General features: G+C 30.7%; 9 protein-coding genes and 1 long non-coding RNA gene across 13 annotated transcripts in view; 3 read left to right on the forward strand and 7 right to left on the reverse strand.

The window, feature by feature from the left end:
* LOC106757865 (phosphoinositide phospholipase C 6) overlaps positions 1 to 5,062 on the reverse strand; it is an 8,232-nt gene extending 3,170 nt beyond the window's left edge. Inside the window, exon 1 of the mRNA XM_014640697.2 lies at positions 4,594 to 5,062. Within this exon, the coding sequence (XP_014496183.1) occupies positions 4,594 to 4,896 (303 nt within the window). The 5' untranslated portion in view covers positions 4,897 to 5,062. The remainder of the gene's footprint in view (positions 1 to 4,593) is intronic.
* Positions 5,063 to 6,739: 1,677 nt separating this feature from the next.
* Positions 6,740 to 10,786, reverse strand: LOC106757766 (phosphoinositide phospholipase C 6). The gene is made up of 10 exons (XM_014640554.2): positions 10,723 to 10,786; positions 10,201 to 10,572; positions 9,393 to 9,595; positions 9,135 to 9,270; positions 8,803 to 9,042; positions 8,453 to 8,673; positions 8,216 to 8,333; positions 7,798 to 7,950; positions 7,631 to 7,717; positions 6,740 to 7,171 (listed from the first exon to the last, which is right to left on the reverse strand). The coding sequence occupies exons 2-10, from the start codon at positions 10,558 to 10,560 to the stop codon at positions 6,851 to 6,853; spliced, it is 1,839 nt and encodes a 612-aa protein (XP_014496040.1). The 5' UTR covers positions 10,561 to 10,572; positions 10,723 to 10,786; the 3' UTR covers positions 6,740 to 6,850.
* A 4,035-nt stretch (positions 10,787 to 14,821) lies between these two features.
* On the forward strand, positions 14,822 to 17,557 carry LOC106757767 (peptidyl-prolyl cis-trans isomerase CYP19-4). The gene is made up of 7 exons (XM_014640555.2): positions 14,822 to 15,031; positions 15,136 to 15,214; positions 15,927 to 15,974; positions 16,080 to 16,103; positions 16,272 to 16,454; positions 16,571 to 16,646; positions 17,091 to 17,557. The coding sequence occupies exons 1-7, from the start codon at positions 14,894 to 14,896 to the stop codon at positions 17,227 to 17,229; spliced, it is 687 nt and encodes a 228-aa protein (XP_014496041.1). The 5' UTR covers positions 14,822 to 14,893; the 3' UTR covers positions 17,230 to 17,557.
* A 672-nt stretch (positions 17,558 to 18,229) lies between these two features.
* LOC106757525 (protein EARLY FLOWERING 4) lies at positions 18,230 to 18,814 on the reverse strand. Its single transcript, XM_014640197.2, has one exon. The coding sequence runs from the start codon at positions 18,738 to 18,740 to the stop codon at positions 18,321 to 18,323; it is 420 nt and encodes a 139-aa protein (XP_014495683.1). The 5' UTR covers positions 18,741 to 18,814; the 3' UTR covers positions 18,230 to 18,320.
* A 2,359-nt stretch (positions 18,815 to 21,173) lies between these two features.
* Positions 21,174 to 25,503, reverse strand: LOC106757408 (DNA replication complex GINS protein PSF3-like). Of its 2 annotated transcripts, XM_014640077.2 has the most exons (8): positions 25,222 to 25,503; positions 24,200 to 24,298; positions 23,938 to 24,006; positions 23,724 to 23,824; positions 23,222 to 23,314; positions 22,613 to 22,752; positions 22,387 to 22,515; positions 21,174 to 21,385 (listed from the first exon to the last, which is right to left on the reverse strand). In XM_014640077.2, the coding sequence occupies exons 2-7, from the start codon at positions 24,245 to 24,247 to the stop codon at positions 22,406 to 22,408; spliced, it is 561 nt and encodes a 186-aa protein (XP_014495563.1). In that variant the 5' UTR covers positions 24,248 to 24,298; positions 25,222 to 25,503; the 3' UTR covers positions 21,174 to 21,385; positions 22,387 to 22,405. The 2 variants fall into 2 exon arrangements, with proteins under 2 accessions (XP_014495563.1, XP_014495564.1); XM_014640078.2 differs by lacking the exons at positions 21,174 to 21,385; positions 23,724 to 23,824; positions 23,938 to 24,006; positions 24,200 to 24,298; positions 25,222 to 25,503 and adding an exon at positions 23,580 to 23,714 and having other exon boundaries at positions 21,922 to 22,515.
* Positions 25,504 to 33,307: 7,804 nt separating this feature from the next.
* On the reverse strand, positions 33,308 to 35,470 carry LOC106757922. Its single transcript, XR_001375545.2, has 5 exons — positions 35,284 to 35,470; positions 34,882 to 35,001; positions 34,417 to 34,556; positions 34,161 to 34,313; positions 33,308 to 33,486 (listed from the first exon to the last, which is right to left on the reverse strand). It is a non-coding gene; the product is annotated as an uncharacterized LOC106757922 (long non-coding RNA).
* Positions 35,471 to 35,749: 279 nt separating this feature from the next.
* LOC106757921 (F-box protein GID2) lies at positions 35,750 to 37,213 on the forward strand. The gene has a single exon (XM_014640777.2). The coding sequence runs from the start codon at positions 35,975 to 35,977 to the stop codon at positions 36,503 to 36,505; it is 531 nt and encodes a 176-aa protein (XP_014496263.1). The 5' UTR covers positions 35,750 to 35,974; the 3' UTR covers positions 36,506 to 37,213.
* Positions 37,214 to 40,176: 2,963 nt separating this feature from the next.
* On the reverse strand, positions 40,177 to 44,539 carry LOC106757298 (GDSL esterase/lipase CPRD49-like). The gene is made up of 7 exons (XM_014639937.2): positions 44,512 to 44,539; positions 44,298 to 44,410; positions 42,915 to 42,992; positions 42,475 to 42,615; positions 41,692 to 41,768; positions 41,436 to 41,585; positions 40,177 to 40,639 (listed from the first exon to the last, which is right to left on the reverse strand). Exons 2-7 carry the CDS (start codon positions 44,406 to 44,408, stop codon positions 40,426 to 40,428), a joined length of 771 nt encoding a protein of 256 aa, XP_014495423.1. The 5' UTR covers positions 44,409 to 44,410; positions 44,512 to 44,539; the 3' UTR covers positions 40,177 to 40,425.
* Positions 44,540 to 48,636: 4,097 nt separating this feature from the next.
* On the forward strand, positions 48,637 to 52,288 carry LOC106757052 (cation/H(+) antiporter 15-like). Of its 2 annotated transcripts, none has more exons than XM_014639632.2 (3): positions 48,637 to 49,121; positions 49,557 to 50,561; positions 50,784 to 52,288. In XM_014639632.2, the coding sequence occupies exons 1-3, from the start codon at positions 48,897 to 48,899 to the stop codon at positions 52,059 to 52,061; spliced, it is 2,508 nt and encodes an 835-aa protein (XP_014495118.1). In that variant the 5' UTR covers positions 48,637 to 48,896; the 3' UTR covers positions 52,062 to 52,288. The 2 variants fall into 2 exon arrangements, with proteins under 2 accessions (XP_014495118.1, XP_022635219.1); XM_022779498.1 differs by having other exon boundaries at positions 48,977 to 49,069.
* Positions 52,289 to 52,387: 99 nt separating this feature from the next.
* Positions 52,388 to 58,463, reverse strand: LOC106757081 (putative ABC1 protein At2g40090). Of its 2 annotated transcripts, none has more exons than XM_022779499.1 (11): positions 58,244 to 58,463; positions 57,443 to 57,597; positions 57,179 to 57,286; positions 56,970 to 57,065; positions 56,741 to 56,841; positions 56,498 to 56,534; positions 55,345 to 55,563; positions 54,799 to 54,910; positions 53,636 to 53,907; positions 53,145 to 53,258; positions 52,388 to 52,943 (listed from the first exon to the last, which is right to left on the reverse strand). In XM_022779499.1, exons 1-11 carry the CDS (start codon positions 58,419 to 58,421, stop codon positions 52,728 to 52,730), a joined length of 1,608 nt encoding a protein of 535 aa, XP_022635220.1. In that variant the 5' UTR covers positions 58,422 to 58,463; the 3' UTR covers positions 52,388 to 52,727. The 2 variants fall into 2 exon arrangements, with proteins under 2 accessions (XP_022635220.1, XP_014495151.1); XM_014639665.2 differs by having other exon boundaries at positions 57,179 to 57,304; positions 58,244 to 58,462.
* Between the last annotated feature and the right edge of the window lie 11,972 nt (positions 58,464 to 70,435).

Genomic DNA, 70,435 nt, shown 5'->3' on the forward strand with positions numbered 1-70,435 from the left:
TTACATATTTTCTTCTTCTTCTTTTTCTAATTGCGAAAGGAAAAAGAGCTGAGAAGTTGTCAGGTAATTTCATTTTGTTTCTAGTAAAACTGCGTTTTTATCAATTACGAAGAACAAAGAGATAAAAATAAAAAAAAATAAGCAAAAACATATACAAAAGTTACACAACTAATTATCAACTCATAAAAATTTAATCCATATATGTCGATTATAAAATTATAATTAATAATATATTTTACACAATTAGTTATATAATTGATTTTAGATTATAATTTAATTATATTATGAGTACTTTATGAATATTTCCCCATTGATCGTAAAGTTATCATTTTGTCTATTACTCTCTCTTTTTTCTCTTTTTCATTTTCCATAAAACAAAATCTTTGCATGAATTTCTCTCTCACTTAAGAATGCCAAATAAACTCCCATTTATATGTTTCAATTTCTTATTTTGTTTTAGGGAGAAACCTTCCGTTGATTAAACACACATACAGATAATATTCAATCTTTAAATTAATCCAATATGGGATAGTAACCTGTATGTATATATGTATAGTCTTCGTATTGTTTTTGTTTAAATTATTAAAATATCTTTAATTTATTAGTTTATTTAAAATAATTTTTTTTCATTAGTTTCTTTGATCATTTGTTTTGTTTCATACGAAGAATGTCTCTTTTGCTATACAAATTTTCATTTCCATTTTCATATATATTACTAAGGATACATATGATTAAAATTATTTAATACATTATCTCTAACAGAGCCTCAAATATATATTTTTCTTTCTGTAATTTTATTATGTAAATGATGCATTGTAGGTTAAGAAAGGTAATTATCAATTTTATCGAATTAAATTGTTTTTAAAACGTATATTTAATTATTTTTGTACTTCTTTTGTATTTTTATTTATGGTTTACTGTTTAACACATGGATATATTTATCAACTGAGAATATTCAATTGTATAATTATTATTTGGTAGTACTCTTTACTAAGATTTAGTATTAAATTATTGATAATATCATTGATTTTTATTTTGTAAAAAAATTATGTAATTAATATTTGAGACATTACAACAGTCGCTATAGAAGTGTATCCATGACAAGGACAGCAACAAAACACAAATTTCATACTCATATAATTAAAGACACATACACTCTCCGCTATCGTCCTTACCTTTTCTAACTCTTTCTCTCTTCAATTCTTACTTTCATTCTTATCTTTTTCACAATGATCCTACCATGAACACACGTCTTAGCTTTTGAAGTAAAGTTCATTTTTGCTTTGTAATGAAAAAATTTCAATCTTTCCTAGTTTTAGTTGCTGAAAACTTTTATCATCTCAACTAATTTCTAAAATTAATTTGATTATTTTTTGAGTTAAAAGCTTGAAGAATTTTTTTTAAAACGTTAATTTAATTTACTTCATTTTAGTTGAGTTGATTTTTTTGTAAGAGTTGTGAATATAAAAATATACTATAATTTTAATTGTTATAAAGAAATATTTATATAAAATTGAATTGACATTTTACTAAATAGATTGGCTTTGATATAGTATCATTTCATATGGCATCATGTTGTTATTGAATTTATGGTATATTTAATAAATTAATTTTGGCAGGTTTTGTATGATATGTGTGAGATCTATATGATTTCAATTTTTTACAGCAAAAACGTTTCAAATTTCGACATAAAGTAAAAATCAAAGCAAGACAGGTCTTTGTTTTTAATATGGTTTTTGTTCAAGCAAATATTTCTCATTCAAACAAAAATCAAAGCGAAAAAAAAAATCATATGTTTAATATAACTTTTATCAAGAGAAAATTTTGTGATAAAATTCTATGAATTTTGATGGCTTGTCTTGAAAATGATGATGATTAATTAGTATATGAATTTAAATAAGACTTGATTTAGTGTATGGTATGTTGTCTTTTAATTATATTAATTGAGTTAACTAAAATTGCATCAATATGTATCAAGTAAATAATCTAATATAGATTTTTTCCATATCTCATAGTCTAAATCATGTAAACTAAGTCGTCATGTGGTGAGAAGAGGAAGTAAAAAAAAAAATCCGTCTAAACCTAATGAAATGTGCTATATGTATATAATTTTTCTTAACTCACTTTAACCCTTGATTTTTATATTATGATAATGATTTAAGTCTTGAATTAAATAGGATGTTAAATATGCCTTATTACTTTTATTTGTGTTTATATTTATTATAAATTTATAACACTTAAATAGATGTATTATAAATATATGAAATTTGATGACATTTGAAGAGACTTGTCATATAATATATTTAATATGAGATAAATAAATTTAGATCCTTCATTTTTAATTCTTTGTATTCTTTTATATTATATTTTAAGGATTTTTAATCAAACGGAGTTAATTTGTTTTTTCAGAATTACCAATTTGGTTTCTCTTTCAAAAAATTATCAATGAAGATCAAGTCGTCAAAACAATTATCAAAGTAAGTCATGATTTTTACGTAAATTAAAACTTTGAACTGAAGTCATTATTTTCTAGAACCGTCAAAATGGGTCACAACCCACCAGCTAACCCGGCCTGTTACGGGTCCCGTCACGGGTTCGGGTCGGGTTGAGTTTGAAAAATACAACCCACTTATATGCGGGTCAGATTTCAACTCGACTCATTTAGACCCGGCTCATGCGGATTGAACCCGTGGTGTGTCGGGTTGCCCACCAACCCACCTACCTAATTTTATTTTTTAATTTATTATTTTATTTATGAAACCCTAACAAATAAAATACTTTCTTCACTCACTGTGTATACCAAAAAAAGTAACCTATGCTCTCACAAATCACTCTCACGGTACTTGCTCTCACCCTCACTTCACTAAAATTGTTCAAGGAGCAAGTAAAACACCCTTCCTTTTTTCTTCTCTTTTCTCTACATTTTTGTTTTCTCACTTCTCTTCTTTTTTTCAAAAACCCTATAGTGACAAAAACAGGAGTTTCAAATTTGTTTTTTGTTCTGGGGGATTTGAAGACATAAAATGATTTTTTCATGTTCTGACATGCTTGTATCAGATTTTGTTTGTTTTATTTAAACAATTTGAGTATACATTATTTGAACGAACTCTTTTTGATATCTTTGAATTTGGAAAATTATGTTACAAATTAAACTATTATTTTTTTGTTGATGTTATTGAGTACTGGTTCTCTTTTTACTAATATTTTTTTATTGATTGTCGGAATTGTTCTGATATTAGGAAAATCTTTATTAGTGAATTTGGAGAGAACAAAAACAATGGTCAAGGGTTACAACAAGAACAAAAAATGATGAATATAAGAAACTTATTTGTATGTTTTTTGTGTTTGTTTTTTAATGACATTTGGATTATATTGTACTTTTTATTATTATTTTGAATTGTCTTTTAACATAATTTGTTGAGAGTGAAAATTGTTTAAATTTAAATTACAAAAAGTTTGTATTTTTCTTTATTTTAAAAAAATGTAATTAAATAGGCTAGTGAGCCAACCCGTTTACCCACTAACCAGTGATGGGCCGAGTCGGGTCGAGCCGGATTACCCATTTTAACAACTCTATTATTTTCTGTTACAATTTCAATATAATTGAATTTGAACGAAAATTATCCTGTGACGACTTCTTAAAAACTTTAATTTACAGATAAGTCTAACATATACTTTTTCAACTTCGGTTTCATATAACAAAGTCTTTAATTATTATAAAAACTTGTTCAAAACTAACGCGTGTTTAAAAGAAGCCAGATGTGTAACATTAAAAAAAACATCAACCTCTCTTTTGGTTAAAAAATCATACGTTTCAAAGCCAACGAACATTGGTTTGCACTTTCCTAAACAAAAGTACTAAACCAGACTAACACGCCATAGTCAACTTTTTCCAAACATACTCATAATTATTTTGTTTACATGGTCCCAGTTCTTATCTACAAGAGTGGTATGCTCACTGTGCAAAAATAATTCAAAGTATGACGTAATAAACCAATATCGTTTTATATTTTTTTAAAGAGGACCCAAATTTCAAATATTAGCTCATATAAGTGTGAATTGCGCTGTTCGTGCAAAGCAGAAGAAAGTGCGAAAAACTCACCAGTAAAATCCATTTTTGATGTCATATTTGTTCTGGATAGTGAAAAACAATTTGGACTTTTTGATAAATATATAGACCGAGATAAATTAAATTGAGATTTTAATATATATTAAATAAATTTTAATTAAAAAATTATTTTCATTCAAAATTAATTTTACAAGCATTCCCTCAAACACAAATTAATCTGGATCATATTTTAATTCCTTTATATTTTTTCAAATTACACGTTACAAATAATATTTATGACAATACACATTAGTAATATTACTTTTAAATAATTAAAAATCATGCAAAAAAAAAATACAATAAAAAGGAGTCTAATTAACCCTAATTTATTTGAATTTGTTTTCTCTCTTGGTGGTTCTTTTCTATTTCGGCTAGTAAAATAAATCAAATCATGACGTTGAGTAGGGCAAAAATGTATGATCCTAAAGAAAAAGGATTGGAAACTTAACTTTTCTGGGAAACAAAGAGGAATAACAAGAACTCACCTGAGATTTCAAGGGGACGTTCAAATCGCTGTCTTGCAGGAAATGGAAGAAGTAGTGGAGATCGAATCCAGTTTCCCCGTCCTCTTTCCTCGATTGCTGGAGGATCTGCTCGGAATCGGAAACGGTGCAGTCCACTTCGCCCTGATGCTCCGCAAGGAACCGGAGCAGTTGGTCGGCGGACATGGAGGAGGCGCCTTCGGAGAATTCAGAAAAGGCTTTTTGGACGTCGGGCGGTGGTTCCGGTTCGGTGACGGTGAACTTTCTGTTGAAGCAGCTGAAGACTTTGTAGTTGTGAGTGGCCATGGTGAAATGAAACCTAATCCAATGGCATGAATAAAATAGAGGAGAGAGCGTTCTTGGATTTGGTGTGTTTCAGAAAAGAAATGGCGATCAAAGTGATCACATTAATGCAATTGTAATATAATACGTGTGAGTGTGAAGGTTACATCAGGATAGAAACGAAGGACACGCACGGCCATTAATGGAAAAATATACATTTTTAATATTTTCAAAATAATTTATAATTACCTTTCAAACATTTTTTTCTCCGCCACATAAAAGTTAATTTATTAAAAGGTTTAAAAGCTTTAAAGAATTTTTCTACTTTTGGTTTATAATTTTAAAATAATGGATAATGTTTCAACACATAGTATATATATATATATATATATTTAATGTACACGTTCACTAATTATTTACATTTTTTATATATTTAAAAATAAGAGTACTAAATATATGTAACTAACTGATTTAGGCTAGATATTATGGTTTGAATTTTAATAATCAGTCTTGAGCTAATCAATAAAATCTAAATTATTTAATTAGTTGGTCTTACCAATTTTTAACATGTTGAATCGTTGAATATCGGTTTTAGTGTCGGCTGATAAACCTATAATTAAATCAATCATCCTACCTTTTTCCTTTGCCAAATAATTCAATAAAAAATCGTAATAAGATATTTTTTTACACCTAAGTCCACGATCTAATTTCAAACATAAATTTGGACTTAAAAAATGAACGAATTATTTCGAGCTTGTTTATAAAGAAAGTGAAATATTGTGTTCTAGTTTATAAAAAAGGGTTAATTTTGTTTGTTTGATTGAAAGAATGTGAAATATTAATAATTTTAAAAAATTATAGTAGGAATAAGAATTCTCATGTATTTCTCTCTCTTTTATTTTTTAATAATTTTTCTCTCTTTTATTTTTTAATAAAATAATCAAACTACATTACTCTTAAAATATTTTTTATCTATTTTTTCTTTATTTATACATTATCAAACAATTAAATATTAAATTTTTTTAACTTATTTGTGTTAGAAGTCCCACATCAGATAGAGATAAGACCAATTTATAATATATAAGTGGGGTGCAGACTTCATCTTACAAGTTAGTTTTGTGGGATTGAGAGTTAGGCCTATAACCTATTTCTAACCATTTGTTTTCTATTTTCTTTGTAATTACTTCTATCGTATTTCTTTAGTGAAAAACATTTATTTTTATGTAACATGTTAGGTTGCAATTATGCATTGCATGATGTTTGTTTGCTTAGGAGTCATGTCGTGGTCAGAAATTTTAATGAAGGTTGATGAGAAGTGCTTTTCAGTAGCATCGTTTTTGGTCAAATATAGGAACTAGATGCGGTCCCAATAGAAACTTATGGTTCACACGACTAATTACAAGTTACATGATATGGAGTTTTCTTTCTAACACAAATTCAAAATTAAAACACAAATACTCTTTTAATTCATTAAAATAATTAAAAGAGTTGTCTTTGGTGGTTTTAATAATAAACTAAAGTTTGTAGATTAAAAAGGCTTAAGTGAAATGATTTAATTAAAGTGTTCTTTTAACTAATCTAGATACTCTTCTTTTTATTTCAAGCAAATTGAAAATAATAAATTAAAAGGCTTAAGTGAAATTAATTAATTAAAATGAGCTTTTAACTGATAAAAAATTGAGTCTGGTTTAATTAAAAGTCTTTTAACTAATATATATATATATATATATATATATATATATATATATATATATATATATAATTCATGAGTCTGGTTTATTTTTGCAAAATTGAGTATTTGATGAAAAACAGCTTAGAAGCATGCTATAATTCATTGATTAACTGTATAATTCACTGATTAACTGTATAAACTACGAACACTGAACCATGTGATGTTGAACATAGACAAATTTTGCTACTGTTTCTAGCTGGTTAAAGGTTCTTTCCATGGATTGCGTTTTACAACAATACAAAATATTTAAATGAGTGATATCGACAAGTTATTTAAAGTTTCAATCTTGAAGCGCATTAGAAGTTTCACAGAATTCAATTTCTTTCCCTTGGGGTCAAACAGAGGGACTGACCGGAATCCCTGCCTGAGCTCTGATACTGGCAAACAAGTTTGTCCTGCAAAATCATCTTTTCCCTTATCTTTGTCCTTCACTTCTATCCAAAGTAAAGCAAGCTCAGGAACCCTCAATTCGAATTTAAACTCTTCATCCCAAACAGGATACCATGTGTCCGTATTTACACTTGTTTTCTTCTTCACACAATCAGATGGCACTCCAACAATGCACACCTGTCCAACAATTTGTTCAAACATTGACACTTTATTAGGAAAAAGCACAAAAATGATGCAATTTTAACTTCAAAATTATAAAAATGGTTGAATTCTCAAGTCATACCAACTTTCTACAACTTCATTATAAAAATGTCGTGTGAGTTTGAAACTTTTCAATGTATTATATATAATTCTAAGTTGTGTTAACTTGTACAACTTGATATATTGTGTTATAAACTAAAATCGTGTCAACTTGACAGTGTAATGTGATATAAACTGGAGTTATGTTAACTTGGTATGACTTTAGTGTATTGTGATATAAACTGAAATCGAATTAATTTAGTATAACTTAGTGTAGTGTAATATAAATTGAAAATCTAGCATTGAATTTGATGGTAAAAGATCATTCATGATATTAGGTTCAACTTAGTTTGCAACAATATTGCTCGAAATCTATCAAATAATTGTGCAACTGACCTTTGTGTAAAAGTCTGGTGGAGAGAATCGATCAAAGTGTGTTGGACTGAAATCTAAATTCCAGCCATCTCCTTTGTATACTTTTACCTGTTGTTGAATATGAAAATGTGCGGATGTTATGAAACAACTCAATTTCCTTTTAGCAAAGTGAATAGGTATGTGCTTACTCTTAAGATCTGTTTCACTGGCAGTTGTTTTTTAGGATCAAACACCTCGTCATGTGGAAGTGTTCGGATTATAAATTCAGGCTTTTTAACATAACCACACCCTCCATTTGCTCTGAACATTCCCTGCATCAACCGGAGTGATTTTCCATGCCCCTGTCACAAGACAACAAGAGTTAATGCCGGAAAGGTTTATATTCCCGATCTTTCTAGCATATTTGGATAAAGACTCTGCTTTTAACCCAAGAGCTTAAACTTTTAGGTAAAAAGACTACTCCTTGACACATTTTCTATAACAATCACACGATAATACTTCAACATGCATATTGTATTGCACTAGCACCATGATATCAAATTAAAATGTGCTGAGACACCATTTTATCTGAGACTTTGCTTTACTGCTCAGTCATGAATTTCCAACCTGCATATTGAATGCAACCATCTGAGCTCCATACATCCACCCTAAATGTGGCCTGAAATTTGAGGATTTGACACGTTCTCCTTTAGGATAAACCCTGAGGATATTTTTCTGTGTGAACCTGGAAAGGATAACAATTTCTATCAAACCTTGTGTAAGTGTGCAATGGGTATTGTCAAGTATAGAAATGCTGATAATCTCTTCAGCTACTGGTAACGCTCAAATAAGTTTGATAGGTACCTAATAAGGTCGGCTCCATGAGACTCAGAAGCACTTTTTAGTTTCTTCTCACTCAAACTCAGCCGTTTAACTTTAGTATCATCTTTTAGTTGATCCTTGATGGAACCTTTTGTTTTCCCGCCATGGATTGTGATCAAGTGTTTGTATGGCAATACACCTTGTTTGTTTGGAATGTTATTGCTTGTGTTTATATTTTCCCGATCTGCATCACGTGCATTCCCCTGCCAAACGAGAGAACGTGAATTCAAAGGACTAACAATTGAAATTTCACCTGTGGTTTAGCATGTATAATTTTATTTTTCTACTTTTACACCTTGGTTAAAAGTGATGAAAGTATTTTTTTCTCTCACCTTGTCCTCAGTTAGTTTAGACACAGAATCTGACAATTCCAGTCCCCAAAATTTTTCGTCAGGGGTTTCACATTCATCTGGCCCAGCTTTGCTTTTGCTGATACTATCAGATTGCTGAAATTCCTTTGGGGGTTTGGTTGATATAATTATCCGTTTTTTCAACGATTCTGGTGAGGGGAATTCTGTTAAAGACTCTGTTTGGGGACAATAAAGCATTTCTCCAAATATTTCAAATGCCATCTGCATGATTAGAGGAAAAAAGCAATAAAAAATGGTCTAGATCCCTAGTTTTTATTTTCTTATTTAGAGGGTAATTGACAATGAGTGCTTACTTCTGCAAATTTATCCTGATGTTTTGGTTTTAGGTGGTCTTCCAAAGTAAGAATTACTGGATAATCTGATTTATAAAATGCATATTTCTTTATGGATTTTAGACATGTGCGTAGGGCGACTGGAGTGGTAAAAGTCCTGCATTGATGAAAAATATACGTAAGAAAACAATCATCCAACTCTATAAGACGAACTACTTATTCCTTTTTTTCCTCTGCTAAGAACTCTCACTAGATATGGTTTTAATAACCAGCTAGTACCTTCCATGAACCACTTTAATGCCATCTTTAGTTGAAGATTTAGATGGCCATAAATCTAGTTCTATTACTCGTACACCTTGTTTCAAAGCCTCGATAATTGGCTCGTCACTGCTCTCACTAGTAAATTGATTCCCAGTCAGATAGGAATTGTGTCCCGTATACATAAAATAATGTGACATGGGAGCATTCATATCATGATGTACCTGGAAATATATATGATTTCTTATTAATTGTCAGGAAAGGTTAAAATTTAGAAACTCATTTATAAAGTCCAGTGCAAATTACAGATATTGACAATAAAAGAGACCATATGAAACAAAGAACATATGTTGCTATAAACTTTTGTGATTTAAGAATGTATTTGAATAAGCACACGTTTCTGTGTGCAGCAAAATTTCTGTGCTCCAAACACTATCCCGTGACCAGACAACTCTCTGCAATCAAGCAAGTTATATATGGCAAAATTTTGTCCACTTGTCAATCTATGTTTGTCTAGTCTTTGGTATCACCCGAGTTAACTTTTCATACACAGTCAGGGTAAAAACTGTTACACTATCAATACACAGAAAACAGACAAACTCTCCATATACTGTAATCTATCTTGAACGACAATATTGACATTATTATTACATGTAAGTGAAACTCAATAAAGATACGTAGAAACCAGAAAATAAACAAAGCAAGACAAGACAAGGTAAGCTTTAGCATTGTGTAAATAATTAATAAAGTAGGAAACAGAATGTTGGCATCTTGAAGAAACTATCTGGTTCTGTTTGTAAGTCCTAAAACAGTCAGAGAAAGAGCAAACCTTGTCATTCAAGGCGGCATTGAAATCATGCAGAAGCAGAAAATCGACGAAGTCATTGAGAGTTAACCCTTGTTTATTGTACACATCAGGAAATCTTGCAGATCTGGTTCTAGAGCTAGAACTACAACTCCGTGCTACTAAAAAACTCTCAATTATTTTATCCAAATCCTCTTCGCCGCAGATATTATCTCCCTGGTGCTCCACAATGAACCGAAGAAGCTGATCCTTGTTCATTTGGCTCCCTCCTCTCGCAAACTTGGAAAAGGCTTCCTTAAGGTCCAAAGGATGTTCTGCCTTGCAAGCTTTCTCCCTTTTGGTCAAGAAATTTAACATCTTGATCTTGAATGCTTCAATTTTCATTCTCACCCTTCCCTGCCAACAGAAATATATATATATATATATATATATATATATATATATATATATATATATATATATATATATATATATATATATATATATATGGAACTGTGAGAAAACAAACACCTGACTAACCAATAGAAGAATGGTAGATTGACACACCTCTTTAACATGATTTTACAATGAGAAAGTGAAAAATAACTTGTGAAATGAGAGTGTATAACCGTGTAAAAATATTCTCTCTAACCAATATGTACAGTCCAAGAGTAAGACAAATGGGTCACCTTGGTAAAAGAGCCTCTGTTTTTCTCTGGTTTCATTGCTTAAAAAACCTTTGTTTCCTGCGTCTTACTAAGGAAGTTCTATTGTGCAGGCTGGGTCTGCAAATTTGAATAATTATACATTTAAGCATCCGATCAAAGTCGAAGAAAATAAAGTTAGTAAATTTAATGTTCACACAAAAAAATTATTTCTTTATCTTTTTCCATGAGGTTAGCCATTAAAATAAAATTAATGCATGGACCTGAATATAAAATGGACTTTGATGAAAGCTGTTGGAAAGGTTATTTTAATTCAAGTTGATGCTTTGCACATTGTCAGACCAGTAAAAGAAACGTTTTTATGTTTCTACTTTTGTAATAAAACTGGGACAGTACTACTACTGACTTCTGGTTAGGTGGGCTATGTTCCATGTTCCCATTCACATTCACATTCACCATTTTTACAAAGGACAATCCTTTTAAAGTGAATAGGGTCACTTTAATTTATAAAATCTTCTATTTAACATAATTATACAAAGGAATAATTCAAAATTTTCTATTAAATGTAATTTCAGTTTTAGTAAAATACTTCCTTATAATTACCATTTAATGCTCTGTTTGTGTTGTTGGAAACGGATATCCAAACATTTCAGAAGTATGCTTCCATGGTGGGAAAGTGTCTAAGGTTGTTAGTGTTTTGAGATAAAACCTAGAGTTGTTGGATTGACTAGGTTAAAATATTAATTGTGAGAAAGTCCACTAATTAAATTGCATAAATGATTAAAATCTTATAATAAGATGAGTGCACATTGAAGGCAATGAATGCGTGGTGGAGACATTGGAGAACGTCCGTTACGTGTTTTTGAACAAAAAGATGAACACACCTTTGCAAGGCAATAATGTATGCCTCTGAGTCTGACAATTTTTGGCGAATAAGCGTTGGAGCGAAAGCGTTGAAACTGCTACTTGGGCAAAAAGCTGAAACGTATTATCGATGCAAATAAAAGGTGAGAGAAATGTAATTGTAGAAGGTTCAGATGTAAATGCAAAAGCGGCATAAATGCTTAGGGTTTCCTCAAGTACATTTGGTTGAACTTTTGTTTAAAAATCCTTTTAATTAAATACTCGTTCAAAATCTGATTTGTCAAGTTTTGAGTTTACAATGTCATTAAATTTAAGGACAAAGGAGATTCAATAGGTATTTTATAAAATCTGGCCTTTTAAATTGAGTCTCATTAAAAAAAAGTAATTTTATGGAGTAGTTAAAAATTTCACATAAGAACATATTTCAATTTCCTATATAACGTTGCCACCATCTAACTCGTACATTTCTATTTAAACGTTACATTTATTTAACATCAATTTTTATGTATGTGAATATAGTATCTTACATAATTTCCACACTTCATAGATCAAATTGGTTTAAATATGGTGTCAAACCTTCTCCTAAGTACCATATAAAATTAGTCTAAATCTAGACTTATTTTAATATATTAATTATATTTCAAGTTTTAGAATGACTAAGAGAATGATTACGAGAATAAAATAATTACTCATTTTAAAAGTCTATATTAAAAGAATTTTAAAAAAAAATTAAATCTTTTTTCCATTATTTCACGAATCTATGCCAACACAGATATTACATAAATCCTATCTTGGTGGACACACATATCCTTATCCAACAACAATTATAGATGTTTCGGTAGATATTTTTGAGGACCGAGACACTAACCTGGATGACGCGGCTTTATCTGAACTGGATTGCTAGCTCAAACGTAAGTAGAGTGTGAGTGGAATGTGATTGAAAGATGATTAGAAGGTGATTAGAAGTACATGGCTTGTGGCCCTGACTCTATTTATAATTTGTCTCATGACCTTAAACTGATATAAGCCTAACAGAATAAAATATAAACAAAATATAATATAAACAGACTTATCTGAAAATCTGGTTGGTTGTTAAATATCATTAAATAAATATTCTTGATTATCCCTTAATTATTTTATCTTCTATTTATCAATATCTTTAATAAGATATTCTTGATTATCCTTTGATTATTTTATATCTTTAATAAGATATATCGTAACCGCTCAACCCAGATATCATAGTATACAATAGATAATGATCAATACTGGGATTTTAGCTACAAACCCAAACACTACCAATCTTTCTTTGCACTTAAGAATTATGTTTTTTTTTTCTATTCTTCTCTTAAAACATCAATCTCCTCTGTTGCTTTGTTTTCTCTATTTGATTTAGAGTTTTCTAGTGTTTCTAAACACACCAAAATCTATCTCCTCTCTCTATATGTTATTTATAAATAATTCAACTCTATATCTAATATTTCTTACTTATAATAATATATTTTATTTTAGTTATAATGAGTCTATCAATAATATATATTATTATTATTATTATTATTATTATTATCTAATAATAATATCTAATTATATCAAACAATATCTCAAAATATCTTTTAAATCATATAGCAATACTTAATAATGATTTCATCTAATAATAATATCATTTTTAATCTTTAAACTCACAAAAATTATATTTTTTATTTTTATTTAATTAATGGTTAACACAACAACAGTTAAATCTTCTAAAATACTGACATAATATCTTTTTATTAATTTTTCATATTATTTAATTTTCATGCTTTTTTTTTCTATATCCTCTATTTTAATTTATTGCACCTAATTAATAAAATGTAAAAGATCATTTTGTTTCTAGGCAAAAATATAAATAAATAACATAACAATGTTATAATAAAAATATACACTTAAAAATACTAATTTAAAAAAAAAAATCAAAGTCTCAGAAGTATTTAATTTGTAAGACCTCTATTTTATGTTTACATACAAAATTAATCATAATAAATAAACTAATGTCATGTTATAGATATATTTTCATTTTTTTGTATATGTTCGAAATTTGTTATTTTAAAATACAATGTTATAAAAGAAACCATTTCTATGTGTATATTATTTCTATAGAAAATACACTTTAGTAAATATATTGTCCAATAAATCTATGGAAGTAATGAGTATATTGTCCAATAAATATCATAATTAATGTATTACGTGTCAATTTGATTGTTGGGTAATATTATATGGAGTCATTCATTAAAGATAAAAGAGATAAGTATTATTATGTAATTGTCAGATATAAATTAAGTATTAAGTATTTATTATTTTATACGTATTTATTATTAAAAACTGTAGTATATTATTCATTAATTTATATCTGACAATTAGTATTAAGTATTTATTATTATTCATTAAGTATTTATTATTATGTAATTTAACTCACACTTTTAAAAATAAAAATAAATGAATAATATACTACAGTTTTTAAGTTTTATTTTGCATTTTTTTCCTTTTTGTTGATATGTCAATAGATCGATTCTTAGTAAGTCAATAAGATTTTAGAACTGAAGGGACTGAATTGATCCATTTCGCTATTTGCTAATATAATTTCGATCTCTTAATTTTTTTTCTGTAATAAAAAATTAGTGACACCTAATATATATAATTATAAACAAGCAAAAAAATATTATGATTATTTTTTACAAAATTTCTTTAAATAATTGAAAGTTTACAAAATTTCTTTAACTAATTGTGAGTTTACAAAATTTTAATTCTTAATAAAAAAAACTGAAAAAAAAAGTAATTACACCATCGCAAAATCTTTTAAAGTTTACAATTTGTCTTTTATAAAAAAGTCTTTAACAAAACTGTAATCCCATACATCCTCAATTCAATGATATTTTTTATTTAAAAAATAATCTATTTACATCTAACTAAATTATCCAATCTATTTTTTTTTTTTACTGATTAGATGGATTAAATTAAACTTTAGGTGAATAGACACTTGGAATAGTATAAATTATTGAAACTAAAGAGACTTGTTTTTTAATGTTGAGAAAATGACTGAAAGCAGATATAGTATAAAAATGAAGAACAAAAGGAAAATATCCAAAATATTGTATATCATCAATAAATTATAATTGTAATTGGTTAACACGAACTATGTTTAGCAATTGATTGAGGTTTTGCATCAGCTGACTGCAATGGCCTCCAGAGGAACTGGAACGCTGATTTGGGTGTGTCTGTTATGGCTTTTCTTCCTCTGCGCCACCATTGCTTTCTTTCAGCTCCACTTGGTAGACAACAGAACCAATCAACCTTCCTCTCGTGATCAGCGCTCGGTAAGAATTCATCTTTCTGCCACTATTTTCCTTCGTTCCCTTCTCTTGGGTCTGGTGGGTCAATCATCGATTGATGCATATTAGCCCTTTCCCTTGCTTTCTAGGATATCCCTTTGGAACAAGATTTGGAGGGTGTCACTCACAAGGTGTATTTCGACATAGAGATCCATGGGAAATTAGCGGGTATGCTTCATTCATTAGAAAGATATTTCACTGTTTCGCATTTATTTGCATATGTTGGATCGTGGCAATTATTTTTATATTATGATTTGGAATGTGATAGCAGATTGAGTGTTGGCTGGGCTTTTAGTTGCATTAAATCGACACCCCACTCGCTGATTTAAGATGGTTTGTGTTAGGAGGCACTCTTTTAATAATTGTATGTAAGGAATTGTGCATCAGAAGTGGTGCCATGGTATTCTCAAGTATGGTACAAGGAAAAAAGGGTTATTTCGTTCTGAAGTGGAATTGAACGTGAAGGAAGCGCATTCGCATTGTGATGGATGATTCGATGGGTAGTTCTGTTTCACGGCAGTCTAAAATGCAAACTTTTGCAAAGCACTAGCCAGCTGCCATCTGAATGGTTTAGGATATGTTTAGATACAAGTTTCCAAAACATTTGTATGAAAGAAAAGTAAGAAGCAAAAAAGATGAAAACAATTTCTTCGTATCCTAAATTTAGTTAACTTATCAGCTAATTTGTAATAGTGTTCTTATGCTAACTTTTTGAAAATTTGACTTTTAATTTTTGTATAAGTTAATTTGTGCAATATTTTCCCCTTCTTTTCTGCTTAGTTGTTGTGTTCTTTATACCGTTTAGGGCTTAATTATTATAGCATTACGTTATGATCCTGAATGGGTCACTCATCAGTAAAATTCTTGTTTCTTACTTCAGGTCGCATAGTCATGGGCCTTTTTGGAAACACAGTTCCGAAAACTGTAGGTAAGGCATGCTATACTATAATGAAATGCTTAAGATGTTTATTTAGACAGATTTTAGTGTCATGTACAGGATTTGGGTACTGATCATGTTATCCCTTTTGTGCAGAAAACTTTCGGGCGCTTTGTACGGGTAGCTCTGCAACTATAGTTACTTTGGTTGTTTGACTTTAAAGTGGTGCCACTACTTATGTTGCTGATAGTTTTCTCCCTTATATATATGATCAGTTGGAATGAATCTTGATCTGTATAAATTCTCTGGGTAGTAAAAACTACAAATTTGAACAGCATCTCATTTCAGGAGAGAAAGGAAAGGGAAGAAGTGGGGTGTCTCTTCATTATAAAGGAAGCACATTCCATAGGATTATACCAAGCTTTATGGTCCAGGGTGGTGATTTCACCCGTGGTGATGGAAGAGGAGGAGAATCAGTCTACGGTGAAAAGTTTGCTGATGAAAACTTCAAGCTGAAGCATTCTGGACCAGGTGAACTTCTATGTCTTTGTTACTGGTATTATATTTATATCCATTATTATGACAATGTTAATATAATTTATATTATTGCACCTCATCACCCTTCTTGCATGATTGTCACCTTTCAGGATATTTATCTATGGCGAATTCTGGACAAGACACCAATGGCTCCCAGTTTTTCATAACCACAGTTAAAACCAGCTGGTATTTTTTTTCTTTTTTTACTTATTTTGCATACTCTTGAATTTGAATAGAATTAACTTGTGAAAACCTTACTGTGACAGGTATAAATATGATTTTGTTTTTCTTAATGGTTTTATTGTCTTTGAATAAAATGCGATTCTAGTTTTGGTGGAAAAGAAAAGTTTGAAAGGAAAAGTTTATTCCATTCTGTGCACAAGCAGAATCTCAATTAGAAAGGTCCATTTTCCTTCCACTTATCAAGAATGGATTTTATTTTGAACATAAATGAGTATAAAGCTGAACTTAGACATTCATGACTCAAGTTCCTAATATAGAATAGACACGCTTTCAAACATTTATGTCTAATAAAAAAGAGCCTGAGATGAAAAGGTAACTTTTCAAGTTTTAATGGCTATTGTTGGGCCCCTTTTCAACAAACTCATTCTTCCAATTGTTTCTTGGAAGGCTGGATGGACGCCATGTTGTATTTGGCAAGGTACTTTCTGGTATGGACGTATTGTACAAGATTGAAGCAGAAGGAAGTGAAAGTGGCTCGCCTAAGAACAAGGTCGTCATATCAGACAGTGGAGAATTAACTTCATGACATGGTTTATTTATACAAGTTGAGACTAGACTACTGTGTTAACGAGCCATCTTTGCCCAACACCATGATTTACAAACTCTGCATATTTCATCATTCAGTAAATGAATAAGTTTGCAGATATTAGTGAAGTTGAAGTCTGGATTGTTGTTTTTGCATGTTTGTTTGTCCACACTAGTCTTGCTATAAGGGAAAAAAATTAGAGATTGCCAGAGTGGGGATACTCATTAACAATATGCATCAGGCTGTAGTGTGTTATCTGAACTTTTCTTATGTAATAGGTACGAGGATAAATTATTTATTCAAGTGCATCATGTCGTGTCCTCTGCTACATTCTCCACTTCCACCACTGCAATTTAAATTCAAAGTACAAACGGACCATCACAAAATAAAATAATATTAACAGAATGTTATCTCTTACCTTGTCCTGTGAAAAAGGCAGAGCTCATCATTATCCAGATTTTACACAAATGATATTGCACCACTCCAAGAGTGTTGTACTCCTTTAAATGGACACTTTTTTTACATTATTTTCCTTCTAAGCAAACTGCTTTAACCAATGAATAAATATTAACATATCTTCGAATTGAGATTTAAACTTTTGATTTGTCACATTATAAGAGACTACTTTCTTCAGGTTATTCAACTTTGTCTTAACGAGGTTAGTTAGGCACTGTGAATATCAGATCTTTCAAAACTGTTGTGTTGTAACTTCACGTGCTGATGATGGTCAAGTAAAGAGCAAAAGACTGATCTTTTCGCTATGAACAAAAGTAAAGATTACAACTCGGATGAATCTTCCATTCACATGCACTGAGCAAGAACACGTTATTATCCAATAAAAAAGTTAATTTATTGATTTAGAAGTACAGAGAAAGTTACTGAAAAGTAGGACTAGAGTCGACAACAGTAATAGTATGTGTAGAAAGAAGTAAATAAGACGATAGTATGCTTCGCTTTTCACCGTCCTTATTGACAATTGATGAGGAAACAAAGCCAAAAATTACCATCACAAATCTTCAACTTCAACAACAGACACATACATATATAGAGAGAGACAGACACGATTAAAAAACAAGGAAACGTGACTGGATTTATTTGGAAGGGTTTTTGGAGCGGTGTTGGCAAACGTTGGTGAAATTGGAGTTGAGATCAGAGTAGAGAGAGACAACCTTGGAGATGTTGCCGTTGAGTTCCTGAATGAGGGACACGTTTTTTACCATGTTGTCGTGCATCCGAGACTGCTGGTTCTCGTTCACCTGCTGAATCAGTTGCCGGTTCCGGTCCAGCACCGACTGCACCTGCCGGAACCCCTTGTTCAGGGTCGCCCACACCTCCGGGTCGCCGTCCTCCGCCTCCTCCACCTCCCCGTCTGACTCCCCGGTGGTCGTGCTCACCGTGGTGTTGGTGGCGGCGGGGTGGCGGCTGTTGTGGCGGCGGTGGTGCTTCTTGGAGCGGCGGTGGTTGGAGGGATCTTCCATGGTAGAGTCTGCAGCGGAGCAAGATGAGTTCATGTGCTGTGCATGAAACAGAGAGACGACTCAACCAAGTCTTGTTGGGTTAGACATTGCAAATTTTTTGTGACTTCACGAGGAAGGGGCAATGCTATATATATACAGCACTGCAAGGGCAAACATGTTATTCTTCAAAACTTCTCACATTTCAGATCAAATATTTCTTTTTAACAAGGCCATTATTTTTCTCTTTTTACTATAATCATTTCTATGTTTTATCAAACGTATTTAATTTTAATAGTATGGTATTATTATAAACAATAAAAATGTACTTCACTTATCTGTAAATTTTAAATTTAAATCAGGGCAAGGGTATTATGTTTTTTATAGAAAATATCTGATTTTGTTTTAAATTGGTTCAATGATACATTACTTTTAAGATTTTTCTTACAAGTTTATTAAACAGTGAAGACTAATAAAATTTGCATTTTTCTCATTTTCTTATTTCAGTTTTTTATAAATCTAAAAATAATTTAATATTTATAATATATATTTTGTTTGGAATATTATTATTTTAATATCACAGAAACATAATAAACTATGATAAGTGGCATTTTGCCAAATTTGGATATGAAACAGTATGAGCCCCATTTAGCAATTGGATCTACAGAGAGAATCACACATTCGCACGTGCCGTGATACGTTTCATAAGATCAGCTTACGCGACTATCCATTGGCGCGTGCAGCACAACTTTACAGATGCAAATAAAGTAAGGAAAAGAAATATAGATTTGGAAGGAAAAAGTCAAAAGTGCAATAGAATATTATTTTAGGCCAACTTTAGATAGGAGTTTTATATTTGATAATTCTTTAATAAAATAAGTATTCAATTTAATTCATAGTGTATTACACAATCAAATTTCTAAAAAGAATTAGGCACATAAAAAATAAATTATATTTATTAAAAAAATTATTATAAGTGCCAACAGTTTATCGTAACTATACTTTATAACTGAATAATGCCACAAAGGTATTAAAATATATATTTTTGTGAACCCTGAACTAAAAATATTTAAATACAATTTTTTAAAATCTCTTCAAATCCTAGCTTTAACTTTTTTTTATTCAACTAAAATTTTCCGATTTTTAAAATCAAGTCCATCCATATTATCAAATTTTCATCTAAATTTCCCAAATTTACAATTTTAATTCAAATATCCAGCGTTTCATAATGAGTTTAGAACACAAAATATAGCAACAGTTTAGAAGTTAGAAAAGTAGTATAAAATTAGTAAATTTTTTGATGTGAAGTTTGGGTTTGAAAAGGAAAAGTGGGCATTTTGATGTAAAGTTAGGGTTCGAAAAGAAAAAAGTGGGTATTTTCTGTTTTGGCACAAAGTTTTAGTTGGTGACTTTTGAATAAAATAAAATATTTAGCAATTGAATTCGAAAACATTTTGAAGAATAAATAAGAATTTGAAAATTAAAGATAAAGAATAAAATCTATCAAATTCCAAAATGGAAAAAATAAGTTAAAACTCCAGTGATGTAAATTAAAATTAAAGTTTGATTAGTTTCCCTTAATTATATTAAAAACGTAGTGGAAATGAATGTATCCGTGGTCCATTAAGAAAAAAGAAAAGGATAGTCAACAGAAGAAAATGTTGAGGAAGTTGCACGCGGCAAGGTGGGAGTGGGGAAAGCATTAGGTTGAAAATATCTAGAGGATTGGATGCAAAAAGCGAAAAGTGCATTGCCACGACGATTAAAAGAACCATGTTTCTGCCTGCGTGGATAGAAAGTGCATAAAATATCTAATTTCATGTGTCACGCGCCACACATCTAAGATAGATAGATACACCAAAATATCTCCCACAGTTAAAAAAGGGAAAAACAAAATTCCAAGGCACAAACACGATCGAAGACGAATATATACCTTCAAACGAAAATGAAAAAAAGGGAACACATCTGGTCCCAACACAGAACATAACATTATTAGTTTTAGGGATAAATTATGTTATCAATAAACTTCATCAACTAGATTCCATTTGAACCAAAATATCTTCATAAACTTTTCTTTTTTGCTTTTATATGTCTTTTAATATTGCTAGAATTTTTTTTTATTTGTTGCAAGAGTATTTAGCCTGATAACAGTTATTGAGCTTAATGTGGATTTTGACATTTGTAATATTTCATATTATTATTGTAAGAGCATCGAAAAAGGATTTTCAAGCATTTGTTGAACTTATTCTTTCTTGTTTTTTAATGTCTTCTCTCTTTTTATCTTTCTTACATGTTTCTTCCTTTTTTTTCATACTGAACTCAGGCTATAGGTTGTATTTACTTACAATTAAAAGTGGACTAACTTTTGTATAAATACTTTTCTAAAGAATATATTTTTTCATAAATTAAAATTAGTTTATATACCCATTCAAAGAACGTTCTTAGGCTTTTAGCCGTGTTTGTTAATTCAACCTTCAAACAACCTGTGAATTTTTCTAATGTATCTAGATTTTATTTATCCAGTTAACACTTTTTACTGTTCACAGTGGGAATTCAATATTCAAAGAGCCAAATTCCACGTCCCTTTTGCTTTTCTAGTTACAAGACCAAATTCATGTTAGAACAACAACTATATAAGGTAAAAATCCAACTTCTCAAAGACCCAATTCTGACATGCCACGGTGCTACAATCTTCCCCTCACCTGGCATTAAAAAAACAAAAAAGAAAAAAAAAACGCATATTGAAAGTCAAAATTCAGCTTCTCAGGATCAAATTTCAATCATAAAAGATATGTTTATTTGGGGTGATCGGAGAAGAATGATTGAATGGATTTGAAGATATTTGAAGGTAATTTTTTTTGTTGTTTATTTGAATAAATTTAGAAATAAACGAAAGTGGATTTTAAAGTAAAATTTGTAAAAAATGGTGTAGGATTTAGTTTATATGACAGATTAAAAAAATTTATTTCAAAATCTACTTTCATTTACCTCCAAATTCATTCAAATAAATAACAAAAATTATTCTCAAATCCACTCAATCACTCTTCCTCAATCACCTGCAAGTGAACACACCCTAAAACGTGCTAATTAGGAAGTTAAATTTCCAGAGTCCAGCTGGAGATTTTTTTTGAAAGAGTGTCAGTTAAGGGGAAAAAACACGAATTTTTCACATATATAGCTGACTTTGACTTTCTTTTTTTACCAAAATAGTATGTATGTAGATTTTATTTACCACGATAGCACACTTTTACTATACTAGTTAGAAGAAAACCAAATTCTGAACATGATTTTAGATTAGCATACATTTTTTAGAGAAACACTAAACATGTTCAGAATTTAGTTTCGGGAACTAAATTTTGAACTAGCACAGTAAAAATGTGTTATCTTGATAAATAAAACCATCACCTGTCATAAGAATGCTATTTTGGTGAAAAGTGTGCTGTGAGAAATTCAAAAAATCACACCCGAGCAACTTAGTACACTATAGGCACAACCCGTGATCAGTATTATGGTACAGATAATTTGACTATGACTCACTGGCACACAACATAGCCACAAGGTGGTCAGTAAATTCATTTCTACGTTTATGTATCCGTAATTGGAGATTACAAGGCATTACATTTCAAGTCTACATTAACACAAAAAACTGACATTTTTTATACATATTCAGAACAGCATAACATTGGGACAAACAGATGCTTACAAGGTTTAAAGCAAAGCAACTATTCAGTGGATTTTCTCTTTTTTCCCAGAACAGAAGCTATCTGAAATCTGGGCCCTCCCATTCGCCACTTTTTGAAGGATGCCATTTCGGATTGAGCTGTCTCATACACTACATGAAGGATTAGAATAAAAATTAAAACGAATGTCTCAAGAGGAAAAGAGATGTGATCACACATGTTTCATTTAGAAAGGATAGCACGTCTCACAGTTGATCTCTTCTTTTGTCAGAATAGACCAAAATTTGGAACCAGCAGCAAATGCTACAGAATGGGCCTTCGTGAGAATTTCCTTGTACCTACTCTTAAAAGCAGACAACAACAGAAACCCAATGGTTCGGTCGCCAACTCTGCCATAAATGAAAAATAAATCAGGAAGGTACGCAAAACATGTTGCCAATGTTGAGAAAAATGGTTCAGGGAATTTGTAGTCGGAAGGTAAATTTGTGGATTCTCCCTCAAAAATTAAGACCATATATTATGTTATATCTCCTGTTTGATTAATGTGTTACTACGAATCAAGGGCTGAGATGTTGCTGGACGAAATCCAGTTTTTGAACATTTGGCTATCTTTCATTTATTAGGTTGACAGAACTCATGACGAAATTTATGATAATAAATGTTTGAATGAGATGCTGCATGAACCATGTAATACAAGAAAGTTTCTGACAGCCACATACTATCTTCAGAGACAGCAATAAAATATTTAATCAACAAAGTATAAGAAAACCGTAAAATGAGTCAGTAAAGTTTAAAGAAAAAGAGAAATAAAAAGCTATTTCATACAAGCAAGAAAATACAAGCATAAGCAAGACTTACACGGGTGCTATCTTGCAACCAAACTCATAAAAGAATGGACATCTGGACCTCAGATCCACACCGGCCGAATCAGCTTGGATCTCTAGCCTTGTTCTGAAGTTAAGAATCATATTCTATAAGATAAAAAAATGTGACACTTTCAAGACATCAAAAATTACTGATTATTGAATTATTGCAACTTAGCGTGCGTAAGCCAATATCCGTTTTTAAACTATTACTTTGAAAGCCATGTTTGATTATTGAATTTGTTGTTACCCAACAACATGCACTAATTATTAAAACCAACAACAAAATTAAGGATGAGAAAAAAAAAATTGGTTCCAAAATCCATTTAAAACCAATGAGGGAAGATACTAACAGGAAAGGTCTGCCAAGAAAATTCAGGCGCAACAGAAATAGTAGTACACTTAAAAAGTCCTCTGAACTCGTCAGCGTCATGAAATGATCCATTATATGATAAAAAGCACTCATAAGTAGCAAAAAGACAATAAATAACCACTACGTTTTATCAAAACAAGAGGGAATGTTGACTGATACTGCCTGTCTCATCTGTAACTCATGAGCAAGCCAAAAGGGCAATTCAACTTTTGAACCAGTTTCAATCTGAAAATTAAACAATGTAATGTCAGGTCAAATTACTAAGCTCCACAGAGCACATATCTAGTGCCACAACAATAATCTTTTTTCTTTTGGAAATCTAAAGACGAGTGTCTTACAAAGTCCTTTTCAGAACTGGGATCTATTCCCACCCCAGATGCAGTCTTCTGAAATATAACTGACACAGTCTGTGACCACAACATATCAAACCGTAGTATTAGAATAAGAAATTCAGGTTGTATTCTGTATCTTAATTGTAAAGACGATGAATTGATAGTTGATTCTGTTAAAGTTAGCAACAGCGTAAAACATCATGCGATGTCATTCCCTTGCATATCAATTTACAGCACCTTTAAAAAAAACGAAGAATCTGAAGCCTACCTCTTCCTCCATAATAATATCATCGATATCATAGTACTTAGTATTCATATCCTCCTGCCTGCTGCTTCCGCACTTCACTTAACTCATCGAAAGAGTGAACTGAAAATTCAAAATAGCGTTTGAAATATGCCATACATTAAAAAAATATTTCTTCTTCAACTAACAATAAAAACAACAAAACCAATCAGCACAGAAAACCCGAATCCGTTGATCAAATGACAAAATTTCATTCATTAGTATTGATGTTTTATTAAAATAAACTCAGTATGAAACACGCCCACAGTATCTGTTGTTGCACTTCCATTTAAAAGAAATTCATAACCACGAAATATTGAAATATGCGTATCATACTGATAGGGGGGAATAATAACTGTCAAAAAATAGTAAAACAATAGTCAATAGTATAGGAAACAGTGGAGAGGCGAATCAAGCAAAGCAAAAATCTAACTCCTAATTGAAAGTGGAAATTTGTTTCTACAATTAGGACTTCAATCTGAAGTGGTGGAACACATTACTGTGAAAGACGAGAAATTTGAGCAAGAAAAAAATCCTTCTTTTCAATTCGAGCAATCAATATGAAACCAGCCCGAGACCCAGACCAGTTGCACAAGTCAAGGCCGAAAATCTCACAAAACCAAAAATCACGATTCCTTAAATAATACTTCTTTTTTCAATCACATCATTCGTCTTATGCAACACTTGTCTTTCTTCAAGCTATCCATGATTGCTTTATTTTATGAACTCAATCTGAGAAAAAAAAAAAAGGACAGAACTGTTTGTGGTTGTTCACAGGGGACGATCGCCCCAATTACTAGAAAGCACAGTAACCAACATGGAAAAAAATCAAGTTTCAAATTACCTCGTATGCGCATATTTACTTGTACAAAATTTTGGACCATAGAGATAAGAAGCAGCGAATAATAGAATGTAGAAGATTTGAATCTTGGATAAATACTTGAACACAGTTTTAATGAGAATACTTTGGTTCGGTTACGCGTAACATCTTAGAGAAGGAAATGCACCTGAGCTATGACGGAGTGAATTGTGCCGCCGCAAGCTACTGACAGAGTGAGCAGCGACGATAGCTACTGCGGAGTGCTGATGGGGGTTACTGTGATAGTGAGTTGGGGTAAGAAATTGGAGATCGATTTAACAAAATTAAAATGAAAGAATGAAGTGACGAAGTGATTAAGATGAAAGTAAAAAAGGAAATGCGTTTGATTTTGGGGAAGAAAACTAGGGTTTGTTTTTCTTGGAATTTTTGTGATTTTGAATCTTGGCGCGTTTTCAACATTTCAGTTTTAGTGATGGCGCCTTCGAAATTTGTAGTGTACAGATTGGCCTCCTCTGGTGCAAAACTATATAAAAATCCATTTTTCGATATTTTTATTTGATAATGATTTTTTTTTTATTTGATGATAATGCTGCCTAAAGGATAAAATTATTTCACAAGTGCATAGCTTTATTTTTACTTTTATCATATTTGATTTGAGATTCTCCTATTGGATTAACCATCTAATCAAATGGAAATATTATAAAATCAAAATTAAAGTTATGAAAAAAAAAATTGATAATAGGGACTACAAAACTTTTCAGGGTAATTTATAAAAGTTAAAGATCTAATAATTTTGTTGTACTTATTATTTCGATTTTTCAATTACAAAATCGTCACTTATTTTTAATTATTTTGAAGAAACAACTTTTCTTTTCAACGTGCTATTTACAATTTCTTTTGTAAATATTAAGGAAATTAAAAATAGGGTAACTATTTTGTAATTTATAATAAATGTAATCACAGGAGTAAAATAAATTAAACTTATAACTATTCATTGTTTACAAATATTTTCATTATTTTTAGGAAGGTTATGTTTAAAACTTAATTTCTATATATGAAAAAATATATATTACTTATTAGTACGTTTTATTCATTTTTATTACTTTAGCTCGCCAGTAATGTATTTGCAACGTTGGAAGCTTTATGTTTTTAATTTAATTTAAATAAGTTTTTTATTATTGTAAGCTTTTTTTCTTTTTATTCCCTGGTATTTTTTATTTATGTAATTAATTTATTTCATTTGATTTTTTAGTGAAATCAAATATTAAAATTAAGTGTTCAAAATGTTTGACTTTAAAATACTTAAACTTGTTTGATAAAGAAATATACCTTTAAATGTAAGGAAATTTACCTTTTTTTTCACTTAATTGAAATGTTTTTTGTTAAAGCATAATTGCCTCAAAACCAACTTAAATTCTCTTGATTGATAATGCTTAAAGAAAATTATGATAAAATAACAATTCAACTTTAAGCTTTAATTTCACTTCAGTGAAAATTATAATTTCAACTATCAATTTTAATTTTGTTTGAAGTAGAATATTAAATGACACATTTATACAACAAACCAAAAAAAAATAGCTTTTAGTGTTGAAGGTTTATCACTTTCATTCTAACACATCTAATGATTTATGTAATCTAAAAGTGACTTTTATTTGGGTAAAAATGTAGACACTTAAAATTTATTTTATTTTTACTTAAGCAAAAAGTATATATGAAAATATCTTCAACTCTTAAATAGTGTTTAGATTAAGGAGTGAACGTGAAAAGATGATTGTGGTGTTGTTTGGATTGAGAGATTTAAAGATATAGATGAAGGGATTTGAAAGAAAAAATTTATGAAAATTTGTGAATGATGTAATAAATGCGATAGATTAAAAAAAACATTTTAATTGATAAAAATAAATTATTGACTATTTGTCCTTATGTTGAAATTTGATATAAATTTAAATTTAAGTTGTGAAAATTATATTAAAGTGAAATTGAAATTGTTAATGACAAAATAAAATAAAATTGCAAAAATAAAAGAACGTCCTCCAATTGTCGAGCTTGATTTAAGTTCGTCAAATTTAGTTTCATTGGTCAAGTTTGACAAAGAGAAGATGTCAAGCTCGGCAACAAAAGAGAAGTTAATCAAACTTTGTAAACTCGATTCAACTTGACAAGACAACAAACAAGTTCGACAAGCTCAGTTTCAATGGTCATAGTCGATTCCAATAACAATGAAATCAATTCCACCACTTCCAAAATCGATTCTACCGCATGTTGAACATGAACATAATAGATTCTATCACGACACAACTGATTCTACTAGACCAGATCTGAGTATACTACTTCAATAAGACTACATAGTCGATTTCACCAATTTCGTTCCTCTCTTATTCCACCATTGTATTACCACCACCAAAATTGATTCTACCCCTTGTAGAACCGATTCAATCCCTCCGATAATTGATTTAATCCCTCTCCAAGAATATTACGTATTTTTTTAAGTAAAAAATAAAACAAAGGTGCTTTGGTCTTTTCATTTAAATGAGCGGTCCACCTTTTTTAGTCTTTGCAATTTGCATGGATCACTCATTCCCTCTCTCTCATGTAGGTTAGCTTTCTCAAATTCCCTTACATGCATTGAAACAAACGTTTAAATAGTCGACATATGTAAACAAACACATCATTAATTTTAATTTTACTTGAACAACTATAATGTTACTTAAACAAAAGTATCAAATAACATACATGTGAAATGTAACACCCCGACTTTTTCTAATGTTGCGGGTTTGCAAAAACTTTTAAAAATTTAACTCAGATACTGTTGCGGAATACGAATTGTATAAAAGCTTTTATTTATAACAGAAACTTCAGAAATCAAATGTAACTACAAAGTGTTCACAAAATTTCATTACAAAACAAATAGTGTTGAAATTCAAATCCCATAGTTCTCCCACGTATCTCACCGCTCAAGTTCGCCTTAGTTACACCTGAAACAACTTCTACTCCCGTAAAATACGATCATCGTAGGTGGAAACCACAACCACAAACATGCAAGGGTGAGCTAACGTAAACAAGTCATCAAAACAATTCAATAACAACTACACTATCAGAAATCAAAGTCACCCGCATATAATCGTACAATCATTTCATCAAATAACCGAATCACACCCATAAAGTGTCACCCCCACCACTCTCTTACAGAGCTTCACCGGGCCAGTACACTTTACCAACTCTTACACCATAACATTTCCCACCACTCTCTAGAAGGCTTCACCGGCAAGTACACCACTTCCCACCACTCTCTTAGAGCTTCCCCGGGCAAGTATATGCTTTCCACCACCCTCTTGGGCTTCACCGGACAAGTATACACCCCCCACCACTCTATTCTCAGCGAGCTTCACCGGGCAAGTATCAATGCTACTTCCACCACACTTCCAAGAAAGCTTCACCGGGCATCATAAATATAACTCAGTTTTACGAGAAATAAACAACACTATATTTACATAACNAAGCTACAAACTCGTATGTGATAAACATTCTCGAACAATAATAAAACCATCCTTAAAATAATGAAAAGAAACTAAACCACTTGAAATAATAGCCACATATTAAACACACCATTTTTCTATTCCGTAACCAAAGTCGAGTCCATAAATTCTATATATATATATATATATATATATATATATATATATATATATATATATATATATATAAAATAATTATTGAAGTGGAACCCACAACATTATTATTAATTTACTTTCAATGAAGTTACTTACGAGAACCTACCAAGTACCCACACTTTAATATATTATATTATATTATTATTATTAAGTTACATAACTCTCTGCTACTAATTTATATACATATAAATATACATACTATCTTACGTATATCATCTTCTACATTTTTTTTTTCTCTCATGTTGGATAACCACGTAAATCTCCCTGCAACTACTTTTTCTTTCATTTTCTACTTATATTAACTTCTCACTAATGCTCCTTTCAAATTTATTTTCTTTAAAACCTGTAACCCTTTTCCACCCAAAGTTTTCTTACTTCAATCTCCATTAATTACTGATGGCCCTACTATCCTACCTACCAACATTCTCCAATATAAAATCTTAATAAATAAGTATACCATGCATTTAACCTTTGTGTGATTACAGTAACTCAAACAATACATATCTCATGTTGGTTATACTCTTAAGGCCAAGCAACCCATTTATTTTCAAACATTTACATCACCCTACTCCATCCTTTACGACAACCGCAAACTGCTATTCCTAAATTCCTCCTCACCGAAGCCCTACCATTTTTCCCATGCAAATATCACTCCCAATATCCTAAACCCAATCTAACATCTCTTTCTTCTTCTTTCTAATCTAGAACATAACTCTGATTACAAAACCTTCCCATGCAAAGCAAAATCCGTGCCTTTCCATTCCTTCCCTACAACGTCAAGAACCACCTTTCACAGTGCTAAAAAAAATGTTGTGAGACCTACCACTTGTACTAACCAATCATCCTCCTAATCTCAATAACTCTAAAAAGAATCACTCATGCGTAAACCTTATATACCGCCACTTTTATCACAAACAATCACCCATATATGATCCCATACGCAGCACATATAACAGATACATTATGGAAATCCCAGCCCGTCAACACATTGCTCAAAACATACAATTCAACCACAATAAATTTCGGATTGCTCCCCTTACCTTTTTGGGTTCAAACCTCCAACGTTTCCAACTTCAAAGTTACGTAGCGAGAAGCTTTTCCCTCGTGACAGTGCTTCTTCTTCTTGTGGCAGCGTCTCTCCCTCTTCTCAAATGCTCTAAGATTTTGTATAGATGGGTACCAAGGTTTTCAATTTCCTTCTCCTGTATCTAACGTGTCTTTCTTCCAATTCTAACCTAACCACCCTTAACTCCCTCATAATTGGGCCAAACATTTGGACTCTAACTTTTATTAACATACCCAACCGGTGTTAGTTACCTTATTAAACTCCTCCACTAACTAATATTTCTCACTTTAAAACCTAAAAATATAAGACCTAAAAATGTAAAACCTAATAAGTTCTCTTAATAAGTATAAGGTGGAAACTCTTATCTTCCTAAAACACTCACTGTAACCATATTTAAATCAGGTTTCTCTTCCTAAACTTTTCTCTCTCTCCGTTTAATTCTCCCAATCACACCTCTTCTCTCTCTTTCGTGTGGGTCCCGCATTCCCAATGCCAATAAAAGAAAATCAAGCATCAAAACTCTACCAAGGTTTGAACTCAAAACCTTACAACACACCCATATAAGAAACCAAGAAACAACCACTAGGTCAATTCAATTTCACTTCTATATCATTGCAAATACTAATCTTTAATATATCTCACACATTTAACAAAATCAATTTAAACCATTATAAATAATTTTCATCTACTTCTTCAACACTTTTAACCCAAAAGAAAAAAAAAAACAATCATAATGAATTATCTTCCCATAATAAAAAAATATATTATATTTTTATTTTCTACGGATCTTACATGAAACATACCCAAAATAGTTTTAGAAAATCGTCATTTTCTTTCTAACATGTCAAACATTCTTAACAAATTAAAAATGATTAGATATATATTTAATTGTTATACTTTACTCATTTTAACTCAATTTGAACTATTCAAACTCTTATAACATTTATTCACACTATATTTTAAAATCAATACCCATTGGAAAACCATATAATCTTTTTTTCATTTAACCAATATTCCTACAATGCTAATTAGTTTAAACGATTCCAAACTAATTATCTATAACTCTCAGAGTTCAAAATTTCACCCTTTTTAACTCAAAACAATATTCATACTTCAACACATAATGTTGGAAGTCCCACATCTATTATAGATAAGACCAATTTATAATATATTTGTGGGGGTTGAGTTAGACCTAAAATCCACTTCTAACACATAACACTATTCGTTACAAAATACAATCAATAATATATTGTTTCTCTAATCAATTCTCATATTTCCATCTACCGTCTTTCATTATCCATTCACATAAACTTAACCTATTACACTAATAAAAAGGTAAATTAGATGTCTTGGTCGACACTTTTTATTTAAAACAAGTTTGCACTATATGCTTACGTTATTGGGTACAATACATCACACAAGAATACAATAAAAAAAACATATGATGAACAACAACAAGCAATACTAAATAAAAGTAAACATGGAAACAAAATTCAAAAGATAAGACACAATAAGTTTTCCTACTATTTATCGATACCAACAGAGTTGTGCTATTGAATATGGAAATCAAATATACCCAACCGAAGCAAAAGCAACAGTAGCATAATCCCAAAGTGAAAAAATCAAGCATTATAACTAGTATACTAAAGATATTCACAACTAAACTAAAATCTACTTCAAATTCATCATCAAAAGTCCATTCAAGATAATTTGACTTTATTCTGAAAAATATAACTAAATCAAAACTCAATGACTCTTATTTTTAAAACAAGAAATTTAAACCTTATTTAAAATCTTACATGAACTAAATATAAGATCAAATTATAATACATAGATAAAGCAAATTTTATCTTACAAAATTAATTTAATTAAAATAAAACTCATTATCTTAATATGAAATCACAATCATAAAAATTTATTTTGGTTGAGATTCAACTCTATCGTGTCTCTGGTTGTTATGTCTCTTCCATTATCATTCTCAATCTTCTTAACATGATTTTACGATTATTTCAACACGAAAAATATATTAAAAAAACTCTACATTAATTAAAAATACAACTAAATTATAATATTTTATATATATATATATATATATATACACACACACATGACTAAAATAAATATTAATTTGCCTGTCATTTTCCAGATGCAATCATCTACCTCTAAGTGTGCAAATAATAAAAAGAAATAGAAAGGCAAACTTATTCTAAATAAAATGTTGAGTGAATAAATTATATTTCAATCTCTGTTAGCACCTCTGCAAAAGCAATTAAGAAAAACCGATCTTGGATTATTTTTGTACTTTTTTTTTTCACTTCTTTTTGTTTAATTACCCCTTTCTCTTTCCTTATATATTTTTTTTCATAAATTTTCTTACCCCTTCCATTCGTTCTCTTTGATATCTTTTCATCCTCAACTCTTTCTTTTTCAATTTTTTTTCACTAGTTTGTTTGATATATAATTTGTCATTAGAATATAATAAGCTACATCAATTAGAAATATAAAGGCACATGAATATGACAGAATTGCTTAGCATTTCAATAACTGATTTCTCAAAATTTATGAATGAAAAATTAGAATTGCTATTGAAAATATTATTTACCCTAATCAAATTCAGGTCTTTTAGACATTCTACACACACATATATAGAATATGTATTCATATAATTTGATTATACATAAGTTTTTGTGTAAATTTCTTTATCTTTATACAAGAAAGTTAATTTATGATTTTCTTTTATCTTTTTTTTTTTTAATTTTTTCATTGTTTTATATGATTTTTTTATTTATTTATTGGTTGTTTATCTTTTATTGTTTTTCTCCACCTAAAGAAGCAATTAAAAAAATAGACAGATGGAATAGGATATTATCATTGGTGAGAACAGAGAGACAGACTGATGATGACAGCAGAAACTTGACGAGGAAGACAACAATGAATTTCACTATGATCAAGTTGGTATGGATACAAAGGTCTAGACCAAGCTATTTATGGAAGGCATTTGTAGCCCCTCCATGTGTGCAACAGTCATCACCATTTCCAAATGGTGCAGTCTCTGTATGGTTGTATGGTGGTGACATATGACTTATGCTCAATTTTTTCAAGCACTTGTCTTGCCTGCTACTCAAACAACTTAAATCACATTCAACAAAACAAAAACTAATGTTATTTTACTTTGACAGATATGATTGTTTTTAAAAAATATATATTTATGATTAAATATTTTCACAGATGTCTACTATATTTTTAACACTTATTACATGTTAAACTCAAATTTCAGAAATATTTGTGCAATACATCAAAAGTTATAGTTATTGTAAAAGTTGCATTCAATTTTTCTTATGATTAAATATAAGTGGCTACATTTTCCCTTCCCACATATAAACTTGTCTTCAACTGAACCATCATGAAATAACAGATTATCTAAAATATAGGACAATACTATCACCAAATAGTCAATCAAGATGTCTAATACAAAATTTAAATTATATAGGAATCTGCTAAATACTGTAGGATTTGACAGACAGGTTGACTCTGAATAGAGGTAAGAGCAAATAGATATTATTAAAGTCAATAAGCGAACAACCTAATCCCACTGAGTCTCTCTGTAAAAAGTCCACTCAGAATCCAATGTAGTTCCCAGTCAGCCTCCTTAAGCACGCTCAGTATATCTTTCACCACTATTTTGCTTCCCTCAGCTGCTCAATGGATACCATCACTGCAAAATTCATTGAAAGAGATGAGAATAAGCAACAATTTCAAGCATAAGGAGATAAAAAGAAGAATCGTATGAACTTTGGTTTTAGCATCTGGTGTGACTTTATTGTTAACTCTATTTTAGATTTTTCTAAAACTGAATATGGAGTGCATATGAAAAAATCCACGTGCTCCTTAGATGTATGTGAATCAATTTAGTGCCTCAGGTCGTGGAAATTAAGACAGAAATCATCCTTGTACGCACAAAAGGCAGGATTTAGGGACTAATTTGACGTCATTTTTCTTTTAATGAGTATCTAAATTGATGTCAATTTATTTAGAGGACATGTAATCTCCAACTTCCCATAACTACATATTAATATCACTTATTTATTAAGATCAAAAGCCAAATCAATGTCATACTAATCTTTCAAGCATCAATGGTTTAAATTTAATGGACATGAAAACCCAGTGAATTGAAGATAAATGCAAGTTTAAATTAACCAACAGATAGCATCAGTCAACATGCCTCTGATGGAAGATTGCAGGAATCATCTTGAAAAGAAAGCAAGATACTGGCAAAGAGCAACTAAAGGATTTGGGTATTAAACAATTACATTTCAATATGACACCATTCTGAAATCTCATAATATTTTAGAAAAATAAAAGATAAGTCGTAGAGGTAATGAAACTTACGTAAAACAAGCATTCCTCCAGTCATCTCTCTTCTGTAATGCATTATTAAAAAGATCAACAACTTTGACATCCAGTTCCTTGCATAGCTTAATACAAGCTTCTGAGTAGCTTTGGCACAATTCATTCGTTCTTACCAGCTCACTAAGAACTCCACTGATTAAGAAATGGAAATAAAAAGATAAGATTGGAACTTGGTAATTATCTGAATAAGTACACTACAGAATTGAAAATGTGAAAGAAAATATCTTCAGGCTACCTAGTGTTTCCACGCACTTTTTCGTCTTAATAAGCAGCCCATTTGAAAGGGTGGTCATTATTATCCACAGACTATATTTTCTTGACACCTTTTCGTCTTAATTCTGCAATCGGCGTTCTCAAGCAAACTAAATTTCATAACTGAATACAAATGCATAGTTGATTTGTGTTAATTTTATGTTATGAGAAACATTGGAGAAACAGCGTTAGAAAATCAAGGATAGGCAAGATATAAGACAATCTGATGATGGCTGGTTTTCTTATCTGCATTACATTATGTTTGTCTCCTTCAATATATCAATTTATTTCCCAAACCTTCACATTTTAAAGAAATGGTGTAGCCTTCATATTGAGAAAATCAAGATTGTAGAGCTCTGTGTCTTGAAGTGAGCACATCAGTTTCTACTGAAAGGCAGTGTGCACTTATGAAAAAAGAACCAAATGATTAACATAGCTGCAGAAGTACCTGAATATGAATCAGAATCTTTCTCATGTTTTCAATATATTCGTGAAGAGGAACATGAGGGCCCATGGAATCATTAACTCTGAAATAAACTATCACAAGAGAAGGCTGGGTTGCAACATCCTGGGAAGTCCGATAAATCAAATTATATAACGTAGGAAGGATGATAGGCTACATCAAAGGAATTATTCAAGAATGAATTGAGAGAGCATAAAGTTAGCAACATATCCCAGATGGAAATCACATTAAGAACCAGAAAAGCATCATGCATTATTTCAAGAAACTGTGTTCTTTGACCCATACACCATTTTAGACTAAAGCATAAGGCAATCAAACATCAGATAAAGTTTACACAATACGCATAATTTTGATTGAGTTTTGTCATGTGAATGTTAGGTAAAATACCTTTGGTAAAACTTGATCCAGCACTTGGAGGGCACGTCGAGAGTTCCATCCGTAGTATCCTCGCAACAATATGTCAGCCTACACAAAAAAAATAAAATTGTATCATCATAGTCTAAAAATGACCATTCTCAATAGTTCATTAGTGAAGGAAAAAAAAAAAAAAAAGGTACTTAATATGGTCACACTCCAAAGAAGAGAGTGCATACTTATATCTCTTATTTACACACACTAATGAAATATAAATGTCTGGATACATTAATTCTTACCCACCCACCGCCACGACTACCACTATCTTTTCTTTACTTTTCTTTGATTTCATTAATTCATGGATTCCCCTTCTGAGAAGGCGAATGGGAACATAAAGACAAAGCCAGAAGGATAAGGACAAAATTGTCCATCACATAAAAGAATCCAAAAGCATTCATTTTTCTCTTTGTCGTCTTCGAAAACCATCAAAAGCAGGTGCACCCCCCTAACCTTAACCTTTACTTCACCTGCCCCATTACCCCATCCCTTCTCTTCCCACCAAAATCCAACCCTCTCAATTCCGTTACCGTCATCTTCTCACCCCCATTTATTTAATTATTCTCCTTCTCTTTCTCCCCTTTCCTCCTCCTCCATCAAGCGACTCACTTTCTGCCACCCACACACACAAACCACAAAACCCTCTTTTTCTTTCTTTTTCTTGCCGATGAAGCGTCCACTTCTGTCCGCCACCTCCCACCATGACGAGACCAAGATGAAGAAGGCCAAGGCGGTGGTGATAGAGGATGGAGATGAGGAGGGGGATCACGTGGAGGGATTAGGGTGTTTTGACGACAACCTGCTGTTCGAGGTTTTGAAGCACGTGGACGCGCGTACTCTAGCTATGGCAGGGTGTGTGAACAAGCAGTGGCACAAGACGGCGCAGGACGAAAGGCTGTGGGAACTGATCTGCACGAAGCAGTGGGCGAACACTGGATGTGGGGAACAACAGCTACGATCCGTAGTTCTCGCCCTCGGTGGCTTCCGTCGCCTTCACGCCCTTTATCTCTTCCCTCTCTCCAAGCCTCAGACATCTTCCTCATCTTCATCCTGCTCCTCCTCTCCCTGGGGCCCCACCATCCCCCAGGTCATTCGATCAAAGCCCCTACGTTTGGGGAAGGACGAGGTTCACCTCTCTCTTTCCCTTCTCTCCATTCGCTACTACGAGAAGATGAATTTCAATAACCGAACCAGATGATTCCTTATTATTCTACTATCCATGATCCATAATCCGTAATCCATTCTATGTGTTTCCTTTTCTAAACCTAATTTCGGCTTTCGACACTATTTCATTTGGTGCGATTTTTAGATTTCAGTTGCCAGATCTGCTTTTAATTCAGGCAATTAGTCTAAGCTGGATGTGTTTTGTAACCTGTATGTATGTACTTTGATTTGATTAATAATATAATATATATGAATATTGGAATGTATTTGTATCTCCATGATGATGTTTTAAATATCTTGTTTTGGGGGTTGGAAGAATAGATTAGGGTGTGGATCTGAGGGGAAAAGGGAGGATTTGGGAGTTTAGGGGACAAGAATTTGGGTGAGGTTGGGAGAATTGCCGAAAGGAGCGGAAGGATGAGTGATTGGCGGTCCTGATGGTGTTTTTTCCGAATAGGCACAAGGAGACAGAGGCTGAGGTCTTCTTGTTCTGTAACAAATGTCTGCTACTGCCTATGTTTTCTGGCTCTTACTTCGGCCCAATGGGTAAAGGACACACGAATGAGTTTGCATTTCTATTGCCTCTGCAAAAGCCAAATTTTTCTTGAGGGACGATATTTGTCGTTACGAGGATCCCTATTATTTGTTTTTCCCACTGTATTTTTTCATGCTTTAGCAATATTGTAGTATTAGATCAGTGAACACGGACAAACACACTCTCTTGGACGAATATATTGTTTTCTCCTCCGTTTTTATCTATTGTTCTTTTCATGTTTTTAAGGGCGTTAACGTTACATTGTTTACAAAAACTCTGGCAGTAAACAAGTGAAATAGGATTCTGGAGGAGTGCGATGAGACAATCTGGTCAACTAGATAATAATACTAACAGGAACAACTATGTATGTTCCGTATCCGATACAGGTTAACAAATTATTTTCTTTACAGCTAAAATTTCCAGTGGTAATAATGACCTTATGGCGTTGGTTGTCATTAAAAAAGCGCAACACATGATATGATGGAAAAACTGGGCAAGACTAAAAGGAAATCTTGTTTAATGTTGGGTCACACGAGGCAGAGGTGTCACCCTAAATACTTTGAGAAGCAACCTGAAGCTCACCCAACAGCACGCGGGACTTTTTGCACTGACTTGTCGTCAAGAAAGACCCAACTAATGACTTTAATGGGATGAAACCGTGGAATTCAAACCTCCAACAACTTAGAGTTTGTGATTACAATTTAGAAAGAAACTAGTCTCTTGAGCCATGCGTGCTTTGTTGAACATCGATTACTATGGGTGTCGAAGCACAAGCCAGGCGGCTTAAAAAGGAGCTATCTAATTCTCATGTGGATATGAAGGAAGCTATCTAATTCTCAACGGTAGGGATTCACTCTTCCTTAACAGCGGGAATTAGAACGAGTGGTAGGAGTTGTTTGTAAAACTTTTCATTGACTGCTTGCAATTAGACATCGGTAGGAGTTCTTTGCAAAACTCTTCCTTGAACGCTTAGAATTAGAGCGATAGTTTTATTGCTTCATTCATACACCTCGTTAAAACCTCATTAACCAAAATCCTCAAAGAAAAGTACTAGTGGTAGGAAAGAGTATGTCGATTATACATTACAATGTTTTAAATCAAATAAAACTTTAAATGCGAAGCATTTCAAGTGTTGAAGACACTTTTGCCATTTGGGTGCTCAAGGAATTATGCTCCATTCTTTATATCTTTTACAATTTCGAAGGATCTTTCCCAATTCGGTGCGAGCTTATCATGTGCCGACTTTTTATGAGTTTCGTTGTTTTTTTTTTTCTAAAATAGGACTTCTTCCTTGAAGTTTCTCAGCCTAATCTTGATATTGTATCTTTGTGTTATCATTCTCTTGTACGTTTCTACCTCGACAATGCCTACTTCCTTTTCCTCTCTTAAGTTATCCAACTTCACCCTCGGTTGTGCATCGTTAAGGCTTATGCCGTTTACCTGTCTTTTAAGAGAAGGTTCACTGACCTCTACGGGAAACATGAAATTAATACCATATGTCAAGTTGAATGGTGTTTCTCCCATTGTACCATGTAGGGAACATCGGTAAGCCCATAGAACTTCAGATAGCTCATCCACCCAAGCTATTTTCGCCTCTTCTAAACGTCGCTTGAGCTCAACCACTATAGATTTGTTGAGAGCTTCAACTTGGCCGTTCATCTAAGGGTGCTCCACAAAACTAGTGACATGCTCAATGTCCAAGTTATTGTAGAACTCCTCCAACTTTTTGTCGATAAACAGTTAGTCGTTGTCGGTAATGATCGTGTGGGGAAGATCAAAGCGACATATGATCTTTCATACGAAGGTTTGCACCTGCTAAGTTGTCATTGTCGCTAAAAGTTTTGCCTCCACCCACTTGGTAAAGTAGTCTATAACGATGAGCATAAACTTCTTCTGAGCCCGACCGACCAGGAAAGGCCTAACAATTTCATTCCCAATTAACCGAACGACCAAGGAGAAGATATGTTATGTAATTTTGATAATGACACTTTGACGTTATTATTGTATTAATATGCCCTTTGAGCGGACAATCCCTCATACTACTTAAGCTCTTACGCCTAGAAGGCTCTCTATGATGTTTTGTTCTCGACTCACGCTACGAACTTCTTTCAAGGTTGTGCCTGCGAGGCGAACTCCTCTCCTCCTGCTCAATCTTGATATATTTCTTCAGGTGACCCACTCTAATAAACTCTTTTATCTTGTCATATAGGATGGTGTACTCCTACGTTGTATGTCCCATATTCTTGTGAAATAGACAATGTTTATTGCTATCAACATTTCAAGGAGTAGGCTTCTTCTAAGGAGGAGACAAGACACTCAAAGCTTCTTTGAGGATCCTTGCCCATGTTGCATTGAGAGGAATATACTAATAAAAGCATGGCCCTTTGGTTGGCTCCTTGGAGTGGGTATCATACCCTTTCCTAACCGGACAAGGCTTTTTGTCTCATATGTCTCTGAAAGTCCTGAATCTCTTCCACCTGCATGAACTGAACGACTTCCTACCTCAGTTCGTCTGTGTTCTCTATTGGCCTCATGCAAAGGTTATCATCAAAAGGTCTATGTCGTAAGGTCATCATCATGTGATGCATGGTCACCTTATGACTAAGGTTTTGGATATGCCTTGTCACCTTTCCAAATCATTCCATGAACACTTGGAATGATTCCTCCTTCTCTTGTCTAACTTTCACTAAGACAATGGATGTTAAGTGATATGGTCAACTTGTTATAAATTGTGCGGTGACAAAGTTATCAATAGAATTGAGTGGAAAGGAATTAAACTAGGCCAACACTTCTCCCCCTTCAGCATGATGAAGAAGAATATACACTATATGAGATCATTCAAGGTGTAGAATGCCATTTGGTTCATGAACATTCTCATATGTTTGTCAAGATCAATAAAGTCGTCATACTTCTAAAAAACTGACAAGATCCACATGTCCGACAAGGGAGTCTCCGTTATTTTACTTTTTTACTTTGACATATATAATTGCTTTTAAAAAGTAAGTATATATTTATAATTAAATATATTCCCATATATCTACTATATTTTTACACTTTTTATATGATAAATTAGAATTTGAGCAATATTTGAGCAATGCATCAAAAGTTATAGTTATTGTAAAAGTTCCATTCAATTTTTCTTATGGTTAAATATAAGTGCTACTTTTTTCCTCCCCAAATTTAATAGTCATATCCAATGTCTAAATTCTATTAAACTTGTCTTCAACTAAACCATCATGAAATAACATACTATCTAAAATATAGGACAATACTATCACCAAATAGTCAATCAAGATGTTTGATAAAAAAAAAATAATAATATAGGAATCTGCTAAATACTGTTAGGATTTGGCAGACAGGTTGACTCCTGGATGGAGGTCAGAGCAAATAGATATTATTAAAGTCAATAAGCGAACAACCTAATCCCACTGAATCTCTCTGTAAAAAGTCCACTCAGAAGGATTCAATGTAGTTTTGCCATCAGCAGCAACCAGATCATATGGTGAGTCTTCTGCAAATTCAGTGGACAAAGATTTCCAGTGGAGGCATGGCTCCCAGTCAGCCTCCTTAAGCACGTTCAGTATCTCTTTCACCACTATTTTGCTTCCCTCCGCTGCTAAATGGATACCATCACTGCAAAATTCATTGAAGATGACAACAATTATGGATATTTTTTAGGTAAACTAGTCTATTTACAGCATTCTCATTCACAAGTTCTTTAATATATTTCACAAGAGATCAGAACAAGCAACGATTTCAAGCATAAGGAGATAAAAAGAAGAATCGCATGAACTTTGGTTTTAGCACGGGTCTGACTTTATTGTTAACTCTATTTTAGATTTTTCTAAAACTAAATATGGAGTGCATATAAATTATTCCATGTGGTCCTTAGAATGTTTGGTTTACATCACTTTGGCCCCTGACTCCCTGAGAGATATGTGCATCAATTTAGTGCCTCAGGTCGTGGAAATTAAGACAGAAATCATCCTTCTATGCACAAAAGGCAGGATTTAGGGACTAATTTGATGTCATTTTTCTTTTAATGAGTATCTAAATTGATGTCAATTTATTTAGAGGACATGTAATCTCCAACTTTCCATAACTACATTAATATCTCTTATTTATTAAGATCAAAAGCCAATTCAATGTCATATTAATCTTTCAAGCATCAATGGTTTAAATTTTATGGACATAAAAGCCCAGTGAATTGAAGATAAATGCGAGTTCAAATTAACAGAAAGATAGCATCAGTCAACATGCCTTTAAGATGGAAGATTTCAGGAATGATCTTGAAAAGAAAGCAAGATGCCGGGAAAGAGCAACTAATGGATTTGGGTACTAAACAATTAGATTTCTATATGACACCATTCTGAAATCTCATAATATTTTAGAAAAATAAAAGATAAGTCGTAGAGGTAATGAAACTTACGTAAAACAAGCATTCCTCCAGTCATCTCTCTTCTGTAATGCATTAAAAAGATCAACAACTTTGACATCCAGTTCCTTGCATAGCTTAATACAAGCTTCTGAATAGCTTTGGCACAATTCATTCGTTCTTACCAGCTCACTAAGAACTCCACTGATTAAGAAATGGAAATAAAAAGATAACATTGGAAACTTTATAATTATCTGAATAAGTAAACTACAGAATTGAAAATGTGAAAGAAAAAATATCTTCAGGCTACCTAGTGTTTCCACGCACTTTTTCCTCATTGACAGGAGGACAACTGAGAACGATGATCCGTGTCCTTTCAGAAAGACCCTGACAGTCAAGATTCTCACATTAAATTACAAGTAATAGTTTCAGTTCCAAAAACGCATTTATGATCATCACTGTAGGCAAAAAAATCATGCTTAAGATCTATTTTTCTTCAGTATAGAAGTTACAATCTGCTGCATTCCTTTATAACTGCAAATCATTTTTCAGATTTTTCAAAGATATCCTTTTTCTTTTAGTTGTTTTCTCTTTTCATCTTTACCCGATTCATTTGACCTGGTAATATGTGGAAAAGACTATGAAATAGAACAATAAGCAGCCCATTTGAAAGGGTGGCCATTATTATCCACAGACTATATTTTTTTGGCACCTCTTCGTCTTAATTCTGCAACCGCGTTCTCAAGCAAACTAAATTTCATAACTGAATACGAATGCATAGTTGATTTATGTTAATTTTATGTTATGAGAAACATTGGAGAAACAGCTTTAGAAAACCAAGAATAGGAAAGATAAAAAACAATGTGATGATGGCTGGTTTTCTGCATTACATTTTGTTTGTCAACAAAAGGTCCTTCGATATATCAATTTATTTCCTAAACCTTCACATTTTAAAAAAATTGGTGTAGCCTACATATTGAGAAAATCAAGATTGTAGAGCTCTGTGTTTTGAAGTGAGCATATCAGTTTCTATTGAAAGGCAGTGTGCACTTATGAAAAAAGAACCAAATGATTAATATAGCTGCAGAAGTACCTGAATATGAATCAGAATCTTTCTCATGTTTTCAATATACTCGTGAAGAGGAACATGAGGGCCTAGGCCAGAAAAATGAGGGCCCATGGAATCATTACCTCCAAAATAAACTATCACAAGAGAAGGCTGGGTTGCAGCATCCTGGAAAGTCCCACAAATCAAATTATATAACGTAGGAAGGATAATAGGCTACATCAAAGGAATTATTCAAGAATGAATTGAGAGAGCATAAAGTTAGCAACATATCCCATATGGAAATCACATTAAGAACCAGAAAAGGATCATGCATTATTTCAAGAAACTGTGTTCTTTGACCCATACGCCATTTTAGACTAAAGCATAAGGCAATCAAACATCAGATAAAGTGAAGAATAGCTACACGATATGCCTAATTTTGATTGAGTTCTGTCACGTGAATGGTTTCTTTTTAGGTACAATACCTTTGGGAAAACTTGATCCAGCACTTGGAGGGCACGTCGAGAGTTCCATCCGTAGTATCCTCGCAACAATATGTCAGCCTACACAAAAGAATAAAATTGTATCATCATAGTCTAAAAATGACCATTCTCAATAGTTCATTAGTGAAGGAAAAACAAAGAAAAGGTTCTTGATATGGACACACTCCCACAGAAGAGAGTGTATACTTATATCTCCTCTTTACACACACTTATGAAATATAAATGCCTGGATACAGTCTTTGCACAGGCTTTCTACTTGTAACCATCCAGAGCGTCGTTTAGGAGGCCCTTAAAAGGGTAAGATACAAAAATTTGAATACATGACTAGGACAAAGACAGTCGTAACCACAACGGAAGCCAACCAAAATGATTTCATTCGGCTCAATTTTGATAAACTTTTAATAAGCACGTCTAAGAAAAGAAACGAAACGAAAAACTATAAATCAATCTTCTCACACAAGTTATCATCAACTTATGGACCTCAACAATCTTGGATGGTGTTGGACCTTTTCATGAGCTAATTTTTGGAAGTTTGTTTTAACAAACAGAGCTGGTAGGTTCATTTTACTGCATTACTTCATCTTATTTTCTTCTCCTATAAGTTCACGTAAAGAAAGTTGCCCGAATTGCCTCTAACAAAATGAGGGAATACTTAGCAACGTTCAATGATGGCAATACTTAGAAGTCAATAGTGGTGCCACACTTGAATCAACAAGAATTTATGTACTGAAGTAAATTCATTCCAATTCACTTCTTTGTTTGGAATATTATACTCAATTAATGAGATAAAAAAGTCAAAGATAAGTGACTCGACTGGAATCCTTTGGAGCAAATGACATGAACATTAGAAAAAAGACACAAATTTAACCCCTCAATCTCGTTTGCAAAAGGATTATTTTTAATGTTACTTTTCATTGTTGAGGGATTAAACAGTTCAATTCCTGCTGCAGTTGCGGTTTGTATTATAGGAAATTGCAAAGAGATAAAGCTTAAAAGAGTTGAGGCCAAAAACCTTAAAAGAGTTGAGGCCAAAATTTCAGAGGCGGGATTTTCATTAAAACCTTGCCTCCCGTGAAGAATTTATAGAGGAATCAGATCATGTATATGCGGTCAGAATATGCACAAGAATGCAATAGCGTTTTAAAATGAAGAATTGGTAACCGCCTCTCCACAGAAAAGTGAAAAAAAAAAGTAGCACTAAGCTCGTTGAGAGAACGACGTGACATTACATATACGATATCAAAGATGTGATGGAAGGATGCATGTGATGATGATGGAGTTGTAATGTGGAGCAACAATGGAAGAAAGCAGCGCTGAGAGGTAAAAGAAAAGACAACAAATGAATGCAGTTGAAGGAAGGTGTACCTTACGAGCGTAGATGTCAGAAAGATGGGCGCCCCAACCGCCATGGCCGAAACTAAGCTGAACGATGGAGGATCCGAAAAGAACAAACTGAGGTCTGGCAGGTGCAACCATGTCTGTGAGGTTCAGATTAAGAATGAGAGAAAATAAAAAAATAGAATGGAAGGATATAAAATATGAGAAGTCGGGTATAGAAGAGAGGAGTGAGTGTTTGCACCTGTACAAGAGTACAGGGTCAAGGAAGACTTTTTATTTGTCATATCCTCGACCCAACAAATCAAAGGTTGTTTGGTTATGGTTATAAATGGTTTTGTCATTTTTCATAAAAAAAAAAAAAATCTATATAATAAAAGTATATTAATGATAATTTTTTAGGATCGTAACAAGCCCACCTATTTAATTTCGGTCCAATATTTACCTACTGCAAACCAATTGAATTAGATTGTGAATTAAAAACAGGTTAAATTATAAAATTTATAATTCAATTTAATCCGGCATTTGGCGGGTTAGTCGTTTGTTTCTTTTTTTTTTTACAAAAATCTAATATCACATGAAAAATTAACTAATTTTTTTTTATTTTTTTATATCAAAATAGATTGATGAATTTAAAACTAAAAGAATAATTGTATGAGTTATTTCAAATCTTGATTAACTTATATTAATTAAGACTAATATCTCTGACAAAAAAATATTATTGACTCGAATTTTACGAGTTAGTAATTTATCAACTAAGTATTGACTATGACTTATGATAAGATGGTTTATGCAATCAAATTTATAATTTAAAAACAAAAATAAAAATATATAAAATAAAAAAATTATATGTAAATACTTCTATGTTTCAAATTGATAGATGGTAAAAGGATGGAACTATAGAAGTGTAAGAGAAAGGAATACTTTTGAAACTTAAAAATAACCATTAATGAATTGGTGTAAATATTATATATATATATATATATATATATATATATATATATATATATATATATATATAGTTATAGTTATAGTTATAGTTATAGTTATTATAATATCACAAAAAAAAACATATTTTTAATGTAAGCTACTTATGTTTAATCCATTACTTTAATAATAATGTTTTAAATCTTTACATCCCATTTATTAATTATTTTTCCAACTTTAAATTTGAATTTCTTTAATATTTTTTATAAATGTATTATATTTTATGATGAATTTTACAAAGAAAGTTATGAAACTTTATAATATATATTTATCATTATTTTTAGTATTACTTATATTGATTATAGATCTAAAGATTCTCACCAAATGGAAGTAATAAAATGGTATGAAGATATTGAGTTTGAATATTGGATACACCAAACGAAATGAGGAGTGTAAAATCTTTAAGAAAAGAAATACATAGGGCACATTATTTTATAACCATTGATGAATGAATAGCATCCACTGCTCACAAATTTTGAAGTTTTCTATAAAAATGATTCGTAGGTTAGGTGGGGAAGTTAGGAATGAATGAATGAATGGTTAATAAAAGAGACATGGAAAGGATGTGAGTAGGTTATCCTTTATGGCTACCATAATGACATCTCATATCTACAAAATATGTTATAGATACGCAATGCTACATCTCATAACCTTCTCTATTATCACTAGTCATCTAAATCCAAAACTCCATTATTTTTTCTTTTTTTAGTAATTCTAAATTAGTTAAATTAAAATTAGATTTAAATAAAATTAGTTATTTAAAAATAAATTTGATTTCATTTATCCATAATAGTAAACATTTATTAATAATTTAAGTTTATAGACGGATGATTGACGATAAAAAAAATCATCAATAAAATTATAGTCTATAAATTTCACAGATTGTGAAATTCATCAATAACTACTGATGACATCAAATGAAATTAATCATCAAATATATTATTGACATGTATTTTTATTTATAACAATTTTTTATTTACCGATAAATTTTACTAACAACTTAGTTATCATCAAAAGTATTTATTGATGATTTAAATTTTAAAAGTTTTAGAAGAAAATTCATTAATAAACTTGTTTTATAACCCCAAAATGTTAGGTATTATATATGTTTTTTTATCTAATGTCCTTGTAACACTTTTAAAAAAAATATTTCCCCATTTATTTTGCTTAAGCCTTGGGAAGTGTTTGTTATTATAATGTTGAGTTTTTTTTATGATCAAATAATGTTGGTTAGGAATTATAAAGTAGTTTATTGGAAAAATTAGAAAAAAAGGTACGAAATAGATCATGAGTTTAATTTCTTTTATTTAAAAAAAAAAAATCAAATAATGTTGTTTGAATTTTGCTAACTTCCTTCCACCCAAGTACAAAGGAATATACGTCACGAGTGAGTTAATAAAACATATATGTATGACTACACTTTTTATACTGAATATTTGAATAGCAAGCAAGCGTCTACATTCCAACCTTCTAGCAAAGATGTTGAAGAAAGTGTCTTTAAAATGTTAGACATCAAGCCCAAAAGATATTTTTAAGAGGAATTAATAAATTTTGTATATAATGTGTACTATAGTAAATGAACCAATGGATCAAGTCAAAAGACTCAAACGAGATTCTTTGATACTCAAGGTTGATTTTGAGAAAACTTGAATAAATAAATTAAATAATTTTTTTATATACTGGAAAAAATAGATTTATGTTTAAAATAACTTCTTCTTCTTTTTATAAAGGACAATCTCTAGTTTAACTCACCATTCAGAGTAACGTAGAGAAAACAAATATAATATTAGCCATAAGCATTGGATCAGCAACGTCATTAATCTAATATAATCTAAATTTAATATTTCAAAATTTATATCTAACTATTTAATTTATTGGGTCAGTGATATGTGAATTGTTTAATAACAAGTTAATTTGAGCAAATTATTCAGATCGAGGGTTTATATTAAGTTAATATAAAAAAATGTTTTTAAATAAATGCAATAAACACAATGAATATTAAAAAAAAGTTAAATATTTTTATTTATCAACTTTAAGTAAAAATTAATTAAAAGATAAGTTAAAACAATTTTTTTTTATCTTGACTTTAGTTACCATTTAACTCTTTACTTTTATTTTTCTTTCTATTAATTATTTACATGTGATTTAAACCAATTTATCTTTTTAAGGACAACTAGTCACATCCCTTTCATATCTTTTATAGTACTGACATTCATTCATTTCACATTATATTTTTAGAAAAACTGATTGTATGTGACCAATTGCTATTCTTCAATCCTTATAAAATAAGCTCTCTCATTAACTCTCCCATTTTATTTGTCGTTTTTGTAAGCTCTATTTCAATAACTGGGAATTAATTATAAATGTAGATGGTTATCATAAATTTACACATATATATTTTACATAATTTATTATATTAATAACATTGTATCAAAATTAATAAAGTACAGCGTAAAATTAATTAAAACATATTAAAACAACTAAAAGATAAAGCTAGAAAGCTTAATTTAAATTGTTAATTTTTCCTTTAAAATTAATTATTTCAACCAATTTTTTATTTTTCTTTACCATGTTTTTTTCATGTTATTTATTAAAAAATTATTCACAGGTCCCACAAATTACAGAAAACATTTGACAAATTAACATGAACACTCTATATTTTAAAGATTATGACGTAACACAAGATCTTGGTAATTAAATTGTTACCGGAAAGGTAGGTGAGACATTTATATAACATCATAATTAGCTCTGTCAGTCTTCAATTGTCAACTATGGCGGCTTAAACAACCAATAAGGTCTTTTAACAAGTATACAATTTAATTTTTTAAAACAAGTATTAACAATTATAAATTATTATATATAATGAAATTATTAAAATTTCTAAACATTTAGATCATGTAGTATTTTTGTAATTTAAATATACAGTAACTCATTTAAAATTATTTGTTAAAGTCAGGTTTTTGTAAATATTAATCATTCCATTTAAAAACAATTATTAATACAATTTTAGTAACAATTATCCAAAAATTTTAGTCATTGTGTCTTTTTAATATTGTATTAATCATTCTAAATTATATTAGATTATTGAAAAGAAGATAAAAAAATTAAAAAAATAAAATTAAGTAAATATTTTAAAAACATCACAGGTAGTATATATAGTAAATGAAGTAATACAAACTTATTGTATTTTAATATTAATATAATTATTATTGTTGATGATGATTATTACTGTTAATGTATCTGAAATTTCTCATATTAGTAAACACTAAACGGAGGCAGATATGTTTTTATATAAGTTAGTTTTTCTTATTGGCAGTTAAAAGTAGGTTTTATATATAGTCCATTTTCACAGGTAGGGATTAGAAAATCCAGAGGTATAACAGCTAAAAGAATCGTGGAAGGTGACAGAAATAGAGAAAGCAACTGGATTTCTGAGATTCCAGAAAGAACGTAAACCCTAACATCAAACATGACATGTCTGTGCTTCAATTCATCCCCTTATCATTGGCTGATTGATCTATGTTGCCCACAAAGGTGTCTATAACTTTCTCTGCAAAGAGACTTCAAAGGAAAAGCCATTATATCATCACAATCACCAACATTTTATTCAAAGCTTGATTTACTTGTTAAAAGAAAGCAGCTATGATTGATCCAGGAACCGAAGATCAATACTTAAAACGACGCGTTACTACAGGATGTTACGACGTAGATATTTCAAATGCCAACGACATATGGAGAAGTGAAACCGTCCTGTTCTTTTACCTTCCTACCTTGGCTGCCCAAGTTGCTTTCATGTTGTTATCCACTCGTTTTTTGTACTACATCCTCAAACCCTTAAACCAACCACGTCTTGTTTCTGAGATTTTGGCAAGTGCATAATCTATTCCTCAGTTTGTTTCTTTCTATCATGCATCCATACTACATATACACATACAGGCATGATTACAAATAAAACAAAATTTAGATAGCATTCATTTTACCTGATAATACACGTATAATAAAGGTTTGACTTAAATGAACGATTACAAACATGATTGAGAATTCTAGTTAGAGAAAAACATCTAGAGATATGTATTTCCTGGATGAAGGAAAAAACCCTAGATACAGTTAAATAGAAGTTGTTTGTAATTTTTCCAATCAGAATTGTAGTTTTATTTTGATAATCATGAAAAGGTTTGTATGAAATGATTATATTATAATTATCACGATGAAACTTTACAGAAATTTCATGTAAATTTTGTCCTAAGTAAATTCAGAAGAACGTTTTACACTGATTAATTTGTGGGCAACTATTTTTAACAGATGGGTATTCTGATAAGTCCAGAACTATTTGGATCATCAGCTTTATCTGAGGTTCTCACCCCTTTGAAGTCAATCCTAACAACTGAAACAATATCATACGTGGGACTCATTTACACTGTCTTCCTGGCTGGTTTGGACATGAATATTGACACAATCCTACGAGGAAGAAAGAAGGCCACAAGCATTGCCATTGCTGGAGTTTTGATTCCAATGCTGTGTGGGGGTATCATATATGCTTTGGCTCTAAAAATGTACAAGGGACCTCCGGAGTATTGGGCAAATTACGACACGCCAAAGGCTTATATGTTTTGGACCTTAATTTTGAGTGTCACAGGTTTTCCTATGGTTAGTCACATTCTTGCAGATCTCAAGCTCCTCTACACGGGACTTGGCAGAGTGACCTTAACAACAGCCATGATCAGTGACTTCTATAATTGGGTCATGTTTGCAATGTTAGTTCCATTTGCCATAAACGGTGGAAGTGCCATCTACGCCGTGGTGAGCACTATAGTTTATGTGCTTTTCTGCTTCGTTGTTATTCGTCCTTATTTGGTGGAGATAATAGTGCGCAAAACCAATCAGAATGAGTGGAACAATAATGAGTTGTTAATTGTGGTGATGGGAGCATATGCTTCTGCAGCGGTCACGGATCTGCTAGGGACACACCCTGTTGTTGGGGCTCTGGTTTATGGAATCATGATACCTCGTGGTAAATTTACCCACTTGCTCATAGAGAAGTCAGAGGATTTTGGAGTTGTTTATCTGGCTCCATTGTTCTTTGGTAGCTGTGGCATAAGGCTCAGAGCAATATATGTCATAAAAACTCAGGGTTTGGGCCTGGTGCTGTTCATTTTGCTCCTCTCAATCCTTCCGAAGATTTTAAGCACTGTAATAGCCACTCAGTTTTATGGTATGCCTGTTCTTGATGGTGTGTCTATTGGACTGCTAATGAACACCAAAGGCATCCTACCAATATTAATGCTCAACAGTGCCTGGGACAAACAGGTATCGAGTAATTTCATTCTAAATTGTTTGCTTTTATGGATGGACATGAATATGGAAAACAAAATACTGCAGTATGACAAAAACACTCATTAATTAATCAAAGTTACTGAGTCAACCCATTTAGAATTATTGTATTATACTCCATTTTTACTCAGTTATAGTTCCTTTGTTACACAATCATATATAGTTGATAAATGACCATTATTTTTGTTTTGCTATTAGATTTTGAGTGTGGAGTCCTTCTCAATTTTGACAATAGCTGTTCTAGTAATGACCATGATGGTGCCTCTTATCATCAATGCTATATACAAGCCAAGAAAGCTATACAAACAAAATAAACTTAAGACCCTACAAAACTTAAAGGCCGAAGCAGAGCTGCGTATATTAGCTTGTGTCCACAACCCTCGGCAAGCCACAGGAATGATCAACATCCTTGAAGCATGCCACTCAACAAAACTCCCCCCTCTACGTGTGTTTGCACTTCAGCTTGTTGAACTAACTGGACACACCGCTTCCCTTTTTGTTTCCCATGCCAATCAGCACAACCAACAGCAAAGCGGTGGTGAACAAGCCCTCACCAAAGCACAGCAAGACTTGGAGAGCATCACAAATATTTTTCAAACATACGCAGCAATAAATGAGAACAGTAAAGTGGAGACCATTGCAGCTGCATCCTCCTATTCAACCATTCACGAGGACATATACAACTTGTCACAGGAGAAACAAGCCAACCTGATTCTCCTTCCTTACCACAAGCAATCAAACATAGAGGGCATTCTAGAGACAGCCAACACTGCATTCCAAGAAATAAACCGCAATGTGATGAGAGATGCACCATGCACTGTGGGAATCTTTGTTGACCGTGGACTTGCCTCATTGTTCAAAGTGAACTTGCGTGTGGTTATGGTTTTTATCGGTGGTCCTGATGATCGTGAAGCCTTGGCTGTTGCATGGAGGATGTCAAAGCATCAAGGGGTGCAACTTTCTGTGGTGAGGATCCTTATGTTTGGTGAAGCTGCTGAGATTGATGTTATATCACACGTTGAGAATCATGGACTATTATCTGTGGTAGTAGACAGTGAGAAGCAAAGGGAGTTGGATGATGAGTATGTGAGTGCATTCAGACTGCAAGCAGTGAGCAATGAGGATTCTATAAAGTATTCAGAAAAAGAAGTTCGAAGTCGTGATGATATTCCTGAGGTGCTCCATGAGGTTGACCAAATTGGTTATGATTTGTATATTTTAGGAGAAGGGGGAGGTAGGAACTGTTTGATATTGACGGAGTTGATGAAATGGACAGATTGTCCGGAACTTGGTGTCATAGGGGACATTGTGGCATCCAATAACTTTGGTTCAAGCTCTTCACTGCTTATTATACAGCAATATGGGTTTGGGGGAATGGTGTTTGAGAACGGTAATACCACACAGAAGCCTAATGAAGTAGTACCATCAAACATTGAAGATGGGCCAGTTTTTGTGGAGGTAGAATGGCATCAATAATGGTTGTTTATTGGAATGTCACTTGCTTGGGTATGGCTTAGGCGATAAACAACTGTTTGTAAGGCTGAGTCGTTTGTTTGAGTTAGGTGAAGAATTAGGAGAATTGGTGACTATGGAAGTAAAGTCAATTTTCAAACATGTAATCTTCATGTCAATCTTTTTTTCCGACAAGATATAGGAGAAGCAATTCTAATAATAAAAAACATCTTTATTTTCAAACGTGTTATCTTCATGTCAATCTTTATTTGTATATTACTACTGTTTTTCATGTAACACTAGAAAGAAAGCATGTAGAATAGCCATCCGAATAGACCCGAAAACAACCATTGAAACTGATGTGAACAGTCATCTATATATTTCACAGTTTCCCCATACATTAATGGGAGTCTACAACAACATTCTGCGTCGCCCACATGAATACAGTAAAGGCTACAGACAAACACAAGAATGACTTCCTCCTTTACTTTCACCCTCTTTAACCTATAAAGTGCATGTTTTTGAGATTTCAAACGAAGAAAACCAAACAAGTACTAAAACCATTCGTCAATCCGCGCTCAAACATAAGCTACATATTGTGAGGGAATTTGTGACCTCGGACACAAAAAATATAAGAGCTTATTTTCCAAAAGAATAAAATGTAGCAAATAATGAGGCAGATTAGTTCTTCTAAAATGGTTGGTTAGACCAAGACAAAGCCTTTCTTAGTTGTAAAAGCCACAAGGCCACCTGCATCCCCCAGAGTCGTACTTCTAGCAAAATCTTATCCAATTTAACGTTTAACCATGTTAAAAGTGATTTGCTTTTCAACATCTTTGCTTCAATGACAGCCTCCGAAGAAACCTTTCCAATGATAAAAAAAGTCTCCAAAGATGATCCCTGTAACTGATCATGATACCCAAAAAGAAAAAAAAAATTATTATACACAAACACATCAAATAGGTGTATTGCTTCAATTGTTATTTCTACTTGTATGCCCGGACTGGATATTTTACAATTAGACACAAGCTACATTTGTTTGAAGAGTATTCATCAATCAATCACATGGCACGCAATGTAATAAATGGAAAACACAGTTGTATTTACCAGAGAATTATTGACCGCTCGTAAACAATCATTTGTCTTTAGCATTAGCAGAATCACACGCGGTAATCGTCTTAAAAGCTCAGAGATTTGATGGAAATATTGAGATGCGTACATCTGCAAAACAATTAGGAGAGTCATTTTTTAGCTTCTTTTCCTTCAAGGGCATGCCAAGCAAGGAAATTTGACCATGCAAAACCCTACACCCTAAATACAGACTAACTTTTTATACTTAGTAAAAAGTGAACAACGTTGTAGTTGACCAATTTTTTAAAACAAGTGCTTAAACTGCAGATCACAGGATTCAGGATACAAAAAACAGAAGAATTAAGAATTTTACCTATTTCGGTAAGAAAACCAGCATGAACTTGATTATTACTTATTGTTATTAGAATAGAAGTAAAGTGCAAGTATTATAATTCCAAAAAAAAAAAAAGAACCTGAGACTGAAACAGAAACTCTTGCGAAAATTTTGCCTTAAATTATATCTTTACCTGCAATTCTAATCGTTCACTCTCATTTCCCTGTATAACTAAATGATCCATAGATGGGTCCACAACTCTATTCCACGGCCTCATCGTTAGAACTCCAGCAAAGAGTGCATATAAATCCTCCCCAGCTCCCAACTTTGCACTATATTCTTTGATTGCATTAGCATCAGCAAATACCAACCCCTTCCATAGTGAAGCATAGTTAGTTCTTGTTTGGAAGTCAAGCTCTTTATAGAGTCCATGGTCTAAAAGGATCAATTGTGGTTTTCTCCTGCCTATATGAGAAATAAATATCCAAATTAAAAAAATAAAGAAAAACTCATTGCATGAAACCAGCAATGCAGCTTTGTAAAAATCAAACAAGAAGTTGGAGCCAGAGGTGAGCAAACAAACCAAAACATTAATGGAACAGAACAAGCGTATAGATATTTATGGAAAGAGTAGATATCTGCATTTGGATGCTTGATAATGTAAAGCATGCAAAACATTATGGTATATGCAAATTGAAATTGCATATTTATTAACTTGGAAATCAGAAATGGTACTTCAATACTTTTGTTAACAATTGAAAGAAACAACCATTTTTCAGAATAGTATCATTATCAAATTGATAATCATACATTTACACATCATATCAACTTTCAATTTTAATCTACAAAGACAGCATGGGATGGTATTAATCCTTCTGCAGTCACATTAACGTCCTAAATATCTCTGAAAATAACAGTGGAGAACTATTATTGCAGCCTGCTCGATGATATTTTATTAGTCTAGTCTTCAAATAACTTTTTTTAATGCCAACCATAGCTATTTATTTTTCCTTGGAAACTAAAAAAGAGCCCCAAATCAATCAAAGGATTTGCCAATGCCACCATAATTCTAGAAAACAGACGTGAATTGTTCATCCCATATTAAATGAGTACTTGAAACTTTCTCTTGGAAAAGCCAAATTTAGTTGGTGCAAGCTTTTGCCCACAAAATCCAAATGTTAAGGGTGACACCATCTCATACTTGAGAAATTTATAGATTATTTTTAAATTAGAAAAACAGTAGCCTAAATGATTTTTTAGAAAAAAAAAAAAAAAAAAACTAAACCTAATTCCGGGCAATAACTGATAGAACATAGTTATAGATTGGCGAGGAAGGTGAAGGGAAGGAATAATTACCCCAAATGCTAGCTTTACTGGAAGGCAATGGGCGCACCAACAAGTTAGCAGCATGAGGATCACAATGCACAAACCCATGCTTGAACATCATTTCAGCAAAAGTTTGACTAACCTGCAAAATGTTGATCAGATTTTTCTAAATTACTTAATAAATGAAAGGGAGCCTTGGCGTAACAGTTGAAGTTATCACATGTGACCAAGAAGTCACAGGTTTGAGTTGAGAATATTGAAAATACAAAGAAAAGACTGTCTACTATACAGTTTAAACCCACACAGAGATCGGGCAATCCTATGTGCAGGAGCTTTATGAGTTTGTGGTACTATGGTGCCCTTAGTTTTGCTTATAAGCCACATATGGAATGGAACTAATTGCATGAGGCAACCAAAATGCTCATCATTAACTCCCTCAACTTCATTGACATATGTTGCCGTATCAAAGATATCTCAACGCATACAATGAAGTTATAAAACAACCTACACACTATCAACACCTATTGTTGATCACTGTACAAGTGACTATAATGAAGCCCATAAACATGAACTTACCAATGTTGAAAGTTCATGCAAGTTGATCCCAAGTTTCTGAATGGTTTTTACATCATTTACATAAGCACCGTCCATGAATTCCATTGTCAGCAGCTTCGAGGTACTCAGGTTCCAATATACTTTTGGTGCATATACATAATTTGCAATATGAGGAGACAATTTGTGGAAGTTACCCAGACACCTCTCACTGTTCTTTGCCTCAGTTAAAAAATCTAATTCCTGCAGTAATAATGTTAGGAAAGTAAACAGAAAACAGGGAAAACATGAAGAAAATAAAACAATATCTAATAATGATGAATGAAAAACATAAAATTCCAAAATCCAACATATCTCAAAGCAAATTTTACGAAACAAATATAAATCATGCTAGAACATCTTATCTCGTAGCCATAACAATTGAGGTATGGTTATACATGTGTCTCGAAATAATCTTAGGCAAGCAAAATACTGTGAATGTCATGTCGTGAATGAATAAAATATAATAAGGTTAACAAGATAAGTAAATACATTTTAGACAACATCTACAGAAAAACAGATCAAGGCTTTAATGCAATGTAATGGAACCAAATGAATTTATAAATGAAATTCAAATATTTGATCTCACCTCCGGCCTCAAAAGACAATAGAGAAATTCAATTGAAACTAACAGAAACTGAATATAAGATTTAATCCTAACTTGAAACCTATCAAATATGAAACATACCGGAGGATTATCAAGCTTAAATCCACAACATTTTAAACAACCTTTTCCAAACCAAAGAAAGAAGTAACATTTTACCCTACAATATTTATTTTTTTAGGGGGAAGGTAAGCATGAAACCTTGGACTTTTCCAAACCTAGGTTTTCTTTGACCCCTGTGGTTTATTTGTTAAACAATTTACATATTGGTTTGTTAAAAGGAAAATAATGACTTTGCTTATTAATATGATCATAATATAACTGAACTCAACATGTATTAAGGTTCCTGACAAATTTTGGTTAAATGATTTTAACTATACATTAACTTTATTCCAACACTAAAGGAGTACATCACCATAATAAACAACGAAATCAATCTTGAAAGTTAAACCAGTCCACTAAACATAATCCACTAAATAAGCATGGATATATTTTTAGGCATACATATTGCTTCAGAGTTAAATAGTAACTCGCCTTGGGCAAACTTTCGCTAATCTCATCAATCAACCACCTGTGGACAGAAGTAAACAGAACATTACTAAAAGATCAGTACATAGGAACCTATAGAAACTGGGGACATAAAAACTATATCTATAGAGACAACGTAGACCATTCATTTTTCCAATAATTAAATGCACTCGTCCATCAAATGGCTTTTAAAACTTCCCACAATAATGATGATGGTAAATTTCACTGCCAATAGCATCAAAGCTGTACCTATAATCAAAACTGGGAAAAAATCTGTGTAATGTGTTTACAACCAATTCCACAGTGGCATGATCAGCAGCTGCTGTATCAGTCATGTGAGTATGCTGAACCTGAACGTTCATTGATAGATGCAAATAAGAAAAAAAAATTAAAATAAAGCATTAAGACTGACATAGAATCAAACTGATCCAAAATGCTCTTTGCACACATATAACAAAATATTAGCAATAAGCAAAACCTTGACAGCAACTTTTTGTCCATCATGCATGCGAGCTACATGAACTTGTGCAAGGGAAGCACTTGCTATTGGAACCGGATCAAACTCAGAAAATATCTACATTAAAAAGAAAAACTCATTCACCGCAATAGACAAAATCAATCACCAAAGAAACTAATTAAACAAAAACAATGTTTTTATCTATTAGGAATGAAACAAATAATATATACTTTATCTGGAGTATCACCAAGCTCTTTCTTGAATACGTTGCATACTTGCTCATAGGAAGAAACTGGACATTTATTTAGCATAGATTCCCTCATTGTCTGAACATATTCCTGAGGAACTAAATATTCCTGTAAGTAAATAAATAATCAAACAAATCATCATTCCCTAATGTGCAATAGATGGACAACAACAGAAATTAAAGAAGTCGATGGTCTTTGTATCTATTTTTCTCTTCAAAATCAATAGGAGGGGAAATCAAATCATACCAATTGCCCAAGATGTTGCCCAAGCTTTATATAAACCCCTCCATTCTTAAAACAAAGGTCTTGAAGCTTTTGTGCTGACCTGAGGTGAACTTCATGCTTGATTCTCTCCCTCTCAATACTCCCTTCCGGCAGTCCCCACAGTGAATATTCATAATCTTCAAATAAAATAAAATCATAACCAGCTTTAGTAATACAAGATTCATTTTCAAGTTAAAAATATGTTTACTATCCCACACACACAACACAATCACACAAATCATAATTGAGTGAATCACCACTTTGTCCTTGAAATTGAACGGACTGTTACATTAATGTATAAAATTTAAGAAAATTCAAACTAGTCTCTAAAATGATCAATTGTTTCATCAAAGTCTCGAAATTTAGCAGCTTATTATTATTTAATCTCAGAACATATATAATAATATTATATCTTAAGCGATACATTTTTTGAATTTTTTATTAATTTGATTGTAGGAATGCAGTTTGGTTAGTTTTGGAGACTGCTTTGAGAGCGCGGTAAAATTTGACAAGCTAGAAGGATAGTTTACTCAAAAATCCATAATTCAGTAAAGAATCGGACATAAATCTAACTATCGAACCATTTTAGCCTAAACTGTAAACGTACTTAAGTTTCCAACAAGTTCAATTGTCTTAACAACTGATCAGTAATCACGCTTTAGTAATCGATTTCATGAGGCGGAAAATTGAATTGAAAAAGCAGAAAAAAGACAAAAGGAAGATTGAATAAGCGTTCATAGAAAGTTCTCGAGAACAAAGGAGGTTAAATTAGATCGAAAGTACCGAAAGCAATGTTAGCAGCCGTGACCGCGTCGCGGAAGAGGCGATGTGGGACGGTGGCGCAAAGCTTGAGAGCCGTCTCGGGGTCGTCGGAAGTGGCAATGAGCGCCGTGGTGACTCCGCCGCCAACGGCGGAGGCAACCAGAGAGAACTTGGCACCTGCGCGCCATAACCAGGCCATGTTTGTTCGGGGGACTAATATGCCAACGGCATCCCTAATGTATCAAAGTGTAACGTGAATAAACATGGGTATTACCGTAATAAGCCAAAATACGATTTAATCTATGTGTTTTATATTGTTTGGTTTTTATTCTACATCTATAACTATTAATATTTAACTGTTAATAAAGGGATTGTTTTAGAATTGTTTTTGTAATTGATAAATAATCGATTTTTGTGTATACATTTCTTCATTTATGTTGTTGTTATCAATATAAACTGTCTTATTAATTATTTTATCTTTTAGATTTTATAACTAATTTTTATAATTATTTTTTAAAAGTATATTTTTATAAATTTAATAAATTTTTATCATAAGTTAAAATAAATCCTTCAATTTCATATTTATAAATTAAATTACAATTTGCTCTAATTTATTAATTTTAATATTTATTTAATACTCTCTGTAATTATATTTTTTAATATAATATTTGTTTTCTAATTTTAATATTTAAATGTTTTTTAAATCAAAATAATTATTTTATCATAAGTTAATTAATATTCTCTGTCATATTAATTAACTTTAATATTTGTTTTAACAAAGTAATGTAAGTTTTTTTGTAAATTTATGATGAGGAATTTAGACCGTGAGAATATGACACAACCATTAAATGACAAGATAATTCATATAAATTGTAATTATATACAAAGTTTTGTTTTATATTATTCTCTCCTAAATAATCAGGGTTAATTTATTCTTTATTTATTTCTTTTTTGTATTTGTTGTGTTGTTAAAACATTAAATCATTATTTATTCTCTTGTTCTAACTAACATCAAAATCTTGAAATGAATAATGATTCCTACTTATAATTTATTAATAAATTTTGTGATTAATTGTTAATTAATGACAATCACAAATCTTTAAATAAATATGTGTCAGTATATATTTATTGGTAAAAATTGTGATTGGATTTTTTTTTTCTTCCTTATTTCTCTTTGTCTCAAATCCACACCATCACTATGTGTCAATTACTATCATTTCCAACTCATCATCTTCGTTTCTAGTATCTTTTTATTTTTATTTTTTTCTCATATGCCTGTTTTAACTTTGGTAACCATCATCGCACATTTGCATAACTGTTGCACTTTCACATTGTCACAAAATTGTTACGCTTTTACTATCCCCACCAACTTTAACCTCCTCTTCGGATAATCCATTATTCAATTTATCAATATATTTATCGACACAAAATTTATCAAAATTGAGAGTTATAATATTCATCTTTAAATACAAATTAAAGTGACATCAATTAAAATTATTATAATCAAGAATTGATATTAGATTGATAACTCATACACATCAGGTTTCGAATTTGAATGTTTTGGCGAACTAAGGATGGCTTATTCTGAAATATGTTTAGGATTTCTTTTTGCTGCTTATATTCATATGTTTTGGATGATGAATTTGTAATAGGTATTCTGAATTTAATGGCTTTACTTAAGAAAACAGTAAGGGTGTTGCTCCCTGGGACCTATACTTCTCCATTAATTTAATTTATTTCAAAAATATTTTACACTTTCTTAATATTTTCTTTATTCTAAAAATACCCTACACCTCTCCACTATCTTTAACAATCTTTTTCTTTCTCTCTCTACACTAATGGAGCATTAATGTGGTTCAGATTTGAATTTGTAACATACTACAAAATATAAAATTCTGAGGAAACTTCAATATTAGTACTTCTACCATTTCCATTTTAAAAAATTAAAAGTTAGATGCAAATACAAAATAAAAAACATAATAATATTAATAGTAAATAATGATATATTATTATTATTATATACTAACTTTATAACGACGAAAGAACTAAATAAATTCTAAATCTTTAACAAATAACTTTTTTTTTATACTTTAAGTATTTAATAATATTTTTATATTATTTATCTAATGAATTAAATATTTTATTCAAGTTATTTGAGTCAAACATGTCGGTGAGTTAAAACCTAATATAATGTTAAAAATTATAGATATTATAGGTAAAAAAAAAAGATACATGTATATAAACATTTTTCAAGAAATTTAGAACAAAACTTTATCATTTATTAAGTAATTTGAAAAAAAAAATATATTCTAACAACGAAAATAACATTGAATCAAACTTATTTAAAAAAATATATCTAACTTCAAATTTAAGTAAATGCTCCATTAATGTAGAGAAAGAAAGAGAAAGATTGCTATTTATAGTGGGGAGGTCTAGGATATTTTTGGAATAAAAGAAAATAGTGGAGAGGTGTAGAATATTTTTGAAATAAATTAAATTAACGGGGAGGTACAGGTCCCACTTGGGAGGTGTAGGGAGCAACACCCAAACAGTAAAGGAGTGTTATGAAGCATGGTGGGCTAGGCCCAATGTTTGTGTTGCAGTCCAGAATGTTCTCTTAGTTGGGCTAGACAACGTTTGGGAATTGGATCTAACCAGGAAAGTGGTTTGTTATTTGAAATCAGTTGTCCTGTGGTTACTTCTTGAGTGGCATATGTGTTATGTTATGATGTGACTCACATCTTAATCTTTCTATATAGATGGCGTTGCCCACAAGCTATTCATGAGTAAATTATATGAGAAAATAAATTATTTATTTCTTGCACGAATGAGATATTATTAAAACAAATAAAAAAACAAAGAAAGTATTATTAATTTACTTGCGGTTTTTTTGGGTGTAGTATTAGTTATTTTTATATTTTCAAATATTTAGATTATTATTATTAAGTCTGAATATTTTTTTTTTGTCAATTACTTATTTTAATCGCATAATAAGTCTCAACCTTCTTTGTACGTGTACTCTCGATTTTTTTTTTTAATTTTTAAAAAATAATGCTGCTCATACTTTTCTAGTTGTTTATTTGAATTAATTAATCATATTTCTCCTACAGTGTTAATTTTTCAAATTTACATTTTTTTAAAATGAAAAAATCAACACTGTACACACACGTAGTCCTGTTCAATCCTTTTCATGAAACAAGTAGGGGCCCTGTCTGACGTTTTCTTCTCTTTAAGAAATAAACATTTTCCTACAAATGGAGAAAAATATTTTAATATCTTACTATGTTAAAATATACTTGTTGAAAACTTAGAGCTTTTTTTTTTGCAAGTAATATTTTGAGAAGTAAAACAAATAACTTTAAAATTACATTCACTCGAGTTAGAATAAGAGTTTTATAATATATGTATTTATTATAATTAGATTTATACAGTACTTATATTAATACAGCTAGACTTTTTAGTTGAGTTATTGCTTTGTATTATATTAATAGATGAATAATTTAACTTAACTTACTCATATACGAATGAAGAATAATTTGATGAACACGAATAAGAATACTTAGTGATGAACAAAAGCTAACATATGGAAATGGGTATTCTAAATAGAATGAAAATGGGGTTTGAACTACATTTACAACATGGTGCGAGGTTGTCGGTTTTCAGCATTTGAGTTTCAAAAATAAAGCTTATATTAAGTAACGTATAGAAGGTAACGGGGAGGAGATCAGGTTATTCGAAGAAAACATTGATATGGGTAAGATTCTTAGGTTAATTTTATGGTTATACTTTGATTTTTAGGTGTGTACTCTAAAAGTTGTGTGAAAGCTTTTGTAGTTTTGGAAGTTATGTTTTCTTGGAGAATAAGTTACTTTAAGCAATGGAAGTCACCTTACTTAAACTTTCTAGAATAAGGAATGATGATAATAATCTTAGTTTAAACCGATGATGATGTTAATGATAAAAATTATATACTAGTTAAATTAAAAGTTCAACTGTTATTGATATTGTTTTGATTGGTTGGATTGAGGTTGATTATTCTCATACGGTTTATTTTCTAGTTTCAAGATTAGGTTTCAGTTTTCTGTTTAATTTTATTTATATTATTCGGTCAAATCGAGCATAACATGTAAAATATAATGTTTAAGTCAATATTTATTTAATCAACGTCACTAACTATCAAATATGTATTTATAAATTTTTAAAATTGATATTTAATTAGGGCCGATTGAACTATAATCTATATATTCATAACTTGAATTAAGATTAATCTAATTATTCTTAATAGTTAATTAGGTTCAATTTCACCAATCGACTTTCGCAGTTGTTCTGTTGTCTAATGATTGACTGTTTAGCTTATGATTGATGAGACAAATATTGTTTTAAATATATTGAAATCAAAATCAATATGTCTATGTAAAAATTATGATAGGTTAATTTAGATACGTATTATAGTGATTAAAACTAAGATTATAAGTTGAGGTTAATGATAATTGTTTTAAAAGCTATCATAATATATTTTAAATGACTATGTTTTGTTGGTATATGTGTATATATTTGGATTTGTTATTTGAGTGACATTTAACTCGTAATATTAAATAGATGGACATGGCAGTTTTGTTTAATTGAGTGATTGGTTACTCAACGATAATATATTTTTGAATGCTTAATACACACAACACTTGCATTATTGGAAGATTTTTGGAAATAGCAGCCATTTAAAAAGCATTGCAACACAAAAGAGATATTTTATTCTCCAAACTTATCTTAAATGCAAAAATGACTAAGTCTTATGTCGTATCCCACACGTCCCTTTCTTCAAAAGAAACTCGTCTATTTTTATCTTAATTTGTTGTAATTATTCAGATCTCTAACTTCTCCGTGTGATATACGTGTGTAAGTCATAGTATTACGTGCATGATCTTGCTTGCAAATACGATTTAAAAGGGCCACGCACACAAGTTTCAAATTTCAGGAAGCAAATGTATACATTGTATTTTTGTTTATGATGCTTCTTCGTCTGGGTTTGTGACAACACTGTCATTTGGTTTTTCTTGGCTAAGCAATATTGTATTCGGAACGAGTGGATGTTTTTCTCCGATCAAAGATTTCCGTTAGCCCCAAAAATATATGAAAATCGTCTTTTTCAATTGTTATGGAGTGGAACTATATATAGTTATGATCTCGATTTTTCTTCTTGTTGGCTTCCCTGGCCGAAGAACACGTAGCGTGGGGACATGCTGAAAAAGATTTTCACGAAGAAAAAAGAAAAAGAAAGGTGGTTTTTCTATATAAAAAAAAAGTTTATGAACTTTAGAAAAACTAACAAAAACATGTGTCATTTCACGCATAAAGTATATACAATCTTACGATTTTTATGAGTAATTAATTTAAAAAAAAAACTATCCAATTAAAATATGACATCAAAATGCGTATTTCCTTTTTATATAATGATACAAATAAAAAAGGTTTATAAAGTTAAACTACCACTCCTTTTATTTTAATTTCCTTGATTTAGAAAATAAATAAGGCTTAATAACAGTTATAGAAATTCCTTCCTTCTAATTTGCTTGATATTCCTACTCTTGTAATTTTTTCTGCGGAACTTTAAATTTGTATCAAACAAGTGTTTTAGCAATTTGAGCCGAATTCTTCATGATTAACTCAACGTTTGGTAAAGTAAAGAAAATAATGGAGAAGTTGAAATTGAAATTTTTATTTCATTAGAAACACTTTTTTTATTAAAATAATGGAGAAGTTGAAATCGTATAATCAATACAAGAAAGTTCTTCATATATCCGTACTAAAATAAGTAATATATCACTTAACTTGTGAGTCTTTATTGAAAACAAAAACTATTTACCTGAGTAAGCGCAAATATAGTATATTCATATTAAAAATCAAAATAAATTAGTGGAAACACATTGTCCATTTTTTTTTTCAAACTATAAACTAATTTTTATTAAAAATAATTATAAAGTAGATAATTTCTATAATTTTTTTTATTAAATAGTTTTATTATAAATATGTGCGAATCGTTTATCTTTATTATAAACAAAAACCATTTATTTGACTACGAGTGTAAGGACATGCATGCTTTTATGAATATTAGATAACAATGTTTAAGGATGCTAAAAATTATTAATTGAATTTTTAAATTATATCTTAAATGTTATAAAACAAAAAATTATTTTTTAATTTTAAAAAATCATTACCTCTTAAAACTTAATTCATTTGAACTTTTCTAAATTTTCCATATATATCTTTATAGTTATTTGATGATGCTTTTTTTTTTCACTTTTTGATGTCTGGAAGTTAATATAAATGTTGAAAATAAGTCTAATTTAATTAAAAACAACTCCAATTAGAATAATCTTTGTTGTTCTCTTTGATTTTCAAATATCTTTTTCTTTTATATTTTACATATGTGATGATGCTTTTAATTAAATATTCACTAAAGTTTCAAATAAAAATTTATTATAAATGAAAAGTTAATTTGAGTACTAATACTACAATTCAATAAGTTTTCAAACTGTATAGATTAGATATTCAAGTGTGTTAAGAGAGTTTGTAATTTTGTCTAGATATTCAAATTGTATAGATGAGATATTTACAATTTTATTATTATAAAAATTTTATGAAAGAATTTGTAACTTTTTACTGATAAAAGTTGCATGTTAGGTAATAAAGATGCTTTTGTTAAATGTTTATAAATGTGAGTTTTGAGTTATCACATCACATTAAATTTATATGGGTGTGCTTTCCTTGGAATAACTTTTTCTAATTGTGTTATTTTGGTTTAAGGGTTGTTGCATGCATCAGAATATAAGAATTTTTTTATGTTTAACTTTATTATGGTGAACGAGACAAAAAATTATATCAATTATTTATTTTTTTACTACTTAATAGTTAAATGGATGTTATTAATTTAAGAAACAAGTCACACACAAAATAATAATATTATCGATTGTCAAAATTAGTTGATAATGTTTAAAATTCATCGATATAAAAATTATCAACAATCTATCAATGATGAAAATTTTAAAAATATTAATAACTATTGATGAGAAAAATATGTCGATAAACATTTGTTGATAAATATTATAATTTATATTTTCTTCCTTTTCTTTTTTATTCTTCTCATTTTTTATTTTGTTTTGCAATGTTGTCGTTGTTGTATTGTTATCACTACTTTGTTGTTTCATTGGCTTTCTCCTTTCCCTTCTCCTCCTTTTATTTTATTTTTCTTTTTCTCACACAATAATTATATAAACACGAGTGATTTATTTTAAGGGTGGTTTTAACTGTGGGCTGAACAATTAAAATAAACTTTCCGCAATCAATATATTTTAATATTGACTGTGTGAAAATATTATGGAATGAAACTATTTGCCAGAATGATTTAAAATTGATTTAAATATTTTTTAAAGTAATCACATGCATATAAATATTTAAAAATATGGTAACACATACTTATAACATGTTTATTTATTTATTTATTATTTACCTTTTCCAAAATCTAAATCTGCAATTACCTTCTGAATGAAATACAAATTTATAACTTTTATAAATATTTACAAGTTTTCTATAATTGATTTAAGTCTCAGTTATACAATTCAAATAAAATATTTAAAATTATCACTTTATTACATTAATTTTTATATTATTTCTTACTATTAAATTATTTCAAAAATTAAATCATTCACTAAAAGCAAAATTTTAATTATTTATTATAGTTAATAGAGGATGACTCTTTTTACACAATTTTTTTTTATTTAATCTATTTCAAACTTAACACATTATATTAGGTCTAATCATTATATAAAAAAAAATTAATAATGATTTAAATTAATATATACACTAGGAATTGGATTCTATCATATCTTTAAGCTAATGTTTCAATTCAATCTGATCTCCACACTTTAACATACGTCATCGAATATGCATTTCCCTTTCTTTTCTCACTAAAGTTTTGTGTTTTGTGTTTTGTCATTTATGTTTTTAACATAAAGCTCACAATATATTATGTGCATTTGGTCATGGGAGTTGCAACAAAGTACAAAACACCAAAGTTGGTAACACAGTTTGGATAAGGATCAAAGGAGGAACAATCTGTTTGGTCAACTATGGATTCAATAACTTTTTATACAAATTAATATAAATAAAAGTTATGTTTTTTTATTATTAATTATATTTTTTTAATATGATGATGTATATATTGACTACGTCTCTCGGAAAGAAAAATCTCTTTAAAGTTATAATAAAGAAAAATGAAAAATCTCTAAGAAATCTCTAAAAAGTAGAAAGTTAGTCATAACGCCCACACGTAGATCACGGTTATTCAAAACTTTCCTCACAAACTATGACTTTTCCAATTTTTCAAGCTGAAAAACTTTTGCATCCAGAAATTGTTTCTAGAAATTCTTACTTTTCACATTATCACTGTTAATATGATGTCGCCAATTTGAATTTAAACTGATGTGTTTTCTCAGTTTGAGTGAAAGTCAAACAGTATTAAATCAACCTTCTAGTTGAACATTTATGTCAATTAAATCAAAGAATGAAGTTATGGTGAGAGGTGACATTGACAGTAAATTATATTAATGTTATATTGTTTACACGATATATTTTTAATTAAAAATATATTATTCATCTCTGTATCAGATAAATTAATAATTTTATTTCATCCCAATCTGTTGTATAATTTCTTACGCGAAAATTGTATGATATAATTTTTCATTGCAGAATTATCATCATTATGTATAGTCCAAAAACAATTATGTTTCAACGAGTATTTTATTTGTGACAACGCTTGCGTACGTGTATCTTTTAATTCAAAACTTAATCAATGTTACATCAAACTTTAAACTTTTGGACATACAGGTTTGCTTAAGATTTTGAATTTTGATATTAAAAGTTAGTTTGTTTTTATAAATAATGTTCTCAAAAAAATGGTTAGTAAACTAAATTAATGAAATTTAAAAATATAAAAATAACACTTAAGAAAAAATTACAATCAAGGTGAATAAAAACTACTTTTAACCAATGATTTAAGTCTAATGGCTAACCTAGACAACACAAGTTGTACATACCTAAGAGTAAAACAATCTTTGGAACAGTGATTTTGAAATTTATGTCACATAAATAAGGTTACCTTTGACTGTGATGATTTTGAAACAGTGAGTAGGTCACCATTCGTCACATTAATAGTGTGTCCCACGTGTCTAATTTCAGAATTAAAAAAAAAAACATTTTTGAAAAAAATATATGAGATTTCTTAGTTAGAAAATGAAAATATGAAATGTGCCCTTAATTTTTAAGACCAAAAGCATAATTTTGTTTATGTAGTATATTTGTGAATAAGTTTTCTCATTATTATAACATTTTAAAAAAAGAGTTAAATTACTTATATTAAGTAAACAAATGGAAGTAATACTAGCTAGTAAAAAAAATTCTTTTAAATATAATTGAAATGACGGCTCAATGAACAAAAATTCTCTACTATTATTTGAATATGTTTGGATATGATAAAAAAAATTCTTACATTTGATTAGGTGTGATTATGAATAACATTTAACTTTCTAAATTGAATATATATTTATTTTTTACCTTACATTCATTTCATTATAAATTACTAAAACATGTTTTGTTTATTAGTTAATTTAGAAAACTTATATTAATTTTTTTGTTTTTAATTTCTTGATTTATTATAGAACAGATATTTAATTTTTAATATTTTATATAATTGATTTAATTATTAGTTGCTACTTTTATTTAACATTGACATATTTAATAAAATTATATTTTATCTACTTTGACTTTTATTTTATATAAAATAATTGTTTAACTAATATTTGAAAAAGTAAAAAAGAAGTACGAATAGGAAAACTATAATAAAAATAACAATTTTTTTACATAAAAAATAAGTAATAAAAATAACAATTATCCTCCCTAACTATTACTATCGTAATAAAGTATTTAAAGTTTTGTATTAAGTATTCGTATGATTGAAGATAGTGTGACAATGTATCTAGAAGCAATACGGAGGCTTTTGCGCGTCTTCCTCCTTTTTCATATTTGGCGCGCTTGACTTAACTGCTCTCTACAGTTACTCTCCAACATTAATTCATTAACTACCACCTTCAACTCATTATTTCAATTACACAAAATTATTATTATTATTATTATTATTATTATTTTAACCATAATAGAATTTTTAACTTATAAAACACGCTTTTCTGTTAAAATTAAGGGACAAAACTGACTAATTTCTTATTTTAATAAATTAATATCTCGATATAGTTCATATTATTAATTAGTTATATTTAAATATGATTGTTTAATTGGTATTCAATGATCCTTTCACGATTTTGTCGTAAAATAAAAAATCTTATAAATCATTCTTTACTTCAATTATTGAAAGATATAAAACGTCAGTTTGACGTATAATTTAAAATAGAGCTGGTCAGCAAGTTTAGGCCAAAATTGCTTTTGTCTAGCTCCTGTTAGTTATATACCTTTCACATGTAAGCAATTTTCTTTATTGTCAAAATTAGACTACACCTATTTATTTATTTGAGGGAGATAAAACATAGCATAGGGCAGAGGAAAACAAACAAAAATGAAGTAAGAATGAATTTATTAGTTAGATTAATTCGACCAAACGCTGAATATGAGAAATTTGACTTAATTTTTTAAATTGGTTTCTTAAAAATCAGCGTAAAATTATTTAAACAGAATTTAAAGTAGGCAATTCACACATATATCCAGTTGAAATTGATTGTTAGTTATACTAATGATATTTAGTTTTTTAATTTTTTTCGTGGAATTTAAGTTTAGAAAGCATGTGTTATAGGTTTCATATACTTTATTCAAAATAACATTTTTAACAAATTATTCTTTTCAAAAAATAATTTCGTGTCAAGTTTGTAGTCAGAGAACGTATTATGAAAGCGATAGGAATCTTTCTCGAGTTAAAATAAAATGATATTGAATATCATATAATTTAATCAAAATATTTATAAAAAAGATTGTATATTTTAATAAAAAAGTGCTACACTTTGATTTTTGTTTTAGAAAAAATATAACTTTTTAATAGTATATTTCACCAATCAAACGTATTTTAGTCATTTTTAAAATCTGCGATTCCCAGAGATCATAATAATCCCGTCTGAAAAAAAAAAAAAACTTCCATAACCATATCCCTTAATTTAAAAGAAGAGGAAAACATTCAATTCAATTCAATTTATTAAATTAAAAATCGAAACTACAATCTTTTATGTGATTACAATCATTTAAAAAAATGATGTTAAAAATATTTTATTATTATTAGTAGTATTATCTGACTCCATTATAAATTCAAATAATGAATTGATGATTGAGAGTCCCTTAACTCTTTGAAACCTAACTCTTTTCATTTGGTCCAGGCTGACATAAGACAGAAGAAAAAAAAAACAGAAATAATGTATTACCAAATTAAACTTTTTAAAATAGAAAAGTGCGTCTATATAAGATTCTTCATAACAAATTTACTTATCTATTTAGAAGGAATGTTTTAATAGAATACAATTGAGATATTTAAAAAAAAAATCTGAATTATAATATATACCATAACGTAAGTAGATACACATTAATAAAACTGCGTTTTCTCTGTCACTTCGGTTGGTCAAACAGATTCAAAATCTAAATCCATAACTGTAACAAAAAGAAAACATTTAAGAAAAAGTAGACAAAGAGAATCCAATGCCAACGAAGAACATGCTAAAATGATTGAGTGATGGCTCGAACAGCTGCATGAACAACACCACATATTACTACATTATCAGCATAGTCTTGGAGTTTGTAATTGTTTAGGTTTTGTACTTTGATGTATATACAGAACAAAACAAAATTCATTGTATGCATGTTTTTTAAAATAAAAATGTGTATGACTCGAAAAGACAAAATGCAGCATGTGATCACATGCTTACAATCTTTCGGTTCCACCATACCCGCTTGATTACCAGACCTATATTGTAATCACAAACTTTCTGACCACCAAATCAAAAACAAATTTGATGTCTTTCCATCTCAGCCTCTTCCATGTTTGGTTATAAAATGGAGTACAACAAAAATACTCAAATATTAAGAAAACAATTTAGGATGAAAATATTAAATGCTTATTATTTGTTTGAACAGAAAATGACTTTTCTTCTTTCTGTTCAATTACTACAAACA

The sequence above is a fragment of the Vigna radiata genome, chromosome 3 (assembly GCF_000741045.1).
Source record: "Vigna radiata var. radiata cultivar VC1973A chromosome 3, Vradiata_ver6, whole genome shotgun sequence".
In the NCBI taxonomy this organism is placed as follows: Eukaryota; Viridiplantae; Streptophyta; class Magnoliopsida; order Fabales; family Fabaceae; genus Vigna; species Vigna radiata.

What these genes read in the sequence shown, in the direction of transcription:
- LOC106757767 (XM_014640555.2), top strand. Translation starts at nt 14,894, where the DNA reads ATGGCCTCCAGAGGAACTGGAACGCTGATTTGGGTGTGTCTGTTATGG. An exon ending in CACAGTTCCGAAAACTGTAG is followed by an intron (nt 15,975 to 16,079) that starts GTAAGGCATGCT and finishes CCTTTTGTGCAG; the next exon opens with AAAACTTTCGGGCGCTTTGT. An exon ending in ACCACAGTTAAAACCAGCTG is followed by an intron (nt 16,647 to 17,090) that starts GTATTTTTTTTC and finishes GTTTCTTGGAAG; the next exon opens with GCTGGATGGACGCCATGTTG.
- LOC106757921 (XM_014640777.2), top strand. Translation starts at nt 35,975, where the DNA reads ATGAAGCGTCCACTTCTGTCCGCCACCTCCCACCATGACGAGACCAAG.
- LOC106757525 (XM_014640197.2), bottom strand. Translation starts at nt 18,740, where the DNA reads ATGAACTCATCTTGCTCCGCTGCAGACTCTACCATGGAAGATCCCTCC.
- LOC106757081 (XM_014639665.2), bottom strand. Translation starts at nt 58,421, where the DNA reads ATGGCCTGGTTATGGCGCGCAGGTGCCAAGTTCTCTCTGGTTGCCTCC. An exon ending in TTGGTGATACTCCAGATAAA is followed by an intron (nt 57,066 to 57,178) that starts GTATATATTATT and finishes TTTTTAATGTAG; the next exon opens with ATATTTTCTGAGTTTGATCC. An exon ending in TTAGCGAAAGTTTGCCCAAG is followed by an intron (nt 55,564 to 56,497) that starts GCGAGTTACTAT and finishes TTATTACTGCAG; the next exon opens with GAATTAGATTTTTTAACTGA.
- LOC106757766 (XM_014640554.2), bottom strand. Translation starts at nt 10,560, where the DNA reads ATGAAAATTGAAGCATTCAAGATCAAGATGTTAAATTTCTTGACCAAA. An exon ending in ATTAAAGTGGTTCATGGAAG is followed by an intron (nt 9,271 to 9,392) that starts GTACTAGCTGGT and finishes TCATCAATGCAG; the next exon opens with GACTTTTACCACTCCAGTCG. An exon ending in ATCAGGATAAATTTGCAGAA is followed by an intron (nt 9,043 to 9,134) that starts GTAAGCACTCAT and finishes CTAATCATGCAG; the next exon opens with ATGGCATTTGAAATATTTGG.
- LOC106757298 (XM_014639937.2), bottom strand. Translation starts at nt 44,408, where the DNA reads ATGGTTGCACCTGCCAGACCTCAGTTTGTTCTTTTCGGATCCTCCATC. An exon ending in AGATTCTGATTCATATTCAG is followed by an intron (nt 41,769 to 42,474) that starts GTACTTCTGCAG and finishes CTTGACTGTCAG; the next exon opens with GGTCTTTCTGAAAGGACACG. An exon ending in TGGAGGAATGCTTGTTTTAC is followed by an intron (nt 40,640 to 41,435) that starts GTAAGTTTCATT and finishes TGAATTTTGCAG; the next exon opens with TGATGGTATCCATTTAGCAG.
- LOC106757052 (XM_014639632.2), top strand. Translation starts at nt 48,897, where the DNA reads ATGATTGATCCAGGAACCGAAGATCAATACTTAAAACGACGCGTTACT. An exon ending in GTCTTGTTTCTGAGATTTTG is followed by an intron (nt 49,122 to 49,556) that starts GCAAGTGCATAA and finishes TATTTTTAACAG; the next exon opens with ATGGGTATTCTGATAAGTCC. An exon ending in ACAGTGCCTGGGACAAACAG is followed by an intron (nt 50,562 to 50,783) that starts GTATCGAGTAAT and finishes TTTTGCTATTAG; the next exon opens with ATTTTGAGTGTGGAGTCCTT.
- LOC106757408 (XM_014640077.2), bottom strand. Translation starts at nt 24,247, where the DNA reads ATGAATACTAAGTACTATGATATCGATGATATTATTATGGAGGAAGAG. An exon ending in CCAGTTCTGAAAAGGACTTT is followed by an intron (nt 23,825 to 23,937) that starts GTAAGACACTCG and finishes TTTAATTTTCAG; the next exon opens with ATTGAAACTGGTTCAAAAGT. An exon ending in GACAAAAGAAGAGATCAACT is followed by an intron (nt 22,516 to 22,612) that starts GTGAGACGTGCT and finishes TCCTTCATGTAG; the next exon opens with TGTATGAGACAGCTCAATCC.